This window comes from Lathyrus oleraceus, chromosome 4, assembly GCF_024323335.1.
Source record: "Lathyrus oleraceus cultivar Zhongwan6 chromosome 4, CAAS_Psat_ZW6_1.0, whole genome shotgun sequence".
Taxonomy (NCBI): Eukaryota; Viridiplantae; Streptophyta; class Magnoliopsida; order Fabales; family Fabaceae; genus Lathyrus; species Lathyrus oleraceus.
The window spans coordinates 393,358,158-393,430,246 of NC_066582.1; the positions used below are offsets into that span (position 1 = coordinate 393,358,158).

The window sequence follows — 72,089 nt, forward strand, 5'->3', positions numbered from 1 at the left end:
ATTTCACCTTCAACAAGGACTTAATCCACTAATCTTGAAAGATTATTACAACCAACGTCTAAGAGAAAGATCTCTTAGTCCTCTCAAGTATACAGACTGCGCAGAGTCACTTGAGGAATGAAATCACTTTAGGTAAAGACAGAATTTGTAATCTAGAGTGCTTCTAGGATAAAGCAAATATTACAGAAATTTGAGCAAGTAAGAAGTTTCACGTTATGAGCAAAAGCTCGTGAAAGATTAAGAGAGAGAGTAGAGTGTTTCTGTGCGTTCAGGTGTGTCTCTAAATGAGGTTCACCGTCCTTTATATAGAGGTGAAAGGACCGTTGTAGTGATGACAGATATTTTGTCTTGATGAGAGTTTAATGCCATAACTTCTGTTGTTTCTTGCCAGAACAGGTTTGTCTCCCTGAATAACTTCTTTCCAAATATAGTTTCTTTCCATTTGAAGTTGTAGTTGCCGTTACTCTTTCTGGATATGGAACTTCTTTGTCAGAGTCAGCGTTGCTCTGTTAGTCTGAGATCTTTGAGATGTGACTTCAGAGCTTCTGATAGTCCTGTTTATTTAGATTCTCAGTGTTGTCTTTAGATGACGTTGAGAGCTTCTGGTATTTTGATATGCCGTTGCTCAGAGTCAGAACTTCTAGAGCGCGTTTCCTCTTCAGATACTTCGGATCTTCTGATATGCTGTATCTGATAGAGCGATCAGATTCTTGTTCTTGTTCAGAGTCCTGCACACTTAGAAACTTTTCGTTAGAGTGCCATTTTTGGTTTCATCCTTTTTTATCATCAAAATCCTGGAATCTGTTGTAGAACTATTTTTGTTCTTACAAAAACGTCTTCAACATGATCAGATCCCTATGACATATGCTTAGTTGCTACCTTACTGTCATACCCCAAAATTTGCCCGTTAATATTACGAGGCATTTTTCAAGGCACTCCAACTTATTTTTCAAGACATTGATCTTAAGGGAACAAAGACCCAGCATACAGGTGACCAAATCCATAAAATGGCCTAAACTAGCTTGCTCGCTAGGCGAGCAAATCCTTCGCCTAGCGAACCCTTCGCTACACCACTCGCCTAGCGAAGCTTGCGAATACCAGAATTTTTGGGCTTCATTCTGAGCCCATTAGGTCACAAAAAATCACTATAAATACCAAGACCTCAGTCAGAAGAGGGGAGGAAAAAAAAGGAGAACGAAAATAGAGAGATAGAAAGAAGGCACAACAAACCCTGGAGGCTAACCCAGAGAATTCAGAGCAACCCTAAAGCAACCCTAAAGGAAGCCCTGAAGGAAACTCATCTGCACAAAGGTTACCTCCGCCCAATTCAATCCAGCGCCAACCCTAAAACTGACTTGCCAATTCAAGGTTGCAATTCAATTGCAAACAGGTTTGCATTACTATTACCGCTTTATGTTCTTAATTTACATGTGATATCATAATTGAATTCATAAATATATTTGAGGTTTTTCCTGTGGGTTTAAATATGTCTGAATATCTTGAATGTTTAACCATGTAATTGCTATAATGGATGCCAGTGGTTCGAAGCTTGCTGAAATCGTACTGTTCTAAAATTCAGAACCCGTAGCCGTTCGCTAGCACATCGCTAAGCGAACATGTAGCGAGTGTTCGCCAGGCCCTCGCTAGGCGAGGCAGCAGCGAACGTGACAGTCGCTGATTTTTCTGTTCTGATTTTTGCTAATCTGGCATGTTCTATTGTAACCATGCATGGTTTACCTGACATTATTACTGTTGTGATTCCTTTTGGTTTGGTGCAACTTTCGATTGCACCCTGATTTGGTATTCTGACCTGTTTGCTGAATATTATAAGGGCTCACATACTCCTGGAAAAGGTAGCTTGCTAGGTATTCCACTTTATTTGTGGGATACCCATGTGGAGATTCATCCTAATTACCTAATTGATTATAATATGGAGATTCATCCTAATTACCTAATTGATTATAATGTGGAGATTCATCCTAATTACCTAATTGATTATAAAATATTGCCTTTGAATATGTGATCTCGGACCTCTCTTTGTTGCCTTACGGTATTACGGTCATGTCCCGCGAATGTGGGGATACACTTAGCAAAGACCCTTCGATTAAATCATCATGTCCCTATAAGATAAATCATAGTCCCTCGGATGTTGCCTGCGAATATATGATTTTGTCCCTCGATGACCCGTCGCTGTAGCCTACGGTTAAATGATGATCGTCCCTTCGAATGCTAAGGTATCCTTACAAATGTTGCCTTCAATGACCAATCGATGACCCTACGATGTCCCTTTTACATCCAAAGGATAAAAACTACTTACTTCTCAATAGTAAGGACAGTTTTATCCTCATAAGGATAGGAAATACCCATAAAGACCTTGGGGTAGGTATAACTCTTAAATGCTGAATCACAACTTAAAATACTTTTCACACCTCACACTTTGCAAAACATCTATTAGAAAATCACCACTTGGTATACATTCATACTAGAATCATTGCCGAGTTATATTTTTCTAAACAACTTTCAAAATTAAACGAGATAAACACTTTGTATACATTTGTACAAGAATCATTACAAAGTTAAACTCTCTTTTTCAAAACATTTTCTAAGCAGTTCACAAACACTTTTTCAAACAAGAAAAATAACATAAGTGATCAAGCAATTAAGAGCCCATGGATAACCATGGATACAAAGGGTGCTAACACCTTCCCTTTGTATAACGTACCTCCCGAACCCAAAATCTAATTAAGGTCTTTCCTGTTCTTTTCCACCTTTCCTTATTGGATAAAAGAAAAGTCGGTGGCGACTCTTGCTATCCGCAACATTTGCTTTCCAAAGCAAAAACACACCAGGTCAGTTCACCGTATGACAGAACTGGCGACTCTGCTGGGGACAAAGGACCTTAAAAAGAGAGGTTACCTTGAAAAACAAGATCACTTATTTGAATTGTCTAATTTATTTTTAAGGGATCGCTTGGGTATTCTATGCTTGAGTGAAAGATCCTACACCCGAATCTAGTGTACCTTAGGTAAGTAGCAATAGATCATCGCGACTATCCGGCGTATACTGGAATGGTTAAAATGATGGCTACGGTTAATGTGACACTTTGGATGTCCTGATGTTCCTCATGTTTACTTGAGGAGAAATTTGGCGTCCGCGTGGTGTCATCAAAGCATTAACCAGACCTTTAGAACCCTAATTGACTCATCCTGGCCATTAGAAAGTAGTGAGATAACTGACTCCGGTTCCGACTGGGGTTGGTTGAGACTCGATACTACACTCTTTGAGATTGGACTTTAGGGAAGCTTTGGTCAACCACTTGGTGTTGCACTGAACTGGACTTAAAGGAAGGTCAATGATTGGAGATCCTTTTAGAACCCGGTTACTATTCTAGGACAGGTTGAACCAACCAAACTTCAGTGGGGAGGGTACTTACCTATGGAACTCATGCAAACCTTAAAAACTTAGGAATGATGGTTGTGTGACTTGCTTGTGCTTGTTATTTACATAACATCATAACATCATAACATCACAACATCATAACATCATAACATCATAACATCATAACATCATAACATCATGACATTGTGGCATTGTACTAACCATTTCAAGGGCTTTAAACATTGAAAACATTTCATACATTGCATAGCATAACATAACATTTCATAACAGGTATTCTAAAGGATCAATGTTCTCACGGTCTTCCTATTGCAAACAGGAAAATGGCCCTCGAACAAATTGTCAAGGTTCTCCAGGCTCAGAATACTCAACTCCAGGAGATGATCTTGAACTTATCCAAGGGGCAGGAGGAACTGAAGGCTCTATTGCTCGAGAAGAAAGACAAGAAATCTGTGAGTCACATTAACTCGGGAAGAAGGCAGTTTACGAAGATCAATATGACTTTAGCACAAGCACTGCAGGGTATGCTAAGAGCAAATTTAATTACCCTCAGAGATCCTCCTGCAAATCCCAACACTACTTCTCCTTGTTATAATCCCAATGCCAGGTGTGCATATCACTCTGATAGCCCCGGGCATGATACAAACGATTGTTGGTTGTTGAAAAATAAGATTCAGGATATGATCGACGCTGGAGAATTTGAATTTGATCCTCCGGACACTCCTAATGTCATCCCTGCTCCTCTGCCTAATCATGACAAGACTGTTAATGCTGTAGAAGATGCTGATAGCCATTGCGACTTGGATAACTGGATTTTCCCAACAATGGGTGGAGGACTCAATAATTGAGAGGCTTGAAGACATAATGACAGTAGTGGAATTAAAATCAATAGGACTTTTTCTGCATAGCTTTCTCTTTATTTTCTTGACAATTTCCTCTTACTAGGATTTCTGTCTCCTTGTACACAAATTGCCTGTTTATAGGCCCTCTTTCAAAATCAATACAATTTTATTTCCAAAAAAAAATGCTTTTGTTTTACTTTCTCTGTTTTGTTTGCGTAAAACGTCCATTGATTTAGTTTGAATTAATATATGCATTTGAATATGATTGATGTTTATCGAAAATACATGCATAAAGTAGCAATAGCAATTACTAAAAGACTTCAGGATCGAGGAGGAGGTCTAACCATGCGTTCCAATGAGTCCGGGTGCTAATTCTATTCCCCAACAAAAACCAGTTATTCCCCCAAAAGAAATGGGCATCACTAGACAGACCGGTCATCTCTTCCATCCCCAGCCAGGCTCTGTTGAATATTTCTACCATCAGACAGAAATCAAGTATCCCCAGCTAAGAAAGGATCATTGATACAAATATCTCCAACCAGAATATTGGGATTTATTTTCCCCTGGAAAAACTTTTCAGACACATAACTCATTCATTACATCATTTCACAACATACGCATGCATACAATGTTCGCATTTATTTTCGGAAGCATAAAACATCTCATGCATCATGACATGGCATGAGGCTAACTTTTTTTCAGGTTAATTATCCTCCCGATACAGTCAAAATAAAAGTTCATTCAGACGGACACCCTCATCGGTTACGTTCGAGATTCAGATACATCTTTCAGATATAATCTATATGAATGTTCATTCTGACTAGCTCTGACATCCTCCTAACGATGGCATCTTTAAGCCCATCCCAGACATTTACTGCAAATATAACAAATATCATCGGATATAGCCTAACGTACGGCTCATTCTGATTCAGCCTAACGTATGGTTTCTTCAACTATTCAGAGACGGTCTAGCGTACGACCCATTTGGATGTTCATCCCCTCAAATGCTACCTAGCGTACGGAACATTCTGACGTGTAGTCTAGCGTATGACTACCCCTTTCATCATCAGATACAGCCTAACGGACGGCTCGTTCTAGTGCTCAGAGACGGTCTAGCGTACGACCCATTTGGATGTTCATCCCCTCAGATGCTACCTAGCGTACGGTACATTCTGAAGTGTAGTCTAGCGTATGACTACCCCCTGTCGTCATCAGAAACAGCCTAACGGACGACTCATTCTGCTGCTCAGAGACGGTCTAGCGTACGACCCATTTGGATGTTCATCCCCTCAGATGCTACCTAGCATATGGTACATTCTGAAGTGTAGTCTAGCGTATGACTACCCCCTTTCGTCATCAGAAACAGCCTAACGGACGGCTCATTCTGCTGCTCAGAGACGGTCTAGCGTACGACCCATTTGGATGTTCATCCCCTCAGATGCTACCTAGCGTACGGTACATTCTGAAGTGTAATCTAGCGTATGACTACCCCCTTTCGTCATCAGAAACAGCCTAACGGACGGCTCATTCTGCCGCTCAGAGACGGTCTAGCGTACGACCCATTTGGATGTTCATCCCCTCAGAGGCTACCTAGCGTACGGTACATTCTAAAGTGTAGTCTAGCGTATGACTACCCCCTTTCGTCATCAGAAACAGCCTAACGGACGGCTCATTCTGCTACTCAGAGATGATCTAGCGTACGATCCCTTCTGATTCTTACTTCTCCAGATGTAGCCTAATGGACGGCTCATTCTGCTACTCAGATACGATCTAGCATACGATTCGTTATGATCCTTACCTCTCCAGATACAGCCTAACGGACGGCTCATTCTGCAATTCAGATACGATCCAGCGTATGATCCATCCTGATCTTTATCCCCAGCGAAGTCACCCGCCTAATGGATAACCCATTCTGCTACTCAAATACGATCTAGCGTACGATCCGTTCTGATCTTTACCTCTCCAGATGCAGCCTAACAGACGGTTCATTCTGCAATTCAGATACGATCTAGCGTATGATCCATTCTGATCCTTTATCCCCAACATTGTATGACCCATTCTGATACTTATCTCATCAGGTTCAGCGCACCCTATTATCACCTAATATACGGTCTAACATACGACCCGATATGGCACCCACGTCTTCAGATATGGTCTAATGTACGACGCACTCTGAAGCTCTCATCATCAAACTTTCTGGATGGCATCTTTAAGCCCATCTCCATCAAGACTAACCGGTGATTAACAAGGGAAAATTTTTGGGGCCTTCTAGTGTTCAATAATCTTCCACCTCCAGACCACGAATGGCGTACATACCATTCTAACTCTCTCGGTTCAAGAATATTGAACAGGGGCAGCTGTCATACCCCAAAATTTGCCCGTTAATATTAAGAGGCATTTTTCAAGGCACTCCAACTTATTTTTCAAGACATTGATCTTAAGGGAACAAAGACCCAGCATACAGGTGACCAAATCCAGAAAATGGCCTAAACTGGCTTGCTCGCTAGGCGAGCAAATCCTTCGCCTAGCGAACCCTTCACTACACCACTCGCCTAGCGAAGCTTGCGAATACTAGAATTTTTGGGCTTCATTCTGAGCCCATTAGGTCACAAAAAATCACTATAAATACCAAGACCTCAGTCAGAAGAGGGGAGGAAAAAAAAGGAGAACAAAAACAGAGAGATAGAAAGAAGGCACAACAAACCCTGGAGGCTAACCCAGAGAATTCAGAGCAACCCTAAAGCAACCCTAAAGGAAGCCCTGAAGGAAACTCATCTGCACAAAGGTTACCTCCGCCCAATTCAATCCAGCGCCAACCCTAAAAGTGACTTGCCAATTCAAGGTTGCAATTCAATTGCAAACATGTTTGCATTACTATTACCGCTTTATGTTCTTAATTTACATGTGATATCATAATTGAATTCATAAATATATTTGAGGTTTTGCCTGTGGGTTTAAATATGTCTGAATATCTTGAATGTTTAACCATGTAATTGCTATAATGGATGCCATAGGGTTCGAAGCTTGCTGAAATCGTACTGTTCTAAAATTCAGAACCCGCAGCCGTTCGCTAGCACATCGCTAAGCGAACATGTAGCGAGTGTTCTCCAGGCCCTCGCTAGGCGAGGCAGCAGCGAACGTGACAGTCGCTGATTTTTCTGTTCTGATTTTTGCTAATCTGACATGTTCTATTGTAACCATGCATGGTTTACCTGACATTATTACTGTTGTGATTCCTTTTGGTTTGGTGCAACTTTTTTGCACCCTGATTTGGTATTCTGACCTGTTTGCTGAATATTGTAAGGGCTCACATACTCCTGGAAAAGGTAGCTTGCTAGGTATTCCACTTTATTTGTGGGATACCCATGTGGAGATTCATCCTAATTACCTAATTGATTATAATATGGAGATTCATCCTAATTACCTAATTGATTATAATGTGGAGATTCATCCTAATTACCTAATTGATTATAAAATATTACCTTTGAATATGTGATCTCGGACCTCTCTTTGTTGCCTTACGGTATTACGGTATTACGGTCATGTCCCGCGAATGTGGGGATACACTTAGCAAAGACCCTTCGATTAAATCATCATGTCCCTATAAGATAAATCATAGTCCCTCGGATATTGCCTGCGAATATATGATTTTGTCCCTCGATGACCCGTCGCTGTAGCCTACGGTTAAATGATGATCGTCCCTTCGAATGCTAAGGTATCCTTACAAATGTTGCCTTCAATGACCAATCGATGACCCTACGTTGCCCCTTTTACATCCAAAGGATAAAAACTACTTACTTCCCAATAGTAAGGACAGTTTTATCCTCATAAGGATAGGAAATACTCATAAAGACCTTGGGGTAGGTATAACTCTTAAATGCTGAATCACAACTTAAAATACTTTTCACACCTCACACTTTGCAAAACATCTATTAGAAAATCACCACTTGGTATACATTCATACTAGAATCATTGCCGAGTTATATTTTTCTAAACAGCTTTCAAAATTAAACGAGATAAACACTTCATATACATTTGTACAAGAATCATTACAAAGTTAAACTCTCTTTTTCAAAACATTTTCTAAGCAGTTCACAAACACTTTTTCAGACAAGAAAAATAACATAAGTGATCAAGCAATTAAGAGCCCATGGATAACCATGGATACAAAGGGTGCTAACACCTTCCCTTTGTATAACGTACCTCCCGAACCCAAAATCTAATTAAGGTCTTTCCTGTTCTTTTCCACCTTTCCTTATTGGATAAAAGAAAAGTCGGTGGCGACTCTTGCTATCCGCAACATTTGCTTTCCAAAGCAAAAACACACCAGGTCAGTTCACCGTATGACACTTACCTTGTCCAACAAAGACTCATTGAGACAAAGGAAATCCCACCTTCCACTTTCCCATATCATGCAAAGCACAACCCTAATGCCTCGTGTGCCTTCCATGCCTGGCATAAAGGACATACTATCGAGTATTGTTGGCTTCTCCAATCAAGAGTACAAGAGCTCATTGATCATAAAATTTTGTCATTCTCTAAGGAGGGACCCAATGTCATAACCAACCCGTTGCCAGACCACTGCGAACAAATTGCGAATGCGGTTAGCGATGAGGATTGCTCAGATTCAGTTGCTTCTTTAAAGGAGTATCAAGGCTAGCAACATCATATTGATTCAATCATGTCTCATTTGTAATATTTTCTTGTTTTTCATATGTAGTTCATTTGTATAACTTGTCTAGTTTTCAGATGATAATAATAATGAAATAAACGTGCATGTTTTGATTAAATCCATTTGTGTTTACTTATATTTTACTTATCAGTATCAAACTGTTTGTCAAATAAAATTAAAAGAGAATGATGCAATCAAAATACGCAAGATCGTTATCTGTATGCTTTTGAATAAGACCGTGCTGATGATGTAATGCATTCTTCAAATCCCTAAACACCGGAGATATAAGGAAGATAATCCCTAGCCAACCCCTTTGGGCCTTGTAGTAGGAGTTTCTTTCTTTAACACATAAAACCATCATGTTTAACCAGGGGCAGGGTAGTCTTCAGTTAGTTTGAACTTGAATTCGAATTTCAGAAGGAGAATATCCGATCTAGTGATCAATCATATCATATCCCTCCAAAGAGGACGGAATAAAAAATCCATAATGGTTAACCCTTATCCACAAAAGGAGTGAGATGGTCACGAACCTTGCAAAAAATCAAGAAAGCAGAGTATCACATAATTTTCTATAGTAGAAAAATAAAAAAATAAAAAATCAAAAGTAGATGAAAAGTCTGCTAAGTCAGGAACTCTAAAACAAGATTGACTTAGGCAAAAAATTAGAGCATCTCGGTGGGCGGCCAACCCAAAGGATCAGCCCAGGCAAAAATCAAAGGAAAGCAAAAAACAAAAAAATCAGAGGATTAATATCAAAATCCTCAATAAGAGCAAATCTCTGTGACTGCAAACAAAAGCATAAGGTGAGTGACTATCGCTCCAAATCCTTGTGGGTTCCTTAACCATCATTGCTAATATTCAAAATCCTTTTCTGAAAGATGAATGCTTGTTTCGAGCTAACTGAATGTAGAACTGGAGAACATCACGAAGAATGGGCGGGTTAGATTAGGTTTTGAGCCTTATATCTTTTCTTTCTAAAACCGTGAACCAGGCCACGTTACAACCCTCAGAAGACCTAATTGAAGCAGGGTCTATTTAGACACCATAAAATGGTAAGATCGCGTTAAGCTGACTCCTGAAGATTTGCTTGTCATCTATATTGATACTGATATGATATTTTAAACAGTAATTCGTTCACTAAATGTCATAATCTTAGTGAACACACTTGAGTTTTCAAAACTTGCATAAGCATAACATTATAATTATCATTTTCAAAATGAGCATGTTACATGCGAACAGTCAATTAACATCAAGAAAGATTACATATTGGGAGCATTGATCAAACTCCTGATATCCCATAACCCAGATCTCTTCAAGAGTCAGTCAATCGGGGGCAACCACGCCGAGATTCTAAAAATCTCTCTTAATCATCCGGATAGGGACAAAAGTTGCTTCAAGGCTCATATTGGGGCAGGCCACCCCAAGAGCATGAGAAGTCAATCACCTTCAAGATGGCTAATCAAGAGAATATAGTTTCAAGACACTAGGGAAAGCCAGTTTGAGATCTTCAGATGATGAGACTACTCTATAATTTGTAACTGGGGCAGTCGGTGCAGATACCCAGTACATTGGGGCAGAGGAAGGCTACACAAGTACGAGCTCTCTCTATGTTTCAAATCAAGTCCATATGTATGACAATAATTGTTTAGCTTGAAGTAGATGTCGGAGAATCACGTCTGGACGACCATTATCCTAGCCCAAAATTCCCACCTCCCTCTAGGCGAACATCTGGCTTAAACATTGCATGGATCATTATCATGCATAAACCACATTGTTTTACATGCATAACATTCATAAAGCATAACATGAAACCGTGCAAAAAAGAAATCCAAAAATCCAGTTTTGTAGACCAGCCTTTGCCTGGAAAACCACAAAACTCTCATCACATTACTTTCATCCTCAATGGGAATTTTTTTGGATACGTTAATATTTAATCCTCTTTTACCTTGAATACTTGAAAAGCATCCGCAATTCTTGTATTCAGGTTTAAGAAAATTAAATAGGGGCAACTATTGTACCCTAAAATTTGCCCTCCATTTTTGCTTCTCACATGACTTAGAATTTGAGACTCATTCATTCATATGCATCATTCATTCATGATTAACACTTGCTAACAGGCATCATAGATTCAGGGTTTATGGCTAATGAAAATCAGGGTTTTGGCTTGAGGATTATGGTATTTCTCATCATGTGGAGAGAAACCCTAATTTCTGGATTCTTTGGGACCTTGACTCTTGTGGCATACATCTTGACATTCATTTGTACATCCCAACCATAATTCTTGACTTTGTTCCTATGGGATTTTATGTTTGACCTTCTGTGTAATTAACCTGACTTCTGAACCCTAATTGTGGGTCCATGGTTTGAGGTGTCGCCTGTGGAGCTTTGGGCTTTGTTTGAAATCCTAATCAGGGATAATTGGTATTCAGGTGATTTGCTTGTTTGGCTTTCTGATCTACGGTTCATCAAACCCCTAGTCCTTGACTTTGAGGTTTACGAACCTTATGGTTTTCATTGGGGTAGTGGAAACCCTGGTTGTGGTTCATGGGATTGATACACCACTTGAGTTGGCTTCTCACCTGGCTCGAGATTCTTGTTTGATACATAACTTTGAAATTTGACCTAGTGAACCCTAATGCATGGTGTTGTATGGTTGATTCAAGGCATGTTTACATTCATGTTTCATTGACCTCATGGCCTCATGATCCCTTTGATTCAAGTCTTATTTCATCCCCGCTTCATCCATTACTTCCATGGTTTTATTAAAATGGTAAGATTCATTCATGCTTTGATTTATAGTCCCATTGATACAAGTTCATTATCCATTTGATCAAGTCATTCCATGACCCATTAATTTCATTTCATTCATTCATTCATTCAAAGAAATCCAAGCCAATGTGCCTCACACATGATCCCATGCATCAAAAACAAGCAAAAAACCATTTTTTTCATGATGGTAATCGATTACCATGTTTGGGTAATCGATTATCCTGCTCCCAGTAGCCAAAAAAATCATTTTTTCATGATGGTAATCGATTACCATGTTTGGGTAATCGATTACCATGTTTGGGTAATCGATTACACTGCTTCCAGTAGTCTAAAAAACCCATTTTTTGATGATAATTGACTACAATGTCTAGGGTAATTGATTACACCTGCTGGCAGTAGCAAGAATACTGCATCTTTTAGCAGTAATGCAGTATCCTTTACACTCTAAACCAATCCCAATGCTTGTATCAATACACATTGAAATCTTTACATAACTATGCAACAACCAACCATATCATCCATGCATTAAACCAAGCTCTTAACAATTCAATTCACCAAACTTCCCAAGCTAACTCCAAACCAATTCAAACTAACTCCAAACCTCTTCAAACTAATTCTAAACAATGTTAACTAACTCCAAGCCTCATTTAACTAATTCCAAGCCACATAAAAACTAACTCCTAACCTCCATTTGATCAAAACCTATAATCTATATAAACTCATCACTCTCATCAAATCAATGAGAATAACCAAAATCAGAATTCTCTCATATTACTCAGTGCAAGTTCAACGTTTCTCCTCTTACTTCATCTTCTCCAATTCCTCTCCCTACACCATAGCTCAAAACCACCATTGAAGCAAGCTTCACATTGAAGTTTGTTATCAATTGAGCTAAACCTCTTGTCTTCAACAATCATCCCTACATTCGTATAATAAACGTCAACAACAACAATTCAAGGAAGATTTTTCAGAGTTGATTCTTCAAGAGGAGGAGTTCATAGTAGAAGTAGAAGATTAAAGAGTCCAAGTAGAATACCTCTGGTTTTCAATTTATCTTCTTCATCTTCATCACCTTCAAATTTCAACAAGTTCCAAGACAATCCTCCATCTTGCAGGTCGGTGAATTTTCATCTTTGTTTGGTTGCTAAATTTTTGATACCACAATGTAGCTTATATAATGGAGAATCAAAACCCCAAGGTTTGGTGGTTTGATTCTCCTCCATCTCCATTTAATTTTAGATTTTGTGCTTAGGCTTCCCGACTTTATTGGCTCAATTTCTAGAGTTTATTGAATTCTAGTTAGAATAAATGAGAGATTAGGATAGAAGAGGTTGAGAGGAGTAGGAAAATGATGCATTTTCTTGATTTCGGCCAACTCCACCGCCTCTGGTGGTGGTTCATTTTTGACATGAGAATTGAATTTGGTGTGTAGAGATGATGATTATGGTTGCTGAATTTTTCTCCCATTTCCTTTGCAAATTCTGTTGGGCTTAGCCATTAAGCCCAATATTTTGCTTTCTACATCTCTGTTTTGCTTAGCAACATACTTGCTAAATCCAACTGCACTTCTTGGTATATGAGCTCATTCTGTTGGCCCCAAAAACCCCGTTTTTGTTGAATTCTGCACTATATTCAGGGCCTGCACCCCTTTGGCCCAACATTTTAATTATTATTTTAATTACCTTTAATTCCATTTTATTTTGTGTTTATATTTTTGGTAATTGTTTTGTTAGCATTTTAATTAGGTTTAATTAGGCATTAGATTTTAATTATAATTTAGGAATTAATTGGAGTTTTGTATAGTTTTCTAATTAGATTTTAATATAGTTTAGTTAGATTAGGAATTAGAAAATAATTAGATTTAAGTTAATTTTAGAATAATTAGATTAGGACTTAATTAATTTGTAGTTTCTAATTAAACTTTAATTGGAATTAAGTTTGTGTTCATAATTGGATATCTTTCCAAATTGACCATTTTACCCCTTAGGGGTTAATTTGGTAACTTAACCACATAATTGCATGTTCCTTTAGGGATTTTTGACATAGATTTTTAATAAAACCATGACTAACTATAACATGCTCCCCTAGGATTTTAATATAGAATTTTAATCAACTATGGTATGATCCCTTAGATTAGCTCGATTAATTCTAACCTTTAGATTAGGACTAACCTAGTTTCCTAAATCATTTCAAACCCTCTAATTTAAATTTATCAAAAGAAATTTTGATTAATTAAATCCCTTGAACTTGTATAATACCACAATCTAATTTGAGTGACCAAAAGACCCTTGGTCACTTAATAAGACGTTTCTTCTAGGCTGTGGAGCTCGAAGCCTCAAGTCAAGATCCTCAATAAAGGCATCCTCAGTCACATCAAGCAGCGGATTATACAAGATAAATCAAAGGTTAACACTTGGTAAATACGATTCAAATTGTACGAAACGAGCCTTAAGTAACAGGGAATGATGAGACAGAGTCTCTCATATCCTAATCTAGAGCAACTTTGCGTATGGGGCGTAAGCCCCAAATATTCAAAGTGTTCGCCCTTATTCATAGACTTTAGTATAATTCGAATCGAATAAACTACCAAGTCTTATTCATACAAAGACAACATCAACACAAGGATCAACAATGAAGATTTTTCACCAGCAACTTGTCAGTTAAGAGAAGTATCGTGCGAAACGAGCCTTAAGTAGTAAGGAATGATGAGACGAAGTTTCTCCTATCCTTGTCTAGAGCGACTTTACGTATGGGGTGTAGGCCCCAAATATTCAAAGTGTTCGCCCTTGTTCATAGACTTTAGTGTGATTCCTATTAATCGACTGTTAAGTCTCTTATTAATCCATCCTCCATTCTAATCATTTCAATTCAATCATTCAATATATTCTTTTGCCTCCAATCACCTTGCTTTCAGCCCTAGTGGGTTGAACTACGAAAGCTCTGATTTCCTTATTGCACTATAAGGATACGTAGGCAGGAGAACCTAGTTTCTTTGCGAGCTACCCTATTTATCAATCAATCATTCTTCATTCATTCCATCAATACCATCTTTTTGAGATCAACCATACTTCTCATTAGACTCATTGTCTATCCTTTTAAGACGATCTAACGATAATCCACCTCATCAATAGTTGTTTGGCTCGTACGTAAACATTTAATTCATTCTTTTCGGCTAAGACGCCACTTTGCTCTTTGATTAAGAGTCTATCTCTTTCTTGGATCCAAGATACTATTCTTATTTGATCTTGAATTGTCTGTTCCCTATCTATTGATATATTGTTCCTTGTACACAATAATACTTTCTCTTGGGCCCCGCTTTTACCCCTTGAAGACGTTGTAGCACCAATTTATCTTGTCAATCGAGAGTTGTTTGGCTCGTACCCAAACATTCAATTCATTCCTTTGGTTGAGAGGCTTGTTTACTCTTTGATTCCAAGTTCCATCCAGTTGTGGGTTTCATTGTTACTATCATGTTGGTACAAATTATACCTTTCATCATTATATGTATCTCTCTTTCTATTCTCGTGGTTCCTAAATACGATTGCTCTGACTTTCTCATTGCACAATGAGAATACGTAGGCATAAGGATGCGAATCCTTGGCGAGCATACTTCTAATTATTCCTTCTTCTGCCTTAAGGCATCATCCATCTCTTTCACTATTCATTACCTACTTTCGATCATAAATCGTTCACCCAATGACATATTATTCCTTTGACATTGAAATATACTGCCTTTGGAATTCCATATACACCCTTTTAGGACGCCTAACGTAAAGTCCACATTTCTATCTAGAGTTGTTTGGCTCGTTACCCAGACATCCCTATGGTACAAATCCCATTTCTCTTATGGATTCCAATACACTTTCACCATTCGGTTTCAAACAATACTTCCTCAGTCACTTGTCAACAAATATTCATTTCTGTGACTTCGATCACTTCACTCCGTTCATCTCCACGATGCACTCATATCTACCTTCACTCACTTCGTGTGATATACCTTGTTCTTGGAGCCAGATACACTACTTCTTTGTACGCCTTCTTGCGCCACCTTGTGAATCAAGATATGTTTGACTCGTACCCCAAACACTTAATTCTCCTTGTTTTCGGCTATACCATATAGTGGCAGACACTTCTGGCTAGTCCACATATTGGTCAACGACAGTTTACTCTTGGGTTCATGTTTCATCCTTGTTGGAGTTCAAACAACACTAGTCTTTGGTTCAGATCATACTTTGATCACACTCCTTTTCATCTCCCGCCTCTAGTTCCTTGAACTACGAAGCTCTGAATTCCTCATTTGCACTATGAGGATATGTAGGCATGAGGGCCCCAATCCTCATCGAGCACTTTATTTATTTCTCTTCCTTTTCCCATTATTTTGCGAGTAATCTTCAGATATAACACCCTTTCGAGCGAGAACAATCGAAACGGTTCCCATGGAGTACCATGGATTTTGGGGTGCTAATACCTTCCCCTTGCTTAATTGACTTCCTTACCCAACATATCTCTTTCCCTTGGGTTTTATCGATGTTATCCCTTTCCTTCTAGAATAAATAAAGTTCGATGGCGACTCTGTTGTATGTTCGAGCGTGCGATACGTTCGGGTATATTTCCGCTAGCTTCAACAAGGTGCAGAATATTCATGTATAATGACATTTTCTTCACAAACTACATCAAATTAAGTATAAAGGTATTCACCTCCCCTATCACTCCTAAGGATTTTGATACTTTTACTTAATTTATTTTTCACTTCTTCTTTGTAAAGTTTAAATGCATTAAAAGTATCATTTTTATGCTTCAAAAGGTATCTATGTGGGTATCTAGAAGAATTATCGATGAATGTAATTTATCCCCCCCATTGGTTAACATGCCATTAAATTCAAACAAATATGAATGTACAAGATCAAGTAGATTTGTATTTCTTTCAACACTTTTGAAAGGTTTTTTAATCATCTTTGATTTAACACATAATTCATATTTTTCGAAATCATTTATATTACATGATCAAACCAGATTTAATTATTCTCTTCATAGAACTAATACATGTATGTGCTAATCTATTATGCCATAAGAAACTGACTCAAGCATGTAAACAGAATTAGAAGTTTCATTAATAATATTGTCGGTAGTACAAATTTTGATCATTTCCTCAGCGAAATATCTTTTCCAACAAATACACCATTATAGTTCAATATAAGTTTTCCCGATTCATATACAAATTTAATATCTGGTTTTCCCAACGAATCCCCACTAACAATATTCATATTCATGTCGGGGACATGAAACACATTGAAAAGGATGGATTTCTTTCCGAAAGTGAAGTTGAGTTTGACGGATCCGATTCCAACAACTCTAGATCGTACTTCATTTCCCATGTTTACTTCCTGTTCATCATTTGCCTCATAATAGGTTTTGAAAACAGCCTTGTCATAAGAGACATGTACCGAAGCACATGTACCATACCATCATCCATGCACTTTGCCTTTGATTTCCATTATTTTTCTCACTATAGTGATTGTTTCACCATTTGCATGAACTACATTGATCTTATTTTTGGACTTGTTGTGCTTGCAATCTCGAGCATAGTGGCCGGGTTTAACACACACGAAACATCTGTTTTTTGGACCTTTCAGAACGCCAACATTCTTGAACTTTTAATGTTTCTTCCTTGGGACAAGAAGGTTTTTCATGCCATCGTGTTTCTTTTTTCTTTTAGAGATAACAACATTGGCTTTGGAAAATCCAATGGACTCTGATTTCTCCTTGTCCTTCAATTCCTCCTCAGAACTATGAAATAATTTCTTTATATAGGCTTTCCACGAAGGTGACAATATTGAAATAATTGCACCGACTTGAAAAGTTTCAGAAATATCTATTTTCATATCTTTTATTTTATTCACGAGAACCTGTAACTTGTGCTCTTGGGATATAATATGCTTGGAGTCTATCATTTTAAAGTCAAAATATTTAGAAACTAAAAACTTCTTCGTACCTTCCTCTCCGACCTTGAATTTAAATTCGAGTAATTTCCATATTTTTGTTGCATATTGAGTATCTGTATATAGGTCATAGAGAAGATCAAACAACGTATTCAGGATATGTCCAGGACATACCAATTCGTTCTCTTTATGTTTCTTGCGTTCCTTCTTGAGTTCATCAGAGTCATCCTTGGTTGATTCAGGAATTGGTCTTAAGTCAGGATCTAAGACATAGTCAATATTTAGGGCGTTCAGTAGGAATATCATCTTATCTTGCCATCTGGTGAAGTTGGTTCCATAAAAGCGGTCCAACTTGACAAGGTCTTGTTTCATAACTTTGATGCTTGAAACTGTAGTACCGGAAGCCATTATTTGAATACTTTTAAGACTGTTAGATAAATCATTAAAGTTGAATGGATCCATGTCTAAATTATGAATGATGTCACTTTCCTTAAAAGTATTTCAAGCACTCTCTTTATAGTCTTAGAGTTAGAACACAAGAATACCCAGGATAATTCAACCTTCTAATCGAATCTGCATAAGAATGGTGAAAATTCGAATGCAGGGAAGAGTTTCTGGAATTATGTGAAGAGGATGCACAGTTTTTTGATATGATTTTCGAATATTGAATAATGTATTTATAGGTCATACATGTGTTTTTTTCACAAAGTTGCAACTCTTGATGAAACAACATCTTTTCAACATAAGATTGCAATGGTTTGCCTATGGTTACATTATGCATCACTTCATGAAGTGTTTCATATTTCGAATTTGAAATTCAAACTTTAAGAAATGACCAAAACCATGAGAAATAATTATAATTAAGCCGCAACATGTCGGAGCCATCGTATAACGCCATTAGCGCCTATACAAGCCTCCACTAGCGCCTTTATGCCCACACCCTCGGACCCGGTCCTGAAACTTGTTATGTTCCTTCCTTTGGCCAAGATTGTTCTTCATTCCATCATGTTTCTTTTTTCCTTTAGCGATAACAACATTGGCTTAGGAAAATCCAGCAGACTTTGATTTCTCCCTGTCCTTCGGTTCCTCCTCGATTCGAAGGTGCTTTTGGATTTTCTCCAGAGAGAAATCCTCAGAACTATGCAATAATTTATTTCTATATCCTTTCCACGAAGGTGGCCACTTTGCAGTGATTTCATTGACTTGAAAAGATTTAGGAATGTCTATTTTCACAGCTTTTATTTTATTCACAAGAACCTATAACTCGTGCACTTGGGGTAGAATGGGTTTGGAGTCTATCATTTTAAAGTCAACATATTTAGAAGTTAAAAACTTCTTCGTACCTTCTTCTTCGGCCTTGAATTTAAATTTGAGTTCTTTCCAGATTTCTGTTGTAGACTGATTATTCGTATAGAGGTCGTAGAGACGATCAGATAGCGCATTCAGGATATGTCCACGACATAGCAATTCGTCCTCTTTAAGGTCCTTATCCTCCTCCTTAAGTTCATCATAGTCATCCTCTGTTGGTTCATGAATTGGTATTAAGTCAGGATCTAAGACATAGTGAAACTTCAGTATGGTTTGTAGGAATATCATCTTATCTTTCCATCTGGTGAAGTTGGTTCCATCAAAGCGATCCAACTTGACAAGGTCCTGGTTCATAACTTTGATGCTTGAAACTGCAGCGTCGAAAGCCATTATTTGAATACTTTTAAGACAGTTAGATAAATCATTAAGGTTGAATGAATCCAGTTATGAGTCGTGAATGATATCATTTTCCTTAAAAGTATTTCAAGAACTCTCTTTATTGTCTTAGAGTTAGAACGCAAGAATACTCAGGATCGTTAAGGTTGAATGTATCTATGTTTAAATCGTGAATGGTGTCACTTTCCTTAAAATTATTTCAAGCACTTTTTTTATAGTCTTAGAGTTGGAACTCAAGAATAACTAGGATCGTTAAGGTTGAATGAATCCAGGTCTGAATCGTGAATAATGTCATTTTCCTTAAAAGTATTTCAAGCACTCACTTTATAGTCTTAGAGTTGAAAGACAAGAATACCCAGGATCGTTAAGGTTGCATGGATCCAATCACTCTCTCTACACCCACGTCCTCGGACTTGGTGCAGAAAAGAAACCTTAGCAAGGGGTTGTTTAGATTAGACATGTGGCATAACGCCTCTACGCCCACACCCTCAGACCCGGTCCTGAAACTTGTTATGTTCCTTCCTTGGGCCAAGATGGTTCTTCATTCAATCATGTTTCTTTTTTCCTTTAGCGATAACAACAATGGCTTAGGAAAATCCAGCAAACTTTGATTTCTCCCTGTCCTTTGATTCCTCCTCAATTCGATGGTGCTTTTGGATTTTCTCCAGAGATAAATCCCCAGAACTATGCATCAATTTATTTCTATAGCCTTTCCACGAAGGTGACAGCTTTGCAATGATTGCACTAACTTGAAAAGTTTTAGGAAGTCTATTTTCACAACTTTTATTTTATTCACGAGAACCTATAACTCGTGCACATGGGCTTGGAGTCTATCATTTTAAAGTCAACATATTTAGAAATTAAGAACTTCTTCGTACCTTCGTCTTCGGTCTTGAATTTAAATTTGAGTACTTTCCAGATTTCTGTTGCAGACTGATTATCCGTATAGAGGTTGTAGAGACGATCAAATAATGTATCCATGATATCTCCACGACATTGCAATTCATCCTCTTTACTATTCTTGCGCTCCTTCTTAAGTTCATCAGAGTCATCCTTTGTTGGTTCATGAGTTGGTGTTAAGTCAGGATCTAAGACATAGTGAAACTTCAGGACGGTCTGTAGGAATATCATTTTATCTTTCCATCTGGTGAAGTTGGTTCCATCAAAGCAATCCAACTTGACAAAGTCCTGGTTCATAACTTTGATGCTTAAAATTGCAACAGTGAAAGTCATTATTTGGTGTCACTTTTCTTAAAAGTATTTCAAGAACTCTCTTTATAGTCTTAGAGTTGGAACGTAAGAATAACTAGGATCGTTAAAGTTGAATGGATCCAAGTCTAAATCATGAATGGTGGAACTTTCCTATACCCAGGATCATTAAGGTTGAATGGATCCACGCTCTCTCTACACCCACGTCCTCGAACCTGGTGCAGAAAAGCAACCTTAGCAAGGGGTTGTTTAGATTAGACATGTGACATAAGGTTTGAAACCACCACATTTGCCCATGTGATAATTTATCCTCTTTAACTCATTTGTTAATTTTAATGTTTTAAAGTCTTTATAAATGTTTTTAAAGTGAGTACCACTTTTTATGTGGGACTATTGATAATACATTTATTATTATTAACTCAATTGCACAGTTCTTATCATATTAAAATACTCTCATGTGAATTGATTGTCCATAGTTTCCAACACTCAGGAGGCATGAGCCTTTTTCACACTTAAACAATGCCTGAACCAATCTAGAATTTTTTTTCCGGGGAAAACAAACATATTGTTTCCCGCCTGCACCCCTCTCTATTTGTCTTAAGTTCAAAACTGTTACATGTTAACCAAATATTTTGAGACATCATTAGGAATTGATACCAATTTGATGGGAACTGATTTTGAAACATGCTTCAAACTTAGTTCTGGCAACATGAAAATGCAGCTAGGTAACTGAACCATTCCACAGATTTATAGTTCCAACTTTCGAAACCGTGTGAGGATTTGAATTGAAAATGGCAATTCTTGTATTGGACTCCCCACTATACGAAGTTCTGTTATATTTTCCATTTTCCCCAATATATCTGGGAAACTCTCAAGATTTGAGCAATGTGAAAGGTTGAATTGTTCAAGAGATGTCAATATGATGGGTGGAAAGATTACAACCTGACAAAATGGTGATATATGATTAGAAGCAGTGGCGGAACTGAGGGGGACGTGGGAAGGCCACGACCACCCCTTAACTTTTTATTTTTTTTAATTCATATATATTAAATTACTAAAACATCCTTATTTTAAATTAAAATTAATTTTTCTTTTTTCTTTTTCATTCAAAGTTAGGTTACAATACAGATAAGGTAAAAAGCTCATACCTTTCCTTTCTTTCTCATATGGGTTTGCTACCGACACCAGAATCGGAACAGATTAAAGTGATCGACATCTAATAGGTAAAAAACTTTATTCATTCTTATTTTATAAAAAGTAACAAATTAAAGTGATTGCGTGATTTGTGTTTTTGAGATTTTTAGGGTTCTTCTTTCATTATGTGTTAAAATAATCTATATGAGGTTTATTAAGCCAATTCATAACACTGTAGTTTACAAATATAGTTATACACTGTAATAAGGGTTATTTAATCATTGTTGCTGCTAATTTCTAATAGTGAAGTTACCGGTATTTGAAAACTGATTAAAGTTGATTAATTAAGTTTATTAATTTTTTTCTCTTTTAATTTTTATGTTCTCTAAATTGATTTTTGGATCTGATATGATATTATAGGAAGAGTAAAAATGAATGAAAAATTGATTCTTTTTTCAAGAGGAAAGCATGTGAAATTGAAAGAGAAAGAGAGATGAAGAAATTATAATCCCGGCATCTGAATCTGAAACAGTTCTTGAGAATCCAACAATTGAAGAGCATCATTGTTTTGAAAATTCTTTGGAACGCGATCTTGGAAAGCGTCCTCCGATTTGGTAATATCCACCAAATCAAGTGGATGCAATACGAAGAGTTTATCTAAAATGGGGTCCATATCAAATTCATTTAGAAAAATATCCTTTGTCCGGTAACGAGGATCATCCGAGAAGGTTTCAACATACTTGATTTAGCATATTTCCATCATGGTTAGAATATTCACCATCCGAAGATGCCGCATATTGCTTACCATGTTACCTTTTTAGCAAAAAACTAAGTGGACGTCCCGAATCACTTGTCTTTATTTCTATGGGTTTTAGAAATTGGAAGAAAGTTAGGAATGGAAAATATTGTTCCTTTCTTAAACACATAGGGAAGGATCCTTGCTCACCACACAACAATGCAATGAAAGCTTGTCAAGACTTGTTGAATCAAGATGGTCATATTAGAAATGTTATTCAAGTGCAAAGTTCAAGTCAAAGAATGAATAATCGGTTACGACTCAAGACTTCAATTGACACTGTTCGTGGTTAACACTACAAGCTTGTGCTTTTAGGGGTCACGACGAAAGTAGCAAATCAAGAAATCAAGATAACTTTCTTGAGTTATTGAAACTTTAAGCATCCTACAATGACGAAGTTGCAAAAGTTGTGTTGGAAAATGCTCCATAAAATTGCAAGTATACTTCACATCAAATTCAAAAAGAGCTCTTGCAAATTCTTTCTAGTAGGGTGAAAAAGAGTATTCGTGAGGAAATTGGTGATTCCAAATTTTGTATCATTGTTGATGAAGCTCGTGATGAGTCAAAAAAGGAACAAATGGATCTTGTATTAAGATTTGTTGATAAAGTTGGTTTAATACAAGAGATATTTTTTGATGTGGCACATGTTAAAGACACCACATCTTTAACTCTTAAGGAAGCAATATGTGATATACTTTCTCGACATAACCTTGATGTTTCTAACATTCGTGGCCAAGGGTATGATGGTGCTAGCAATATGAGAGGAGAATGGAATGGTTTACAAGCCCTCTTTATGAAGGTTTGTCCTTATGCATGCTATGTTCATTGTTTTGCTCATCGATTGCAACTTGCATTAGTTACATCATCAAGAGAAGTCAAACCTGTTCATAAATTTTTTGAGAAGCTGATCTTTGTTGTGAATGTTGTTTGTTCTTCTACAAAGCATCATGATGAGTTACAAGCTGCCCAATTAGAAGAAATTGCTTATTTGTTAGAGATTGATGAGATTGTAACTGGTAAAGGTGCAAATCAAGTTGGTACATTGAAACGAGCTGGAGATACTCGTTGGGGATCATATTACGATTCAATTTCTAGCTTGATAAACATGTATGAAGCAACTTGTTTAGTTTTAAAAAAATTGCAAAAGATAGATGGAGTTATGCTACACGTGGGGATGCAGATAGTTGTTACAATTACTTGAAGGCATTTGATTTTATATTTATTTTGCACTTGATGAAAGAAATCATGGGAATAACAGATATGCTTTGTCAAGCCTTACAAAAAATCAAGATGTAGTTAATGCTATGAACTTGGTTCGTTCAACAAACATCTTATTCAAGGTTTGAGAGAAAATGGTTGGGATATATTGTTTACTAAAGTGGTATCTTTTTGTGAAAAGCATGGTATTGAGATTCCTGATCTTAATGATTTCCATTCAACAACAAGATTTGGACGCTCCCGTCTTGAAGAGAAGCAAGTCAAAATTCAACATTACTTTAAAGTTGAAATCTTTTTCACTACCATTGACAAACAGTTACAAGAGTTGAATAGCAGATTCAGTGAGCAGACAATGGATTTGTTAACTCTTTCTTGTTCTTTATCTCCTAAGGATGGATATAAAGCTTTTAGCATTGATACTATTTGTTCTTTAGTTGAAAAATATTATCATATGGATTTTAGTGATCAAGAGAAGAATAATTTGCAATTTCAACTCCAACATTTTCTATTTGTTGCTCGTCAAGCATCAAACTTGAATAATTTATCAACTATTCAAGAACTATGTTCATATTTGGTTGCTTCTGGACAGGCTGAAACTTACTTCTTGATTGATAGACTACTTCGTCTTATTATGACTCTTCCCGTTTCTACGGCCACAACTGAGAGGTATTTTTCAGCAATGAAAATTATTAAGACTAAGTTGAGAAACAAGATGGATGATGAGTTTCTTGGAGATAGCATGGCAGTATATATTGAAAGGGAGATTAGTGCAAACATTAGTTCGGAGTCAATTATTGACGATTTCAAGTCACTCGGAACGCGTAAAGCATTACTTTAAGGTAGTTTTAAGTCATGTGATTTAAATTTTTAGTAATTAACTTTATATTTATTTTAACTTTAATGTTTTATTTAAAATACTATTTACATTTTATTTATAATCTTTATTTTAACTCCGCCACTGATTGGAAGCCTCTATAAAAATGTCCTATCTCTTATGTTGAGACAAATGAAAAATCAATCTTCTTTGTTATTCAACTCCTCCACCTCATATAGTTTACTTTTAACCTCATAATGTGTTAGTAAATCTTTGTCACGACTTGTAATGATTTATATGCTACCAGAACCAAACCAATTAGGTGCTCCAACAATATCTTGTAACTGCTCTTTTTTGGTCAACATCATCAAGAACCAAAACAACCTTTTTATTGGAGAGCTTTTGTTGTATTATTGACATTCCATTCCGCACATTTCCCAACCTGATTTTCTCTTCTCCAAGTATCTCAGAAAGAACTGTCTCTTGCAGATTTACTAGCCATATTTATGTGAACTCTATCTCACATCTTCAAGAAAACAACAAAAACCTTAAAACTTGTGACTGATTGAATTATATACAGATGTAGCAACGGTACTTTTACCAATACCATGGATGCCTACTATGTGGACATCTACATCATTAACCGGAACATTCAGAAGCGAGTTTACTTTATCCAGTCTAGACTCCAATCCAATAGGGTAATTGGCAACATGGAAAAGTGTACGATTAATCTTGAGGGAGACTTCCTTAAAGTTATTTGCAATTAATTGATATTCATATCCCTCCCTACCTAACAAGTAAAAAGTTGTCTGAATTCAAGTTATTTATTACTATTAGTAATCAAAGAATTTGGGGAAAATGAGTGAAGAAAACTTTGGAATGTTTCACATAAAAGAAAACGCATAAGGGAATCGTTTTGATAAAAGATAATGAATTATGTATATAATTATCCTATTTATAGAGTTCAATTGCGCCAACTAACTCCTAAGAAACTCTTAACTAATCCCTAATTAGGGATGTGCAAAAAAATCGGTTATCCATAACTAAATTGGTATCCAAATTTATCCACTTAAAAAAAATCAAATCAAATACTAAAATAAAATTTGGTTTTGTTATTGGATATCCAAATATAAACGGTTACCCATTATAAAAATTTGGTTTTGTTATTGGTTATCCAAATTTTACTATGTGTTAAATTTTTATTTTTGTATGTTTTCATGTTTATCACATTATAAATCAATTTTATATTTAAATTTTTTTTTTAATTTTATAAAAAAATTATTTTAAAAATAAAAATCAGATTTTTTTTTTCTTTTCACCAAAAATATTATATTTGGATTTTTTTTTTCGAAAAAATTATATTTGATATTTTTTTTCAAATAAAATTATTATTTTTTTCTAAATAAAAAAGATATTTTTTATCATGTATTTTTTTCAGTAAATAAATGTTTTTAAAAAAAATATAGATTTTTTTTATTTTTTTTATTTTTAGAATATAATTTTTTTATTTTCAATTTTTTTAATATATTTTTTTTTCTTTTTTCTGAATATTTGTTATTGTTTTTCTAAAAAAAATGTTTTTTTTTATGTTTTTTAAATTTTAAAAGAAAAAATATTTTTAAATCTCATAAAATTTGTTTATGAACAATTATGAGAGATTTTAGAAATTTGAACAATTTTTTTGATGAGTTATTTATTTTATGAACTTATAGAGATATGATTCATAATTATTTTATTTTATGACCGTTTTTATGTAACATATCATACTTTGGGATTGTTTTTAATCGAGATATTATTTGTGGTGATTATAAAAGTCAAACTTAAAATAATTTTTTAAAATAAATATTTTTTTTATATAAAATATTTTTATAATTAGTGAAAAGAAAAAAGTTAGTTAAAAGAAAATAAAATTAGTGAAAATAAAACTATTTTTTTTTTATAAAATTGGTTTTGAAATTGATTTTTTTAAGAAAATAAAAAATTGGTTTTAAAGAAATTGATTTAAAACTATTTTTTTTAACTATTTTTTTTTGAAAAACCGGTTTAAAACCGAACCGATCCACTTATAAACCGATTTTTTTAAAAAAAATTGGTTTTATGAAAATGATTTTAAGAACCAAACCGAACCATATATATGGTTCAATTTGGTTTGGTTCATGATCCATGCACACCCCTATCCCTAACTATTATAACATTTCCAAATTCTCATAGCAGAGTTATAAGTCATTAGGTTTGAGAGGTGAAAGTCTGACGTATCAGGTACTTGAAAAGATAACTGAGTTGCTATTTATGAAACAAATAGGAGTCCAAATTATAGAGATCTCAGAGACACGTTATCGAACGATGAGTATAAATCGGTGTAACGACTATAAAATATATATATCCCGAATTTCGATATGTCCGAGATGACTTACTCAGACATGATGCACCTCTCAGGTTTTAGAAGGAATAGTCAAAAGTCATTCACCGGTTATGAAATTATGATTTGTCCATTATAGCATTCTTCCATAAATCATGGAATATTATGATAACCATCAATAATGGATGGCTGTAACTGCTATTCTATTAATGACCATCAAAATCATACTTATGTCCATAAAAAATAGGGGGAGAATAACAATATAAATAGGAAAGTTTGGATATCAAAAAAGGTAGTTGATCGATGAATAACACAAAAAGAGAAAACATACAAGAAACTTTGGACCATCAACAATGGTGACCATTGATCCATCCTAACTTACTTCCTGCCAGATAGGACGATTGTGATCCCGCCTTATCAGTTTCAGAGGATTCTCCAAATAATGTTTATCAACATTTGACACTCACAGTGGGGCTCTGATCGTGTGTCTATTCGTGCACGAACCAATCAATTGTAATATAGAAAATATCAAACCCACAGACACCAATGTCAACTTACTGTGATCTATCGTTTTTCGATATACTTTCGGGACTCAGATAAATTTTGGTAATTCTTTTTGATTTAAAATAATTTTTGGAGGAAATATCGATTTAAAAATACTACTCATTTTCGTGCAACCTATGTTATGTTTCAAAATCGCAAATGTCATGATGTTGCTCAACGAAATACAATTTTGAAACAATTTGTGAAAACCGATAAATCCTAATTAATTAATAAAGCGTTGTCATTGTTTATAGAAATTAAAAATTCAAATTTTATTGACCGGATACCGATCTTACACTGTCGCGTTATTAACCAATATCTAAGTGTTTTTGCTTTCGCGCAAAACATTTTTTTAACTTTTAAAACTAGAATTCATAACAAAAAAAATAAATTTATGTTAAAATCAATGTCGATGTAATTTACCAGGACGATCTCATATCCCAAACTCTAAGAGCTTAATCGGACATGTTTGAGGAAAACATATTGTTATTATACTAAACATGAATTAATAATAAAACTATTAATTAAAATAATAATAATTAATATATATATATATATATATATATATATATATATATATATATATATATATATATATATATATATATATATATATATATATATATATATGAGAGAGAGATAAAAATGTGGGAGAGATAAACAATAGGCATATATGGAACTAGCAAGTAACTAACCAATAAACATGTGAATCAAAATAGTACGAACAGTGCAGATTGAGACTGATATAAATACTTTGAAATAGTTAAATGCAGTGAATAATAAAAACAACAGTATAAATTAAAATTGAAAATTAATTAGCAGCAACTATAAACAAATGGAAATTAAGAATAATAGAAATAAAAACTGAAATTAAATAAAGAGTAAAATAAATAATGTAAGAAATAAAAGCTGATAAAATTAAACCTGCAAGAAAATTTGAAAACAAATGCAATACAGAAATTGAAATTTGCAAATATAATTTCGACAAGATTGTTGAATTGATGATCCAAGTACATATAGAAATCTCAATTCTAAATTGGAGCAGTCCCTAAATGTGAGAAAATGCAGCTTTTATAACAACAAAATTTCTGCCTAAAATAAGTATTTTAAAATTCTAATAATTCTCATAAGACACTTAAAACTTAAGAAGTTAGAGGAGTGGGATAAATATATGCTGAAGTGGGGAGAAACCGAATTTTCATGTTGCTATTTTTCAGGCCTCAAAATTTATGGTGAATGTCATGAGTACAAAATGGAGAGAACATGTTGCTTAAGGTCCATAGCGAACGCCATGGCCTCATGGAGAACGCCATGACCTCTGAAACTTGGTCTTTTGCTTTTCTTTGGATGGCACGTGACTCCCATGTCTGCCATCTCATTGTGGACGCCATGGAAAACACCATGAGTGCAGAAACTTGCTATTTTCTCCATTCTTTTCCGTTTTCGTCCCAATTTCTCGCACTGATGCTCTTCTTTGGAAAACACCTAAAACAGACATAAAATACTAGCATAACATTACAAACATATAGATAAAATATTCTAAAATGACATGTGTATCGCGTAAAAACGTGATGTGATTCGTGGTTATCAGGCCCGTTAAAACTTTTCCGGACCACACAATCATACTAGTCAAATATCTTTCCAACCCTACCGTCACTTTCCGTAAATAAATCTCCATGAAAACTTATTGAAAGAGGTGTCTTGGCTTCTAGATATTCCTGCACATGCCTTTTCACTATCCGAAAAGAGAAAAGTCGATTTTAAACTCTTGTACGCTTGAGGATTTGGGCTACAGTCCATACACATATGATGGACTTCTCGTCGGCGCCCCAACCACGCATCATGCGTCCAAGAATCGAGCAAAACCCTCGACAAACTTCATCAAATGTGAAGCTAGGTTTTCGGAAACTGAATCTGATTCTGACTTGTTCAAACCACATAATGATTCAACAAAACGACATTGGAGGCGCGTGATTGTTAACGTCAAACTAAACAACACCTAGTCATCCTACTTAGGGGTGACAATTGGATTTATTAAGACAAAATCCATCCAATTCATCCACAAAAAAAATTCATTCAATTCATCAACTACATAAAAACTAAAACTAAGTTAATGGATTGAACTATATCCATCCATATTTATGTGTATGAATTGATTCAATCCATCCAACACATTTTAATTTTTTCCCTCCGCTAAATCTATTTAAAAAAAAACAATTTTTTTTAATATTTAAAATTTATTTTTTTGTAAAATACTAGATTTTTTTCTCCGAAAAATACAAAAAATCGATTATTTCCAAAAAAGAAATGATTTTCTCCAAAAGTATAAATTCGATTTTTTCAAAAATAAAAAAATCATTTTTTTCAATTTTTTTTTTTCGAAACTAAAAAAAAAAATTGAATGCATCAATATCCACTAAAAAAATATGACAATGGATTGGATGGATGAATTATATTCTTAATTGATGGATTGAATTGAATATTATTAAAAAAAATTAATGGATTGGCAATGAAGTAATGAATTATTTTGATCAATTCATATCCATCTCATTCATCCATTTTCCCATCACTAACAATAAAATTGGTCTAAACACATAGGTGCACTCGCTTTGGATAGATCTACTTCCCGATATTCCAACCTCAACCAGGTATGAATTGCGACGCGTAAGCATTCATCCGAACGAAAGTGGTGATATTCAATTATCCTATCCACGGGGACAACGTAGATAAAGTACATAATTACAACTCGACGATTCGAGCGACAGTAGTTACGATAGTGATGTCACTATTAAAAGATAAATAATTCTTACGTTTTTCGTAACTGACTGCTATATGTGAATCAAAGTATCTAGGATGCTTTTATGTGAATATGATTATTGTGAGTTATGCTTAGATGATAAGTCGGTTATCAAGTATCACACACTGCATATAATAAGTTTAAATATTAATATCCATTAGCTAAAAGTGTTTTTCTAGTTAAACCCTGACATTAGAACCAATATTGTGAACTTAAAGTGAAGTGATTTACCGTATAGCTTTGGTGTAGATGTTCAAATCTAGTGATAGAGCTACTTTTTATCACTTTTAGTCAAACTGAAGGTTGGAGTCAAAATCAATTTTGGTTTGAAGTTACCAAACATCTCACTGTTTACTTAAATTACTTGTGTGATTTAGTATAATGTTTCCTGAGATGATTAAGAGCTCTCTTTCATATTCTTTCGAGTGGAGTGTGCTTTTCTGTAAATGTTTTTGCTACAGTCAGTTAATCCTATGGTAGGTTTCCAATTTTTTAGGATTTTCTAGCCTATTATTTTCTATAAAATTACTTCCGCAGAAAATCGTTTATTTGAAGTTCATTAAGATCTTAGTTCTATGGCTGAGTAACATTAATCATTAAATATTACATTGTAGCATTGCAAATTTGAATGTATTCCCTGTTTCGGTTATCATGGAGCTCAAGTCCATTGTAGTTACTACATATTCACATGCAGTTATTATTTGGGACATACAAAAATTTTGCAAGCTGTGGTTTATTTAGTGATCATGTTATTCTTTTGCCTCTGCTTATAGGAGCTGAAAGGTGATATTGTACGGGCTGCCGGATTCGGACCGGATTACTCAAACATGGGAGACTATAAACATAATAATTGTTTATTGGGAGAATGCAGAACTTCAGAAAGTAATAGAGGAAGATAGATTTCTCGACCAAATGAAGAACCTCAAGTTCTATCAGAATTGTCAAGTTCCACTGAAACTTTAGATGATTTTCGCTATAAATTGAAATTCGTTGTATCCAATGTATCTGGTATTGAAGATACGCGAATTCATGGCAAGCAAAACTAATTGATAAACAAGTAATTCAAGAAAACATCGGTGATAGTATTTCTTCATCAATTACACCCATGTTGTTGTTGATGTTGGTAAAATTAGTCCGATATGCGATTTCATTTATATATTTGTTTTTGTCAATACAAGTCTGAAATGTGATGGTATGTGATTGAAGTATATTTGCATCTTCTCCTTATTAAATGGAGATGCATCACATGTATTTCAGCAAGCTCGAACTTTAATCTGAATATTTGGTTAAGTATTGTTTATATTTGTTTTCTATTGATAGGGATACAATGTGATGTTGCCGCATTGGAGAATTCAAATCCGAGAGCAAAATCTTAAAGCTATTTAGATTGAAATTTTTGTGATGTTGAAGTATTGATACAAACTATTTTTATAACTAACAAGTATATCAATGTATGTCATAATACAGGCTAAAAAATAACTCATCTATTAGGCAAAAAATCGAAGGATAACAAATCGTCCGCGAAAGCATGTACTTCCTCAATCAAGAGGGTCGACAAGATCAAGAAGTAGAATAGACTAAAGTTTATGCTTTAATTAAATATTTTTATTGTTGGATAAGTCAAGTTAATTTTTTGGCCGTTTGTAACTAGTGACACATTTAGAATTTACTTTAGGCAATGAGTGTCGCTCATTTCTCCTACTATGATAAAAAAGGAAACCAAGATGTCACGCGAAGTAAAACAAATAAGTTAAAGAAGAGAAGTCGGTTTATCTCGTTGGATAGTAATCTAATGCAAAATTTGACATCACCTTTTGAGTATTGTGGAATGCTTGTACGTTTAATCATTCTTATGCAATTTGCCAGGTACAAAGTCCGGACAGAGGTTTACCCTCCAATAAAAATAGGGATCGAGAACGGCGAAGACCTTCACTGAAAGCATTCAACCCAAGATCTCCACATGGGGCAAATCGGTCACGTAAATGTTAAACCTATGGCCGAGTTAAGTTCAATAAAACCTCTGACCTATGAAATCGGCCACGTAAATGTTAAACCTCTAGTTGAGTTAAGTTCAATAAAACCTTAGACCTATGAAATCGACTAAGTAAATGTTAAACCTCTAGCCAGGTTAAGTTAAATAAAACCTCTGACCTTAAGCAATCGGCCACGTAAATGAGAAACCTCTGGCCGGGTTAAGTTAAATAAAACCTCTGACCTTAAACAATCAGCCACGTAAATAAAGAACCTCTGGCCGAGTTATGTTAATAAAACCTCTGACTGAATCCAAAGTCCAAGTAAATAAGAACCTCTAGAAAATTGGTCAAGTAAATAAGAATCTCTGACCAGGTTATGTTAATTGAAACCTCTAACCCTAAGTGAAAGCCCAAGCTAGCGTATACCTAGACCTAACCGGTTCATTTAAAATATATCCCCGACCAAATATTGAGATCCACTATGATCCACCCAGAGTTGGTCGATCTATGTTTAAAATAAAGAGATCCATCAGTCAGTAACGCCTGATTCACTAGGGCTTTTAATCTATATGGTGCAAATATCAGCTAAAGGAAATGTATGATCTGTTTGTGACCAACCATTCTATTTGATTTCTACTCAAACAATCAATTATTACCAAAGAGATAAAACCCATTAAGGCTACATAGCAATTCTAAAAGGATTAACGTGGTCACGACTAAAACAATCTGATGAGGGCTCGAATATTATTGTTAAAGGATCCAGAAAGCTTCCAAACGTTAAAAAATGCACCCGTAAAGTATGACTAAAACGATTATGAAGCAATGGGAGAGATCTCGGATTTTAATCACATAAAAGATTCTTAGGCATTGAAACCCACTCACCTAGGTCGCGTAAAGAATAAATCAAGATATACTTGGAATTTGCCAACACGAGAATGTGTGAATCTTTCAGGATTTGCCTACTACTAATATTTGAAAACCCACATGGCTATCACACTTCTAATAAAACCTTTCCTTGTTTAAAATGGGATGTCAACTGGTCGAGATCCCACTTGGGACTCCCCGACTTATATATGTATAGAACCTACCGAGTTCTACGAAACCAATAGGTTGGGATCCCACTTGGGACTCCTCGACTTATATATGTCTAGAACCTACTGATTTCTATGACACCAATAGGTCGGAATCCCACCGGGGATCTCCGACTTATATATGTCTAGAACTTACCGAGTTCTAAGACGCCAAAAGGTTGAGATACCACTTGGGGCTCTCGGACTTATATATGTATAGAACCCACCAAGTTCTATGACACCAACATATCAGGATCCCATTGGGGCTTTGCGACTTATATATGTCTAGAACCTACGGATTTCTACGACACCAACAGATTGGGATCCCACTTAGGCTCTCCGAATTCTCTATGTCTAGAACCTAACGAGTTCTACGACACCAACAAATTGAGATCCCACTAGGGCTCTCCAACTTCTCTATGTATTAAAACGGTTTGGAAACTCTGTCAACCTAGAGTCATGATAGCGATTGGTTTCTCCATAAAATTCATCATAAGAGAGAGAGAGAGAGAGAGAGAGAGAGAGAGAGAGAGAGAGAGAGAGAGAGAGGAGATCTGATAAGACATACATCATTAATACTCTTAAAAACCTATTATCACACGTCAGCAGGACACGAGACGACCATTGTAGTAAACTAAATCGAATGGAAGTACTACAATTTAAGAGGAAAGAATTTTGTGATTTTTTGTCCGAACACTTCATCCCGTTGGGACTCGTGATTGGGGGGCTTATGTACACCCCAAAATTTTCAAATTCGAGTTATTAGTCACTAGGTCCGAGAGGTGAAAGTCAGGTGTGTTGGGTACTTGAAAAGATAACCGAGTTGCTGCTTATGAAAGAAATAGGAGCCCGAATCATAGAGGTCTTGGAGGCACGTTCCTGAACGATGAGTATAAATTGGTGTAACGACTATATAGTATATATATCCCGACTTTCAATATGTCCGGGATGGCTTACTTAGACAGGATGCACCCATCTCGGGTTCTAGAAGTGATAGCCAAAAGTCATTCACTGGTTATGAAATTATGATCTATTTGCTACAACATTCTTCCATAAATCATGGAATATTATGACAACCATTAATAGTGGGCGGCTGTAATTGCTATTCTACTAATGACCATCAAACCATACTTATGTCCATAAAAAGTAAATAAAGGAGTCTCTTGGAAATCGGGGGGGGGGGGGGGGAGGAGAATAACAATATAAATAGGAAAGCCTGAACACCCAAAAAAGGGGTAGCTGATTAATGAATAGCAAAAAAATTAGAAAGCATACGAGAAACCTTGGACCATAAATAATGGTGCCATTGATCCCGCCTGATCGACTTCAGGGGGATTTCTCAAAATAATGTTTATCAAGAACTATTATTACTTATAAAAATTTGTTTCGTAAAGAGTTTAATGGTTATGCATTCATTTTACAGTGTCATCCAATTGGAATTTATCATTCAGTCATGTCACTTAAAAATTATAGTATGATGTAATATGATACATGATGGTGATTTGTTAATCATGTGAAATTATTTTACATTGTCAGTGCATGTCTCATTTTCTTTTTCAGAAAACTCAACTTTGCGTCTTTAACTAAATTATAGCTTAACTTTGTCTCATTCTCACTATCGACTTCAAACCATTTTCACAATTCACTCTGCAAATGCAAATAAAAACCTCGATCAACATCGAGCGCTTTTATCCAATTAAAATCAAAACACTTAATCATACTTAAACACCATTTCAAAGGATGAAAAGGGAGATGGTATAAAGCCTTCTAGTCATCCCCTCGATTGTTTGGATACGAGTTGCCTTACTCGACCATTCGAGCAATAGTCATCCATTGAAAACTTCTAATCTGATTCATCTCAAACCATTTTTCATAATCAACTTTGAGAACTCATTTTTGTAGTAACTTGGACGAAAAATGAGGTGGTCTAGAGTCTTCTATTCCCTTCCCCGGGTACTTGGATACGAGTTGTCTTACTCGATCATTTGAGTATTCTTCATATATCCAAGATACGTTAACAATATCCAATCCTTTTACAATTAAGGATGAAAAGCGATATTTTCTAAATCCTTTTATTCCTCATCTCAATTATTAATATACGAGTTGCCTTACTCGACCATTCGAGTAATCGTCATCCAACAAATATTCAACCAGTCAAACTTATTTTTCGCCCTTGTGCGACTTCGAAATTTTTTTTCTTCAAAAATGAGTATGCTTTAACTATATTTACATGAAACAAACAAATGCTTCTTCCTCCAAGAGTGAGGAGCAAGCAAATGTTTAACCACTCAATATATCTAAAGCATCACTCTTTAAAAGCAACGAACAAATAGTTATTTGCTACAAAGAACTATGTAGCCTTGAGTTCTCCATCGCACCTGAAGATACGTATGAGTGAGATTCTAATGTATTTCCAGGCATAATAATAAAAAAACACCAAAGATATCTTTTGTCTCGCAGAACTACGTAGCTTAAAATTCTTCATTGTACTTGAGGATGCATACGAGCGAGACCCGCAATCTTGTCAAACACCCTAATAAAAATATTTTTTGTGACCCTTTTCTTTTCCTTTTTCACATTTTATCTTTTGAAGAATACAATTAACATATCTAGCATTCTATTGCAAGTTTAAATAAAAGGTTCCCGTTGAGTACAACTGATGTGAGGGGTGCTAATACTTTCCCCTAGCGTAATCGACTCCCGAATCTAAATTTGGTTACGACAACCATCTTCTTTTTCTTTTAAGTTTTTTTATCGATATTTTCCCTTTCCTTATTTGGAATAAATAAAGTTCGGTGGTGAATCTATTTGAATAATTTTCCGCGAGCGTATGATACGCTTCGCGAATGATCGTATTTTTTGAAGTACGATAGTTGACGACTCTGCTGGAGATCAACACCATTGCTCTTGTAAGAGAGAGTCAAGCCTAATTTAGTTCGATTTACGATGAACGCTTAGCTTTGTTTACTTTTTTCTTCTATCCTATTTTCTTTATCTCATTGTATTATTTCTATCTATTATATGTTGTTGGTTCTCATGGTACTATTGGGGGCTCTCTGGTTATTGACACTTTGTGAGATAGGCTTTCTACCCGAGTATGAGAAAAACCATAAGATTATGATGGTGGTTGTGTAGTATTGTAATGTGAGATGCATTCCTCGTTTGGGACGATACGAGGACCCCGCCTAGAGTAGATTCTCTTGGGGTTGTTATTATCCAATGAGCCTTCGTCACAACAATAATGTTTTCAAGTTGGAACGATGGCTCTAGGGAACTTCTTAGAACCGTGGAGTCGATGGTTGTGTAGTATTGGCCTGCGAGGTATCTTCCTCATTGGGATGGTACGGAAACTTCACCTCGAAGAGATCGTCTTGAGGGTATTATTATCCGACGAGCCTTTGTCATGGCGGTCATATTCTCAAGAAGGATCCATAACTCTGGGAACATACTGCCGCATCTCGAAAAATACGATTCTTTGCGAAATTGCGAAAAAATATTTCAAACAGAGTCACCACTGAACTTTATTTATTACAAAAGAGGAAATGGAAAATATTGATAAAACCTTTACAAAAGAAGAAAATGGTCTCCGCAACCAAATTTGGGTTCGGAAGTCGATTACGTAAGGAGAAGGTATTAACACCCCTCACGTTCGTTGTACTCAACGATAACCTTTTAGTTAAACTTGCGATTGAATGTTAGCTTGTGTTAGTTGTTTTCTTCGAATGACAAAAAGTACAAAAGAAAAAAAGGGGTCGCAAAAATGTTTTTATTAGGGTGTTTGATAAGATTGCGGGTCTCAATCCTATGTATCCTCGGGTACAATGAAGATTTCAAAGCTTCGTAGTTCGGGGCAAGACAAAAGATATTTTTGGTATTTTTTGTTATAGTGTTTGACGAGACGATGAATCTCGCTCCTACGTATCTTCAGGTGGGATGGAGAACTCAAAAGATATTTTTGGATATTTTTGGAGATATTTTTGGATAACAAATGAGTGTTTGTTAATATATTTTAGAGAACGAATATTTAGGTCGCATTCTAACGGTTAAACATTGTCTTGCATGCTCGCGGGGTGGCTTAAGCGTTAGTTTGTATACGCGTTAAAAAGGACTAAATAGTGTCCATTTGAAAAGGTTTTCATTCGCACAAGGGAGATAAATGATAAGTTTGATTTACTGAACAAGTGCTTAGATCACATTCTAACGGTTAAACATGAGCTTGCGTGGTCACGGGGGAGACTTAAGCGCTAGTTTGTATACACATTAGAAAATATTAAACAATGTTCTTTTGAAAAAGAGTTTTTGATTGCACAGCGGCGAGAAAAATAGTTTGATGTGTTGAGTGCTTTTAAAGTGAATGAAGAATGTGTCATATCCTAAATTTTACTCTGAAATTTGTTTATTGCATCAACATGACATGATCATTCCATTTGATCTTACATTTCATTGCATCATTATTTTCACTTTCGCATTTTTATTTTATTAAAAGTTAAATGAAGTTACATTTTTGATGTTTGAAGTTGTATTTCAAATATTAAATTTAATTTGTTTTAATTAATTGTGAGTATAAGAAAATAAAATAAAATAAAATTGCATTTTATTGATTCGAATAATTGTTCATCGTAACTTCATAAATCGCATTTAAACACACACACTCTATGGCTTCACCTACCAAAGTCTCTCTTGTCTCTAAGCTGAAAAATGTCTGATCCTACAAAAATTTCAAATTCCAACCAGGTCTTTAATCTGTGAGTTATTCCAAGTTAGTATTCTCTGTTTGGATTCTTTAGAAGTTGTGTGTTCTCAATTGGTTTTCAAGCTCTTAATTGTCCATATCATAAGGCTTCGATTGATACGTTGCTATGTGTCCTGTAATCGGTTCTACGAGGCTGGAGCTGAAAGGTTTAAGCTTTTAGAGAGGTTTCATCAAGTGAAAATCAAGGGGAAGAAGATTCTTCCTTAAATTGACAAAGGTGTTGCAGTTGATAAAGACTTATCCTCATTGGTTGTTGATATTATTGTGAAGTGTGCATCAATAGCTTCCGTTAAAGATGATGCTTACTTCATAAGGTTGATTCATTTGATGGATGAAGTAAGGTCGTGGCTTGGAGGATTGGATTCCAATTCATATGGGAATTGTGCCAAGGCGTGTTAGCATATCACTTGGGTAATTGCACTTTAAATTTCCTTGACAAGACATCATTCTTAGATCAAGATTTGGTCACTTCGTGCTAAACGACATTGATTGAATATGCAAAATCTTCACTTAAAGATCAGCCAGTCATTATACATACCTCCATATATTGTGTATGGCGACGACGCAGTTGCTATTGCAAAATTCATGCATGGGTTATGCCATCTCTGTCTTACTGGAAATAAGATGACTAATGATTGATTTTGACAGGTTACGACGGTTAGAACCGCTGCAATTTGCATGTTACGACGGTTGTAGCTCTGTTCCAGAAACGTGCGTCACGAGGCTATATTACGCCGGTTGTCAAAACCTTCATACCAACCGTCGTTCATTCTCATGACAGTTAGAGAAATGACGTAACTTGAATATTGCGACGGTTACCAACCGTCGTGGAATTTCGTTTTGATTTTTGTTTTCATTGTTGATTGCGACGGTTTCAAACCGTCATGGGTGTCACATCCTGACGGTTGCCAACCGTCGTGGAATTTCGTTTTGATTTAAAAGTTTTAAATAAAATTTATTTGTCAACAGTTGAAAGTTGTACTAATTATTTAATTTTTACTTTTAGCAACAGTGTAAACCATTATTAACTTTTATCTATAGTATTATTTTTTTTATAATATTTTGTTTTTTAATTATTATCTACTAAACTATTTTTAAATATAGTATATTTTTTAAAATTATTTCTACTAAAATATTTTTATTTATGGTATTATTTTTTTGTAATATTTCTTTATCTTTTTATTTGATTTTCTATCACTTTTTAACGCAGTAAAATTAATTCCAATAAAAAAACATGTAATATCAAATAAGCATCATGATATAAAAAAAAATGGTTGATCCATAATCATGTCATGTAGTACAAAAAACCAAAAAAAGATATCAAATCATAATCTTATAATAATAAGCATCCTAATGCCAAAAATATAAGGGAACGTTCATAATTTAATTGTTTCATAGAAAAGTCTAATTTGTCCTTCTTATTGATCCACTATCTACAATTCGGTAGCTAGACTCAGAAAAACGTCTTCCATCAGCAGGTGATTCCAATCCCTGAAAAAAAATATATTCATATAATACTCTTTAAAATAATGCTCATGCAATTTAACTTCAAATGCATCAAAATGATATACATGTCTTTCACTAGAATTTTTCATTTGCATTAAGAGTTCAATTTCCTCCTTCCTAGCATTGTCCCTTTGCTTTAAGAATGCCTCCATCAATTCATCAATTTTTGAATTCTTTTCTTTAAGTGCATTAATTTCTTCTTGCATTTCCTTTATTTTTTCATTTTCTTCAAAAGAAGACGCTGATCTCGTAGATCTTTTAATTTGAGATGGTGTAACTCCAAGTCCCATGCTACGAACATATCCATGATGTTCTTTTCCAAATACTTTCTCAAATGCCTCATTTTCAGACATGGAATCCTTAATTGCAGCTTATAATTTTTCCTGCACATGCAAAAGAGAAAACTGAACTACTGTTTATATAATAAGGATAATGTATATTAGTAACAAGTTCCAATACATTACATTTTCATACCAAATTATTTATAAAATACAATTTCCAGTACATTACACTTTCATACCAAAGTATTTTTTAAATACATAGTCCACTGATTGCACTTTTCTCAACATAGTATTTAAGACCAACTCCACTATTCCCTGCTATATGTGATATGAAAATAGTGCATGCACTTTTCTAAATCCCCATTTATGTACTATAGGAACTTATGAATATATATATATATATATATATATATATATATATATATATATATATATATATATATATATATATATATATATATATATATATATATATATATATATATATATATATATATATATATATATATATATTATATTCATTTATATACTAATTTATGTACTATATGGTCAAAGAAAAACACATATGCATATTGAACATAGAAATTGAATACACAGAAGTTAAATATATTTTGAATATTTAAAAAGTAATGTCCATAAATGTGTTTCTATACCTCGAATAATACATTTTAAGTTGCTACTGTTTCAGTTACTTGAAAATGATTGAAAAATGTATATCTTAAGTTGAAAAATGCTAATATATGGGAAACAAGTTTGATAGAATTATAGTGGCCACTTTGTTGTAGACTTATAATAGTACATAAAATTAAAATCACCACTAGGTTACTTAGTTTTATAATGGCCACTCATTTAGTTCCTAAGTTACTTAGTAGAACACAATTGAATTGTCTAAGCATAAACTAAATATATCATGAGACAAAGTAATTATAGAAAAAATAATCATAATTTTTAACGTAACTTAACCAGTTTTCAGACAGGTTCTCCCCACCTCTATGAGATGCCAAAAGGTGTTATTTTTTTCTCAAACCTTAAGGAGACTAAGAAATATTTCAAAAGAATTAACTTGTACTTACATCATTGTTGTATGCATCTTCATTGACAAAAGACCTGTTAGACTTTTTATGAGAAACTGCATGCATTTCTCCTCTACTGTATGATCGGCCATCTCTTGATTCCTACAAATAAGAACAGATATTAATAATTTATACTATTAAGCATACAATCAACAATATATAGATTTAGACATACCAACTCATGTTGCTTCCTTGCAAGCGACTTAGATCCAAGTGTATGCGGAGTCTTTAATTTTCCTCTATTCTGGACATTTTGTTTTGCTATTCTCTACATTGATAACAAATAAAAACACGCGTTATAGATAGGAATAAGATACAATTTCTTACTTATATATTAAAAATAAAATTATACAAGTAAAACACTAATATTACCTGTGTTTTTTCTTTCCGCCTATATTGAACAAAAACAACCCAATCATTTTCCGTAATGCCTTTGCATTTTGGATAATTTTGAAGACTTTCCTCCAAAGTGAGTGAGATCCCATATATAAAATCTTTGAAACAATTGGCAACGGCCATCCTTCCATTTCTTTGCAGCAGAAGCAAGTATGTAATCTTTGTCATGCCCATCATCAACAACAAAATGACGCTAACTATAAGAATAAAAATTAGTTGACAAAGCAAATAATAATCACCAAGAAATTAATTTTAAAAAAATATAATTGTTTATTAATGATACCTTTATCTTTGAATCATAAAACTTTGTTTTTCTATCCACTGGAATATCCCTCCAACTCTCGAACATTATGGGAAAGTCTTTAAACATTCTAATAATTATTCCCAAATACCCTACTAGCAAACCAACAGCTGGTCCTACTGCACGATGAGTCTTATCCCATTCAAGTATTATCCATGTTCCACCAGGCTTTGATTTTTCAACCAAGTCTTTCACACATAAGCGTGTGTTTGAAACATAACCCTCCTCATCTATCACATAAAAAAGTAAACAAATTAATGTCATAACTCAACTATGTAAAAACAAAATTATTTACAGATACTTTAACCTTAACTTACTTACTAATAACATTTAAATCCCAATACTCAGAACTAGTGACTCGAACAACATCTTATGCCCCATCTTCTACCACAACATCTTCAGTCTCATCTCCTACCACAACATTTTCAGTATCATCTCCTACCACAACATTTTCAGTCTCATATTCTACCACAACATCTTTAATTGTAGTTTGGATTGGCGGAGGGACTATTGTAGTTTGGATTGGCGTAGGGGTTATTGTAGTTTGGATTGGTGTAGGGGTTATTATAGTTTGGATTGGTAGAGAGGCTATTGATAATTTTTGAGTTGTCGTTGAACGTAGGAGCTTCTTGTTTACTTCAAGCTCTCTAGGTTGTACAAACCTCAGACGACCCTTCACAGACTAAATAAAATGCATCAGTGAATATTAGTCAACAATCAATACAATTAATTTGTATAGAGTAGTATTGAGAATTTATTACTAACCGATGATGGTTTTGAAGAAGACGAAGATGCCGTGTAAAGGCATTGAGAGAGTTTAGTAAGATTGAGAGCCTGCATATTTTTTTGATTCTCTTCAATTGTTTTGTGGCGAATATCCTCATATGATGAATTCATTCTTTCACAACAAACTTCAACTGCAAGTATAGGTGATAAACAAGTCAGTACACTAAAAGAAAAATTATGACTACAAATTTAGTAAATATAACATAAACACAAAGAGTAACATAAATTATGACTACAAATTTAATAAACATAACATAAACACAATAAATTAAAAGATAAATTATGCAATAAAACATAGAGTAACAATGTCATATGTTGGTATTTCATTTCTATAACGATGAATAAACATAAAAAGTAAGAATGTCATACATTAATTAGGGATAAGAAACAAAAAACATAAGTTTCACACGAGTTACAAACAAGCTAGACTTTTTATCAGTAAAAAACTATATATTAATTATTGTTATCATTCGCCACTGAAGTTCCAGGTTCATCATTAGAACAAATTTGTTCCAAATTTTGTGAGGGGTATGGCTCAATGGGTGTCATCATTTCATCATTTCCACCCATGACATACAACTCTCTTGGCTTCAAATGAACAGGTATGCTCCATCCTTGTTCGTTCTTATCATCCACATAAAAAACCATCTGAGCTTCTGACGCTTGAATGTATGGCTCATTATCTTCATGTTCCTCAGTATGTAGTAGTCTTACAAAGTTTATAGAGGTAAAATCCATCTTATCTATCTTAATGCCTCTTGGATTTGTGGTATTAGCCCATTCACATTTAAACATAGGCACTATGAAGCCATCATAGGAAAGCACAATAATGTCTATCAATCTTTCATAATAAGGCACCCCTCCAAATCTCATTTGGGTATCACTATTGTTTGAATAACTTTGTGTCCCAAACATGCCAAAAACTCCACTATTTTGAGTTTTTAAAAGATTGTCTCGTTCCAACGTTCGAAACTTGAACCCATTGACATTGAATGCGGTAAACCTTTTAACTTTATCATAAGGGCCATGAGCAAGACTAATGAGGACATCTTTATCTGGTCCATCAATGTTGTCAAGATTGTTGCAAATATATACACGATACAACATCCAATTACTCTTGTTATTAAAAACTAATTCAATACAAACATCTATTTTTGTACGAAAACTCACACGATTGCGGAACCAATGAGCAAACTCTTTATGAACCTTCTTGTCTATCTCAGAAGCACTTCTTTGACCGCGCCTCATTTGGTTCTGAGTAATACTTCGGAACTGCCTATTTGGTTATTCGATATTAGATGTAAAAATAAATCTTAATAGTGTATATGAAACAACTTAAATGGAATAAAACTACTTACTTTAGATAGTCATCAACTATTGGACAATTTGTTAAAATGTGTCTATGAGCCTGCAACTTTTCAATTGGTGTTAGGGTGTAATATGAAGATCCACCCACAGGTTTTCCGACTCTAGGAAATAATTCTGTTACACGTGAACCTGTTTGGATATCACCAATAGGTTCATCATCTACACGTCCAGGTTGATTCCATCTAGTCTCAATGTTTTCTATATATCTTGAACAAAATGTAAGAATCTCTTCAAAACGGTATCCTTCTGCATTAGACCCTTCTAGTTTTGCCTTATTACGTACATGCGATTTAAGTTTTCCCAAGTACCTATTATTGAACCACAATTGTATTAGTTAATTTTTTTTACTTTACTTTCTAAGTTAATATCATTACAACAAATTCACATAGTTTACCTTTCAACAGGATACATCCACCGATAATGAACAGGACCTCCAAGCTTAACCTCTTCAACAAGGTGAACAACCAAGTGAACCATAACAGTGAAGAACGAGGGAGGAAATAACATTTCCATGTGGCATAAAGTGAGGACAAATTGGTTTTGCATTTTTCCAAGTCTTTAATTTTCAATGCCTTACCACATAATTGTCTAAAGAATGAGCACAACTCAATCAATATTGCTGAAATCTCATGAGGTAATGTTGTGCGAATGGATAATAGTAGAAGTTGTTCCATTAATATATGACAATCATGACTCTTCATCATTCCATTCACCTTGAGATTTACCAAGTCAATGCATCTTGATATGTTGCTTGAATAACCATCAGGCACCCTAATATTCTTTAAAATTGTTAAAAAAATCCTTTTATCTTTACCCGTTAGACTAAAGGCCGTAGGAGAAATTCTACCATTTTCATCAGGCCAAAGATTAGGTCTTATGCCCATATTTTGAATATCTTCTAGAGCTTTAAAATGGTATTTACTCTTTTGCCTATCATTTAGTAAAGTAAATATGACATTATCGCATACATTTTTCTCAATATGCATCGGATCAAGATTATGGTGCAGAAGACTATCCTTCCAATACGGAAATTCAAAAAATATGCTTTTCTTTTTCCATTGTTGAGGATGACCTTGTGTAGGATCCAATTGTGTACTATCACCTTCTACAGGTTGTCCCTCATGTTTTCTTTTTACTGATTTTTCTTTCACTGGCTTTTTACCAAAGAAAACTTTAACCTCTTTAACCTGTTCAAAAATTTGATGTCCAAATAATGTTCTCGATGGACTCTGTATTTCTTGTTCACCATTAAAGTGGATCCTGTTCAATCTAAACCTGTGTCTCTGATTAAGTAAACGACGATGAACCATAAAACACCATTTACGACTAGCTTTAAGACGGAGAGAAGTAGTTCCAAAGTTACACGATGGGCAAACAAGTCATGTGTATGTGTTCCATCCAGAAAGTGCACCAAAACCTGGAAAGTCACTAATCGTCCACATCAAATTTGCATGTAACGTGAACATCTCTTTCTTGAAAGAATCATATGTATCCACACCATTTGTCCATAACTCCTTCAACTCTTTGACTAAGGGTTGTAAACATACATCAATATTATTTCTTGGTGCTTATTTACGAGGAATTATCATTGACATTATAAACAATGTCTGCTTCATGCAAACCCATGGAGGAGTGTTATATGGAATGAGAACAACTGGCCAAATACTATTATTTGTACTCATCACACCAAATGGATTAAAACCATCACTAGCCAATGCAAGACGCACGTTTCGTGGATCTGATGCAAACTAAGTATGTGTAAAGTCAAATTTCTTCCAAGCTTCTGAATCTCTAGGATGCCTCAACATTCCATCATTTTTAGTATCATTCGCATGCCATCTCATATCCTTGGCCGTCTTTGACAACAAAAATAATCTTTGTAATCGAGGTTTTAATGAAAAATAACGAAGATCCGTGGCTGGAATTTTCTACTTTTTCTTGTTAACATGGCCTTCTTCATTTGATTTCTATTTCGAAGTGTTACAAGTTTTGCAAGTCTCCCTCTCTTCATCTTCTCCCCAATAAAGCATACAACCGTTTGGACATGCAGGTATCTTTACATAATTCAAACCCAATTTTGTGATTGATTTCTTGGCTTCATAGAACGAACTTGGAATGTTTGCATATTCAAATGCATCTTTTATTAACTCTAAAATCATTGTCATTGCCTTCTCACTCAATCCACATAAACACTTTATATGGTACAACTTTACCAAAAAAGATAATCTTGAATATTGTCTACACCCTTCACATAAAGGTTGTTCTCCTTCTCTAGCCAATTCATAGTATTCCTTGGCCTCATTTCTTTCCTGAGTTAAACTTGGCATCACATAATCTTCTTAGTAAATCTCAAAATTTGATGCAGATGGTATTTCATTAGCATGATTCCTATCAACTCCAAATGCATCATTGATCATGTTCTGAATAGAATCTTCAACAATGATAGTATCCTCAACCATATTTGGAGTAGTACTATGGGAGATAGTACTATGTAGTACAGAGGACTCTCCATGATGAATCCAAATGGTGTATCCCTGCGGAAATGGTGACCACATTAAGTGGTCGAACATGTCACTCCTACTCTTTGATTTTCTGAAACCACAACGTTTACAAAGGCATATTACTACGTCATTTTCTTTTGCACCTTTAAATGAAAAGTCAATAAATTCTTTTATCCCTTGTTGATACGCAATCGATGATTGTGGCTTAGTAATCCATGACTTATCCATTTCTTCAAAAAATAAAAATATAGATATTATATTATTTGTTCAAGAGCTCTAGTACTATTTAATAAAAAATAACCAATAACATATTTGCATAACATAGAAAAAATCGTGAATATTAATACGAAAACATGTTATTTTGAATACACACTCACAAATTGTTTCCTTCTAAGTTTAATTTCAATATTTATTCTCTATGATCCTTACTACAAGTCAAGCCCGGTCCAAGGGGCAGGCAAGTAAGGCATATGCCTAGGACCTCAAGTTTTTAATAATATTACTAGTATTTTTGTGGTGCTTTCCATATTGTTAGTTAAAGTGTCTTAGATGTTTAATTAATGCTTGTTAGCTTTGATCATAATATACCATATAATAGTATATAACAGTGGTTAGAATACTACAAAATTTCAATCTAATCTTAGATAGTAACACAATTAAAATTTAATTTTGCATATTGTATTTCAGAGAAAATCTTTTTACCAGTGTTTTAGTAAAATATAGATAAATAAATTCAACATCATAATGACCATCTAAGCTTTTGTACATTAAAAATTAACAAACTATATTTCCAATTTATAATTTAGAGTGAGAAATAAACTATAAATTTTAGATTCTTTTACTATTAAGTTTTGTAAAGCCTATAGTTATAATGCATATCTTATGTACCTATGTTTCCAATTGAACAAGTACACTAACAAGAACAAGAAATCTTCAAATTGTTTACTAATATGCAGAATGAAAAGTACTCCAATTTCACTAAAAATACCACTACTCCATTTTCACTAAAAATCCCATTACTCGATGAACATTTCAAATAAAAGTAACCTTGAATTTGAATTATAACATACAATCAATCAAAATTAAGGATAAAATCATATCGTAAAGACACACTCAAATTGAAGGAAGAAATCATACCTCAAAAACACACAAACATTTGTAGAGAATGTTGACCTTGCAACTCACAAACAAAGTTGAAGAACGCAACACAAGGAGTAGCGAAGCAACTACATGGGAAAAGTTGTCTGTAACAAAAATCAAAGTAGCTTATCAGTAATTGATAGAAAACATGATATGCATAATGTGAAAAGATGTATAATTGTAGCAGTAGGAATTATGACATATTGTGAAGTGTTTCTGTCAAGGTATAAGTAAGAATATTTATACTAGATTCCCATTTCTATGCATTCAAGTGACTGAAGACAAATCAGAAGTAATTCATTGTCCACCTGAAGCTCAAGTAGCTGACAGTTTTACAAAGGCAATCAAAACTGACATCATTGAGAAATTAAGAGTTGAATTAGGAGTAACATTATTGAAGAAACAATTGTTTGAATTAAGATAAAATGATAGGAATAATTCAAACTATTGTAACAAGGGATTAGGTAGTTAGTCAGTTAAAATTGTATGTAACTAACACATTGACACCATATAAATGCAACATTAGAAATAAGGAAAAAACAATTTTGAAGGCTAAACTCAAAATCAATGGGAGGTTCCTACAGATTCTACGATTCATGCAAATAATTAGTTGTTTAGAACTGAAATCAGAAAATAGGAAAGAATAACATGAATAATAATTGAAACCAATTTTACTTTCCCAAGATGTCTTACATTAATATTTAGCTTCTAAAATCTGAATCAAATCACAATATGGATGTAAGGTATGTTCGGTATGGGTTTCGATTATACATTTTAAAATATAATGAAGAATCTTTTGAATAAAAGAATGATGTGTCCGAATGATTTGAAATAAGATCTTGTATTTTCTAAAAGGTTTTTGGCAGACTAAGAAAAGAAGGGAGAAATATGGCGAACATTTGTTTCTATTTTTCGACATGAGTTATACGGATGGCGTCCGAATTCTAGAATCTATGTTTCAAAAAACAAGCTTCAGATTGTAGAAGCGAAAAACATTTTTCTTAAAATGAAGTAAAAGAAATATTATATATTGTGTTTGTACATATTTGTTTGTGTATCTTGTTTGTGTTTTTGTAGTCTTATGACCTTAAAATACTTAATAAACAACAAAAAACCCTAAAAAATATTTGTGTGGACTGTTGGATTTGATATGAGCTTTGGACTTAGAGTTAGGCAACATTCCCTATGCAAAAGGACTTGGCCAATGCCAACATTTTTGAAACCAAGTTATTGTGAATTGAATTTTCATCTGATGCAAGCGTTGAGATCCACATGAGTCATCTGCTACATGGTCTTTATGCAAATGTTACTTTGAACTTATGTCTAATGCCTTATTCTGATACAAGGGAGGATTAAGAAGAAGACTATGAAGTTGCTTGCTTGGATGTGACTATCTTTATTTGATGCCTTACTCTTCATTTTGCTACTTGTTTACTGATATTTCTTGATTCTAAAGTCCAAAGGAAAAGTGAGTTTCTATATGACATTCTTGTCCACTGGATTGCATCTCATTGGTCAGATCTTTTCAACTCTTAACTTTTAAATTTTTGCTTAGGATTAGTCTCTTCATCTCCTCCCACTTCTTAAATTTTAAATCTCTCCCTATTTTCAAAATTCTTCTTTGGTTGTGATTTCTAAACTTAGACTTTATTGCAAATTAGAAACTTTAGCCTTATGCCATTGCATTTTTAACTATTTTCTTAATCAAACTTGTAAATGAATCTAACCATATTGACTTAAAATTTCAAAAGACAAAAAGTACTAACACTCATTCAAACTCTTTTATGCCTTTTGTGCCTCTTTTAAACTTAAATTTTTGTTAAAAGCAATTCACTCACTTTGAAATTGTTACCACGAAATACGAGGTTTTGATCCCTCATTTTTATGTTGGTACGTAGGCATAAGTCTGATGGTCTTGTCAAACACAAAAATATAATTAATGAATTCTTTTCTCATCCCCACAGTCTATTTTTCTCAAACATCTTTTATACTAAAACACATGCAAATATAAAAAACGGCTCCCTAGGAGTACCTAGGACACTTTGGGTGCTAACACCTTCGCTATGTGTAACCAACCCCCTTATCTATAATCTATGGCATTTTATTAGTTTTGATTTGAAAACTTCTTATCCTTGGGTTTTATTCGTACTTTTCCTTTTTCCTTTGGAAATAGTAAAAGCACGGTGGCGACTCTGGTTTTATTGACGTTAAGTTTATCCATAACTTAATGGTCGTGAATTTACCGCTACACCTCCGAGTATCCGCAGTGGGTGGCCAATATTGTGCTTGTTCCTAAGATAGATGGAAAACTCCGTACGTGTGTTCATTAAAGAGATTTGAATAAAGTCAGTCTGAAAGATGATTTTCCTCTGTCACACATTAGGTTTTCTCACCAAGGACTTGGGAGAAAATACCCTTGAGAACTGGTAGTAATCGGTAGTTGTTGATGCAATAGTGACCCAGAGTTGTTATAGGGACAATTCATACACCTTCCCTGGCATTGTTCCTATTCCCTTGCAAACCCTTATTTTACAACATTAAATTCTTGTACCTTTATTTTTATAAATCTAAATCTAAAACCCCAACAATAGTTTTTTTTAATTGAATGATGATTTGAGCTCGGTATTAACTTGCAGTCCTTGAGATCGACATTCGGGGAATTTCCCCTTTATTACTATAATAGGAAAAATAGTACACTTGCTATTTTTCTGATCAAGTTTTTGGCGTCGTTGTCGGGGACTGCCAAAATATAGAGTTTAATTTTAGTTCAATTAAAATTTTGTTGCTCTGCAATAAAATTATTTTTCTGTCATTTATATAATTTAATTTACTAATTTGTGTATGCGAGGAGAGCCCTTAGTTGAATTTCTTTTTGAAGCAGAAATCGAGAGAACCCTTCACCGGAGATACAGAAACGCGAGATTGAATTCCTAAGAAGAAGTTCCCTCTGATCACTCAGATTCAGAAAAAGAAACTATGGCTGAAATTCCTCCAGTTCCACCTCCTCCACCTCTGGAAATACTTTTAGGTGACTATGGAGGTGCAAATGCGTCGAGTGGTAGACTGAGCATTATCAACCAACCGGTGAACGTGACAAATTTTCAATTGCATGCTAGCATAATCAATCAACTTGAAAGAAAACCTTTCACCAGAAAGGTTAATGAAGATGCCAATAAGCACTTATAGAGATTTCTGACCATGAGTACTACTTTGAAAATTGATGGTCATATTGACGAAGCAAAAAAGTTAAGAATGTTCCCGTTCACTTTAGCTAAAGATGCGGAAGAGTGGTTCTACTCTCTCCTAGCCGACAATATTACATCATGGGAAGAGATGGAAACTGTGTTCTCAAATGAGTATTTTCCAGCATCAATATTCTTAAGAAAAATATATGAAATCTTGAACTTCAAACAGAAGGATGGTGAGTCTTTGGGAGATGCCTACAAAAGATTCAAAAGAGTCTTAGTAGCTTGCCCAACTCATAATATGGATCAGACTGAACAGATGCAAATGTTTGTTAACGGGCTGAAAATAAAGACAAAACAGTTGATTGATACAGCAACCGATGGCTCAACAAATTTCTCAACAGCCACCGGTATTAAAAGGATTATTAAAGCGATAGCTGCGAATGAGCATCTGGAATTATATGACAGGTGTACAAGAAAGCTTGAAGGAGTCATTGATATGAAATTGGAAGCTAATAAAATCTGTCTAGAAGACACAGTCGCGGCTGAAGTGGAAAAGAAATTAAAGGCTATGAATATAGGAACTCAACAGGTAGCTCAAGTTCAATAGGCTAAAGCAATCACTTGTGAAATCTGTAATGGACCTTACCTCACGGTGTATTGGTTTGCAACTCCTTAACAAATTGAAGAGATAAAGTTCTTGAAGCAGAATAATCCCTACTCAAACACTTACAACCCAGGTTGGAAGAATCATCCTAACTTTTCCTAGAAAGATCAGAGAGGGAATGTTCCGCAACAAGGTCAAGGACAATATCAGACCCAATATCAACAACAACAGCAATAGCAAGCACCTAAAAAGGAAGATTGGGAGATTTCCATTGAAAAATTATCCTCTCACAATATTCAGTTCCAAGAGGAGACTAGAAACAATTAAAAGAACACCATTGCGTCAATAAAAATCTTAAAGTTCAGATGGGTCAGATAGCATAACAGTTAGCTTTAAGTTCTCAAGCTCGAGGTACCTTGCCAAGTGGTATAGTGACAAATTCGTGTGAACATAATAATGTTAACGCGGTAGTGACCAGAAGTGGTAAGTCAACTGAAGAACCAGAAGAAAATAGTGCGGAGGAAGATGGGTTGTTAGAGGTCGATTTAGAAATCAAAAAAACCAAGAACGAAGAGGAAGAAATTGTGATAATTCATATCAAGGAGAAAGAAAAAGCTTCTAAACCAATCATCAAACTCCCTCATCCTCCGAGACAAAAGAAGAAATATCAACATGAAAAGAATTTTGAGTAGTTTTTGGAAATGTTTAAGAAACTTGAAATAAACATTCCATTTTCTAAAGCTCTAGAACAAATGTCAATATATGCCAAATTCATGAAAGACATCATCTCCAAAAAGCACTCCACTAATGTAGACCTGATCATCCTCACTGAAACATGTAGTGTTATTCTCCAAGGTAAGAAAATTCATGTGAAAAAGAAAGATAGGGGTTCGGTTAGTATTCCTTGCACTATTGGTGATAGAAAATTCAAGAAGGCCCTGATTGATTTGGGAGCTAGTGTGAGTTTGATGCCACTGTCCATTTACAAAAAATTGGGCACCATTCAAGACACCAGGATGACGCTTCAGTTTACCGATCGCTCAGTTAGGAGACCCTATGGAATAGTGGAAGATGTTCTGGTAAAGATAGATAAATTTGTATTTCCAATTGACTTTGTCATTCTTGAGATGCCTGAAGATGGGGAGATCCCTCTCATATTGGGAAGACCAGTTTTAGAGATAGGGCGGTGTATGATAGACATAGAGGAAGGAAGAATGACTCTCAAAGTCTATGACGAAGAATTGAAAATTGATGTTCGAAAGACTATGCAATACAAAGATGATGTTGGGATGAGTCACACTATAGAGGTAATAGATCAAGTGATTGCTCAAGAAATTGAAAAGAAAATACCTCAAACACCGTTAGAACATGTTTTGAGCTTATTAATTTTTAAAAGTGATGAAGACGAGAGAGAGTCATAAGTGCTAGCAATGATGGAGGAACAAACTCATGGATTAGATCTAAAACACACAGGTGGGAAGATTTAAGACCACCTCCACCATCGGAACATATTCAAGAGCCCAAATAGGGGGCATATATGAAACAATTATCGGTGAATCTGAAATATGTGTTTCTTGATGCTGAAAAGAAGTGTCCAACTATTATCAATTCCAGTTTAAAAAGTGTCCAAGAAGAAGAACTCATTTAAGTACTAAAAAAAATACAAGAGTGTGATTGGATGGGAGATTAAGGATTTGAAAGGTATTAGCCCGACAATTTGCATGCACAAGATTTTGATGGAAGATGATCATAAGCCGGTAGTTCAACCACAACGAAGACTTAATCCAACCATGAAAGAAGTGGTTTTCTAAGAGATTGTAAAATTGTTGGATGTGGGGCTCATTTACCCCATATCTGACAGCTCATGGGTTAGTCCAGTGCATGTGGTACCCAAAAAAGGGGGAACTACTGTGATAAAAAAATGAGAAAAATGAGTTAATCCCAACTAGAGCTGTTACAGGTTGGAGAGTATGCATTGATTACCGAAGGCTAAATACTGCAACAAGAAAGGACCACTTCCCTTTGTCATTCATTGATCAAATGTTAGAAAGGTTAGCCGGTCATGATTATTATTGTTTCCTTGATGGGTACTCTAGGTACAATCAGATTGATGTACCCCTGAAGATCAAGAGAAGACCGCCTTCACATGCCACTATGGTGTTTTTGCATACAGGAGAATTCCATTTGGGTTGTGCAACGCACCTTCCACATTTCAGAGGTGTATGACATCCATATTCGCGGACATGCTTGAAAAGCATATGGAAGACTTTTCTGTTTTCGGTTCTTCTTTTAATAAATGTTTGACTAACTTGTCCCTTATGCTAAAAAGATGCCAGTAAACAAATTTGATCCTAAATTAGGAGAAGTGACATTTTATGGTACGTCAAGGGATCGTGTTTGGACACAAAATTTCCAACTGAGGCATAGAAGTAGACGAAGCAAAAGTCAAGGTGATAGCTAATTTATCGCCACCAGTGAATGAAAAAGGCATAAAAAGCTTCCTGGGACATGTAGATTTCTACTGCAGGTTCATAAGAGACTTTTCCAAAATCACCAAACCATTAACAAGCTTTCTTGTGAAAGACAGACCTTTTCTTTTTGAAAAACAAATGCAGCGAAGCTTTTAAGACCTTGAAGAGGGAACTGGCGTCTGCTCCTATAGCAATTGCCCTTGATTTGTATCTCCCTTTTGAGATCATGTGTGATGCAATTGATAATGCAGTAGGGGCAGTACTAGGACAACAATCGACGAAACTCTTGCATGTGATCAAAGATAAATTCAGATCTTACTTGTTAGGATCAAAGGTAATTGTTTATACTGACCATGCAGCTTTGAAATATCTTTTTGCTAAATAGGAATCTAAACCAAGGATTCTGCGATGGATTCTACTTCTGCAAGAGTTTAATCTGGAAATCAGAGATAAAAAGCGTAGCGAAAATACTGTTGCTGATCACTTATCCTGGATGTCAATGATCAAAGAAACAGAGGAGAAACACCCAATCAAAGATGAGTCTGTCGACGAACGTATCCTAGCTGTTACTGGTGTCCCTTGGTTCACCGATTATGCAAATTATTTGGTGGGTAGACTAATACCTGATGATTTTGATTCTAACAAAAAGAAAAAGTTTATGCATGATTGCAGGTTTTATGTGTGGGATGATCCGTTCTTGTACAAAAAAGGAATAAGTGGATTGGTTCAAAGATGTGTCCTAGAGGAAGAACAAAGGGACATCCTTAGAACTTTTCATAACTCAGAATATGGAGGACACTTTAGTGGAGATAGAACAATGGCAAAAGTCCTCTAGTCTGGGTTGTACTCGCCTACACTGTTCAAAGATGCCCAAGGGATAATAAAGGAATGCGACAGATGTCAGAGGACGGGTAACATTTCAAAGAGAAATCAGATGCCTCAAAATGCCATGTTGGAGGTAGAGCTGTTTGATGTATGGAGAATAGACATTATGGGACCATTTCCATCGTCATTTGGAAAGAATTACATTCTGGTCGTTGTTTACTATGTGTTAAAATAGGTGGAAGTTGTGGCATTTCCTAAAAGGCTACATTTTCTCTAGGTTTGGGGTACCAAGAGCACTCATCAGGGACGAAGGTACTCATTTTCTGAACGCGTTAATGGAGAATTTATTAAGGAAATACAATGTCAAGCATAAAATTGCCACACTGTATCATCCTCAGACAAGTGGACATGTTGAAATATCGAATCGGTAGATAAAGCAGATTCTGGAAAAGACTGTTAGTGCTTCATGAAAGGATTGGTTGATCAAGTTGGAGGGTGCATTATGGACCTACATAATAGCATTCAAAACCCCCATAGTTGTGTCCCCTTATCAAATGGTTTACGGTAAAGCATGTCATTTGTCGCTCGAACTCGAGCACAAGGCATTAAGGGCTACCAAATTCCTGAATTGTGGCCTTTCTAAAGCTAGGGAATTCCAGATTCTTTAACTACATGAGCTAGAAGAGTTCAGAAACCGGGCGTATGAAAAAGCAAAAATATACAGAGAACAAATGAAAAATGGCATGACCAACGAATTCAGAAGAAAGAACTTCGGGAAGGATAACTAGTGTTGTTATTTAATTCCAGGTTGAAGTTATTCCCTGGAAAACTGAGATCGAGATGGTCGGGACCATTTGTGATTCCTAAAGTATTCCCGCATGGAGCAATTGAGCTAAAACCCCAGCAAACGAGGATACTTTTAAAGTGAATGGGCAGAGAGTAAAGTCGTACCTCCAAGGGCAAGAGAGTGGTTTGATAGATAAGGTTCGTCTTACCTGAGCAGATGTACGACCGTTGAGCCATGCAACGTTAAATGAAGCGCTTCGTGGGAGGAAACCGACGCATTTTTAATTCTACATATTGTTTGTGTTTGTGTGTTATTTTAGGTTTACAGAGTGCTTTGCATAAGAAGGAGAAGGTACTCAAATAAATACATAAGTCGTATTGGAAGGAATGACCATATATGAGGAAAATAGAATGGATAAGTCTGAAAATCAAGTATAACAATAGCCTGGCATGAGCACCCGTGTTAGCTGACACGACCCGTGTCAGGGCCATGAAAAAAGGCTGAAAATGGGGCATAAACAAAAGCATGACACGTGTACCCGTGTCAGCTGACATAGCTCGTGTCAGGAGCACTGAAGAAAGGAGAAAATTACACCTTGGCAAAAGCCTGACACGGCCTCCCGTGTCATCTGACACGGCCTCCCGTGTCATCTGACACGACCCATGTCAGGAATACTTAAGGCCGCACCCATGGAAACCAGGAGACAGTGGCCTGACACGGCCCGTGTCAGGCATGCAGATTTGAATTTTTTTGGGAAATTTTGAAATTCATATGGGCTCATACATCATTACTACCCACTAACCACTCATTACCCAACTTTATTCCTTCCCAAAAATATGATTTCCTCACTAACTGTAAGACCCTAATTTTGACCCTAAGATCCCTCATGGCATCATATCATTGCTCATTGCATTGCCTTAAGGATCATAGCATGTTTTGGCTCCTTAACCCTAGGGTTGGGACTTGTGTGAGTGTTTTGAGACCACCAAGCATGATTGTATTGTATATTATTGCTTTTCTTATTTTATTACTAACCAAAAGCACAAAATATGTCACTAACTCTTTTTGTTTTGAAGCTCAAGTGATCATGTACTCCCATGCTCCTATGAGGCTCCAAAGCTCAATGAAGTGACTAGATGAAGATGAGAAAAAGCATGACAATGGTCCAAAAATCTCCTAATCATAATATATGTCTCCCAAGTATCTCAATTTTCCAATTTGATCAAGATAAACCAAAGGGCTTGAGGATTGTTTCCCAAGGAAACCCTAATTCAACTGAGCATTGACTGTGCCTTGCTCATGAAGCAACCTTAACCTATGATCAAATTTAATCAAGGGAATTTATTTCATTCATTATGTTATGCATATATGAGCCTATGTGAGGATCCTCAATCATTCATTCATCAAGATTTGAAGTTTGGCCTTGTGAAGTTGACCAGTCAAGTCATCTGACTAAAATGAGGATCACTGAGACACAACTTGTGATGTGTTTGTCAAATGAAGATGACCCCAAGAGAAAAAGTGTTCTTAAGAACCATATGAACAACGTTCATGTTCATAACAAATACATTTAAAACTTTGAAAGTCATCATTCATTTCAAAACATTATAGGTCATTTTGACTGAAACCCTAATTTTGGGTCAACTTCCCAAGGACCTAACATCCTTAATTTTTATGATTTTGAGGTGAGACCAATTGCATTGGAAATCTTAAGATGTCTACTTCAAATTTTATGTTGGACAAAATTTCATAATCCTAAAATAAATACATGTGATAATACAAAACATTATAGGTCACTTTGGACCTAAGTCATTGAATTTGAAAAATGCCCAACTTCAAGTGTCCCTAACTTTCTCATGTAAAATCCAAATGATGCAAACTTTAAGTCTAAATTTATCATATTGAAAATATATACAACGTTTATGTTGAAGGTTTTTCTATTTGAGGCTTTCATCACTAAAAGAGAAGGGCTTGAAGATGCTTTCTTTTGGTAAAAAAAATTCAAAGGAGAACCTAGACATGTTTTGTACCCAAACCTTCACAGCCAGTTTTCATAAATTTATAATTTCCAAATGAATTTTTGCCCAACATGACTTTTGTTCCTTATTTCAAGAGCTTTCCAACCATTACTCACATTAATTTTTTGGACTTTCCATGAGTTAGTTTCGAAGAGCTTTATGTTTATGTTAATTTTTGTAATTCACATTATAACTTGGTGTGCAAGCTTGTGCAGTCTTTTGTGCACGTCCAATTCACTTCCATTTGATCTCAGCATGGATTTCCATTCATTCTTGGGCCTTACATGCGCCTGTACATGCCCATGCAAGGAGGATTCAAACTTCATGCACACGAGGGAAGCATTGTCTTGCATCACATTTTAGCTATAAATAAGAGTGCATTCTCATTCAAATGGGAACCAAATGGAGATCTGAAGTGCTGTTGAATTGAAATCCAAACCCCCACTAAAGGAATTTTCAGTTTTTCATTTCTCTTTCAAGCTTGAATTTCAACATCATTAGTTGATCTTCAAAGCTCAATTCCTTAACCTAGCATCACCATCACATTCCCAGGGCAAAAGTAGATCAAAAGCTTGGACAATTCGTGTTGTTTGAAGCTCCATTTCAGAGGTAGAACACAAAACATTCTTGATCTAGATCTTTCAATATGATGTGAATTCCTTTGGTTTATGCTGTTTTCTGAAGTCCTCTCACATGAGGCAGGCCAGTGGTGGTCTTAATTTTTCAAATCGTGTCATTTCAGTTCATGCACCATGATCTTCAAGCTCACGTTTCTCTCTAAATAGGAACTGTGAGGATGATCCATGGTTACAGGGGTGATGTACATCACCTCAACTTCATTTTTATGACCTTAGGTTTCATTTTCATTAAACTTTGTTTTCCTGCGCGTGGTGGCCGGAAACTGTTAGATCACCGGAGAAGATGGTGGTTTCCACCACCATCCCCACGTGTTGGAGTCCCAGCCATTGGATCATGTTGTTATGTTATAATCTCACGCGTCCAATGTATTGACTTATTTTAAATCTTTGTGTTGCACGCTTGACTCCAATACACCGTGTGACCGCGCCCCTGAGCCCTTGATGCCATGCCACGTCAATTAATGAAGTGATCATGTGGCTGCGCATTTTTGCTATTTTTCCTATTTTCTATTAATTCCATTTAATTCCCTTTATTTTCAAAAATTCATAAATATTTTATTTGAAGTCACAAAAATATGAGACCAATGCCAAAAATTTTCTTAAAAAATCTAGTTTCATATTTTGATTTTTAATTATCTTTGTGACTTCATTTAATATTTTTTGTGAATTATTTGGTTTTTATTAGTTTTAATTCATTTTAAAATACTTTCTGACATTTGAAAAATCCAAAAATATTTTCCTAACACCTATGGGTCATGATAAGTCAATGAAAAATAATCTCATCAATTTCTTATTTGATTTGAGATTAATTTGAGATTTTAATTCATATTGTGTTATTTTCCATTGTTTTTAAATGTTTTAAAATAGTTTTTGATTTCAAAAATTATTGAGAAAATTCGTCAAAGCTTGTTTGACCATGTTAGACCTATGAGAATTTAATTGGACTTGTCGAAGTTGATTTGAATTAAATTTGAGGTTTGACCATATTTTGTTTATTTTATTTTGCATTTATTTTTAATTCAAAAAATACCAAATAATATGTTTGACTTGTTGACTTGTAATCTTCATTTTCTCTTCTGTTTAGCATTAGTTGATGATGATTTGGTTCACATTTGATCAAATTGAGTTTGATGCTTTATTTCTCTTTCCATTCATTTCATCTTCATCCTTTTCTTTTTATTTTTGGCCAATGAGTTAATGTCTTATGGTTGGTCTTGACAAATGAGAGGTTTAACCTTCTTTGATCCAAACCAAACTCAACTTGATCTAAGATCAAGTGAGTTGTTTTGTGTCCAAGATAAGTTGCTTCTTGGTCAAGCAAAAAACCTAAAGTCCATACAAGGCCTTTCTCTTTTCTTTTGGCATGACAAGTTTTTGGAGCTTGGCTTACTAGTCATGATCTCTAACTTGTGTTTATTTGCCTATAGTTTTATTGACCGGCCTCAGATAGGTGTGACTACTACGTTAGTCCACTTACGATTGCTTAACATAGCGCTACATTGTCTTATGACAAACTAACATAACCATACTAATTACTAACTTTAATTTGAGCATTTAATTTCTTGCAATTTACTTTAATGCACTTTATTTCTTGCTCATTTATTCATATTGCTTTTCATTTTGCTCACTTAAGCACATATTTTATGTTTATGTCATTTTCCTTTTGCTCATTTGAGCTCATTATTGTATATAAATATATTGTTGTCTTGTGGTTGTTTTGAATTTGTTTTGTGTGAACCCAATGCAAAAAGGAGAAAAGATTTAGAATTAGGATATACCTATGCTTAAAGGGTTTCAAGAGCAACTAGGCCTCATGCCTTTAGAATGCTAAAATTTGTTGAAGAGCAACTAGGCCTCATGCCTTTAGAATGCTAAATCTCAAAGTTGACTTCAAAAGACTTCCTTTCCAAAACTTATTCTTTGTCCATTCCTTTTATTGTGTTGTGAACTTTTTGATGTTTGCTCTTGTGTGATAGGATTCCATCTTGAGATAGTAAGGATGACCATTGTCATGAGTAACTAAGCTAAGAGAGACAAGCCAAATGGAGATCCTAGGAGCTTGAATATATATATTTGTTTGATTGCTTGAGTGCTTGCTAAGTCCAAAGGAAAAGAGCATCTTGAATCATCTCTATGATTTCAAGAAAAGGAACTCCAAGGGTTTTATCTTCTCTCTTATCTTTGTATGCTTTAGGACTAGCCCTTCTCTTCTTATCCCCACTCATACCCAAGTCAAAAATATTTTATTTCAAACTTTGACATTGTTTCAAACTAGAAACCTAGGCCTTATTCCTTTGACTTTTCAAAATCTTTTCATTAATACTCATTGTGAATAAATATTAATCCAACTTTGACTTTATTTTGTAAATAAGTCTAACTTGTAAATATAACTCACTTCAAGTTATTTTTATGGTTCCAATGGCCACCTTGTTAAGACCTTTTCATAAACATTAGTCATAGGTTTGAGTTATCATAGTGGTTAATGTAAATCTCACCTCATCCTTAGTGATTGGACTATAAGTCTTCCATACTTATTATAGGATTAACCCCTCACTAGTATGTTGAAGCTCTCCTCACATGATGGATTGTTGGTTTAGGTTGAGTTTTCTCCCTTTGATAACAAAAGACCTTAAGGCTTTTGATCAAATCAATTCACCAATCTTTGTGATTTTTACCCCGAACTACGAGGTTTTGATCCTACCTTTGTGATGGTACGTAGGCAATGGGCTCATCCATTCAAACAAAATTTGTAAATATAATATATTCTCTTCTCACCCCCTCAATCTTTTGCACATATTTTCACAAATACGAACCTACAACACATGTTTGCAAAAAGAGGTTCCCTTAGAGTACTAAGGATGTTTTGGGTGCGTGAAACCTTCCCATTTCATAATCAACCCCCTAACCTAGATCTCTGCCATTTTTATTAGTTTTTGATTTGATAAAACTTCTTACTTGACTTTTGTTCGCTTTTTAGCCTTTCCTTTGGACAAATAAAAGTGCGGTGGCGACTCGAATTGTATGTTTACTTTTGGTTTAATCAATAAACCTAAAGGTAACGAAAAACCCCGCTACAGAAAAGTGGCGACTCTGCTGGGGATGAAATGCTTCCTAGTGGGTTTAGCCTACTTTTTTCTTGTATATGTTGTATGTTTATATCTATTGGTGACATGTTTTTGGGAAAATTTGGGATGACTGTATTGTTTGTAATGTATGAATTGCTTGATATATTAATTGCTTGTATGCTTGGTGGTTTCTTGTGAGATGAGTTGTATACCCGAACTCGAGTGTACTTATGATAGGAGAATGGCATAGTCTTGTTGACTTGTGTGGAGTTATTCCTTAGCAAGTTGACTTTCAAGCCCATTCACTTGGTGGAGGTCTTGTTGGGATCAATAATGTCACATGAGTAGTCGTGGTTAGGCATTACTCTTTCCAATATAAACCTTAGAAGCCAAGGACCTTAGATACCTAGCCCATCGTGGCCTAGTCTAGGACGTAGTGCGAAGGTCGTTCAAGTGTAAGATTTGATACGATTGTTACGTGATACTACAATCATAAGAGTCTCTCTTGAATATATTTTTTGGAGGACGAGTAGTCGTTTTATTCGATAATATCCGAAAGATGAGATGATGACTATGGGGACCTTTTTAGAGCATGGTTGTCAAGTTTAACCATAGTACACTCCCTTTGGGTGGTTCTTAACCGAGACTCCATGCTCGTGACTTACAACAAACCCTTGATTCACGGTTGATCCGTTCTCGTATATTCTCAATATCAATGGAACTTGGGTGTTGATAAGGTGTAAACCATAATCCACCAAAATGGATGATTGATATTGATGGTGACTTGAGCTATCCCGTGACCTTTGTGTGGTGTGACTTGCTTGATCCTTGAGTGTGATTGTTGCATCCATGCATTCATGCATTCATTTACATCCATATCATTAAGAATAAAGATTTTCAAGGAAACTTAAGAGGTCTATTTGCAAATTTTCAACCTTGGATAAGCAAAGAAGGAATACAAAGAAGTACAGTTTCAGACAACCTGACTTGAAAGAGTTAAGGAGTTTGACATCTTATGTATTAGAGCCTTTGGAGTTCAAAGCTTGCCATGGGAAGCTCCTGTCTATTCTTTCTACCAAGGTGGATGAAGGTCTGATGAGTGTGTTGGTGCAGTTCTATGATCCCTTGTATTGGTGCTTCACTTTTCCGGATTTCCAGCTTTTGCCTACACTTGAGGAGTATGCCTATCATGTGGGTATACCTATTCTTGACCAGTTTCCGTTCAGTGGTTTGGAGAAGATTCCGTCTTCTCAATAGATTGCTGACATGCTAATATGACTACCAAAGGTGGAATTCAAGGTCTCCCATCTGATTTTCTCATTGCCAAAGCTACTTTGTTTGGGAAGGCCATGAGTGAGGAAGCTTTTGAAGCCATATTTGTACTACTCATCTATGGGCTAGTGTTATTTCCCAACATCGACAATTTCGTGGATGTGAACGCTATTAGGATTTTCTCTTCTCTTAATCCCGTTACGACTCTGTTAGGTGACCCATATTTCTCTTTGCATATGAGGAATGCAAAGGGTGGTGGATCCATTATGTGTTGTCTGCCTCTGTTGTACAAGTGGTTTATTTCGCACTTGCCTCAAACGCTTACCTTCAAGGAGAAGAAGGGATGTCTACGGTGGTCCACGAGACTCATGTCTCTCACTAATGATGATATCTCTTGGTATAATCGTGTTTATGATGGTGTTCAGATTATCGACTCTTGTGGTGAGTTCTCCAATGTGCCTCTTCTTGGTATATGTGGTGGAATTAACTACAACCCTGCTTTAGCTCGCCGTCAGCTTGGGTTCCCCTTAAAGGATAAACCTAACAAGATTTTGTTGGAAGGTGTGTTCTTTCAAGAGGGTAAAGATCCCCAGAACTTGAAGGGTAGAATGGTCCGCGCTTGACACAAAGTTCATAGGAAAGAGAGGAAGGAGCTTGGTCCGAAGAATTTTATTGCTTTGGAACCCTACACCTCTTGGGTGAGGAAGAGAGCTCTTGAATATCGCATGTCGTACGAGTATCCAAGACCTACCTCTATGGTTATGGTTGGGCCTTCAACCCTCCCTAACCAAGGAGTAAAGAAGTTGAGAGATGAAGACCAGTCGCGTGCATGGGTTCGTGAGCGAGAGGAACTTCTTCAGCAGCTCAAAGATAAAGATGCAGTGATAGAATTTCTAGAGAATCAGGTTATTGATGAGCCTGATGATGTGGTTACTTCTCTTCTTCCTCACTCATCTAGGTTTTAGAAGAAGAAGTATGATCGGTTTGCCAAGGAGAAAGCCGATATGGAAGCAGCTTATGAGAGAGAGGTGAAGAGACTTCGTGCAGCTTATCTTCCGATCTCGAAGGCTTTGGACGATTGTTTCTAGGGCTCCATAGGATATTCATTCTCCTTTTCTCTTGTATTGAATTTGGTTGCCAAAACTGTGCTACTTCATTGGTGTAAAAAGTTTCCAAATATTATTGCTATAAGTATTCCATATATGTCTTAAAAAGATTAATATTTTCAAGCATTTGCAAATAGATCTCTACAAAGTTCCTCTAATAAAAACAAACCATATGCACAAACATTGCATGCATCATATGCATAAGTAGGTTTTTTTCCAAGCTCTTGATCAGTGGTCTAACTCTTTGCTCTTCATTTATTTTGAAGACAAGCTCACGCACCGGTATAATACCAGAGCCAATCACCCGAGGATAATGGAGCATCTAGAGCAAGAGAACAGGGACTTGAAGGAAGAGATTGCTAGGCTGACTGCCATGATGGAGTCAGTTCTGGCCGCACGAAGCCAAACTTCGCCAACTCCTGCAACTCCTCCCGCAAGGACTGTTAAATCCGAGATAGCGACTTCAATTGTGTCTGCTGCAACAACCCACTTTGCCCCGTCTATGCCATCCGGATTCCCTTAAGGAATGCCTGCTAATTTCGTGCCAGAGGGTTTTGCTCCTACTCTCGCTTCCATGCCGAAATCTAGCCCAGTTCTGTCTGTGCCACCTCCCGTTGTGCACACCCTTCCCCGTGTTGAAGACACCATCTATCATTCCGAGTCATCTGAGGGCCCAGACATATATGAGAAGATGGGTGAAATGAAAGATCAATTCCTTGAGTTGCGCAAGGAACTGAAGACCTTGAGGGGTAAGGACCTCTTTGGTAAAAGTGCTGCTGAGTTGTGCCTCGTGCCCAACGTGAAGATCCCTATTAAATTCAAAGTACCTGACTTTGAGAAGTATAAGGGAAACTCATGCCCATTCATCCATCTTGTGATGTATGCTCGCAAGATGTCAACACAGACCGATAATGACCAACTACTGATCCACTACTTTCAGGATAGCCTGACAGGTGCTGCGCTCCAATGGTATATGGGGCTGGAGAGTGCAAGCATCCGCTTTTTCAACGATTTAGGTGAGGCCTTTGTCAAGCAGTATAAATAAAATATGGATATGGCTCCGGACAGGGACCAGTTGAGGGCAATGTCGCAGAAGGATAAGGAGATCTTCAAGGAGTACGCCCAGAGATGGCGAGAGCTGGAAGCTCAGATAGTGCCACCCCTGGAAGAGAAGGAGATGAGAAAGATCTTTTTGAAGACTTTGAGCTCTTTCTATTATGAAAGAATGATTGCTAGTGCTCCCTCAGACTTCACCTAAATGGTGAATATGGGGATGAGATTGGAAGAAGGGGTCCGTGAAGGGTGTTTATCCAGAGAAGACAGTTCCTCAGCAAAGAAATATGGGGGCTTTACGAGGAAGAAAGAGGGAGAGGCTCATACTGTGTCCTCTCATCTTAAAAGAAGGCCCTCTGTGAGGAGGAAGGATGTGCTCCCTACCGTCAACCAACACCAGGTGGCTCATATAGCACCTGCTTTTAGAGAAGTTCATCACCAACAACAACAACAACATCATCAACAACAACAGGCATACTAGCCTCGCAACAATAATAACACCAGCACCAACAACTACGAGAGGAAAAGGGTAACTTTTGACCCGATTCTGATGACATACGCTGAGCTTTATCCTTCTTTGATAGACAGGAAGCTGATAACTCCACGAGACCCTCCTGCTGTACCAACCAACCCTCAGTGGTGGTATAAGCCTGAGCTTCATTGTGTGTATCATTCCGGTGCTCCTGGACATGGCATGGAGAACTGTTACCCATTGAAGACCAAAGTGCAAGACCTTGTGAGAAGTGGGATATTGTTTTTTGAGGACGTAGGTCCAAATGTCAAGAAGAACCCATTTCCCGAGCATGGGAAGGCAGCTGTTAACATGGTCCAGGGATGCCCTGGCAAATACAAAGTCCTGTATGTTAATGACATAAGGCAATCTTTGGTCGAGATGCACAAGCTGTTGTGTGAACACAACCACTACGAGCATGACCATGATAAGTTCCAGGTGTGCACTATCAATGAGAGATGATGTCGTCAAGTAAGAAAGGACATCCAAGAGATGATTGATCAAGGGATGATTGAAATACTTCAGAATCGTAACGAGGACAAAGTCGATGTTATCTCCCATGTATTTAGAATTCCTAAGCCTGTTATCGTCAAGTATGATGGCAGCAAGAAGAAGGTATCTCCAACTCTTGTGATAAAGCTAGCGGGCCCTCTCCTGTATGTATCAGACAAAGTTGTTCCCTACCGATATAACGCTGTGATGCTAGAAGATGGAAAGGAGGTGCCGTTGCCCTCAACTTCCGTAGTGAGAATTTCAGACGTCAGTGGTGTGACCCGTAGTGGTCGTATTTTCTCGGCTCCGCTGAAATCCTACGAAGATGTTGTGAAGAAAACTGTTGTGAATCTTGCCGGTCCCGTGGGGACTTCTTCTTCAAACAATTATGTTCCTGTTGTTGACCCTGTTGCTGTCAAGAATAATAACACTCCTATCCTGGTTGGCCAGTCTGGCATGTTGAAAGAGGTTGGTGATGAGATGTTAAGGCTCATCAAAAGGAGTGAATATAATGTTGTTGATCAGCTGCTATAAACACCATCAAAGATATTTGTCTTATCTTTGTTGATGAATTCTAAGCCACACCGTGAAGCTTTGTAGAGGGTGTGGGATGTGGCATACGTAGACCACGATGTCATAATAGAGTAGTTTGATAGCATTGTTGCAAATATAACCGCTTGTAACAACTTGAGCTTCTGTGATGCTGATGTTCCCGAGGAGGGAAAAGACCACAATTTGGCTTTACACATTTCAATAAACTGTAAGGATGATGCCTTGTCCAATGTGTTGGTGGACATGGGATCATCATTTAATGTGTTGCCAAAATCCACTCTCGCTAAACTTTCGTATCAGGGGCCTCCCATGAGGCAGAGTGGAGTGGTTGAGAAGGCGTTTGATGGATCACGCAAAACTGTGATCGGCGAATTAGAACTCCCGATCAAAATTGGACCTAGTGATTTTCAGATCACTTTTCAGGTCATGGATATTCACCCGTCTTACAACTGTTTGCTTGGCAGACCATGGATTCACGAGGCAGGCGCCGTGACATCCACCCAACACCAAAAGTTGAAGTTCGTGAAGAACAAGAAGTTGGTGGTGATAGGGGGAGAGAAGGTTCTCTTGGTCAGTCATTTATCTTATTTCTCCTATATTGACGCTGAGGATGAGGTTGGGACTCCGTTCCAAGCCTTGTCTATTACTGAGCCTTCAAGAAAAGGACTTTCTTCATTTGTCTCCTATAATGATGCAAAGTTGGCCATTGAGCATGGTGCAACTACTGGTTTGGGGTAAATGATCAAGTTGGAAGATAACAAATCCCGAGCTGGCATAGGGTACTCTTCTGGTGTTTACAATGAGCGTGGGCTGTTCCAGAGTGGAGGTTTTATCCACACTGTTGAAGATCAAGAAGCTGCTGCCATTGTTGAAGATGATGAAGAGGAAGACCTTGGCAACTTTGTCATACCCGAGGGAATCTACAATAATTGGGTCGCTGTTGATGTTCCAACAGTTATCCTTAAGTCAATGTAATGTGTTCATTTTGTTTGAAAACCCTTCTCCCATGCCAAAAGGAGAAGTGAAGACATTGTTGGCATAATTTGATTAATACAATGATATTCATTCAATAATCACATGTTAAATGTTTGTTTTTCTAAATTATTTTTCCTTTTTGCTTTTTGCATGAAATTGGTGATCACCATAAAACCCTAAAAAAGAGAATAAAATCAATCTTTTCATCTGCATAATGATTTTCCTTGTTTAAATTCTGAAATCTCTTTTATACTCAAAATCATTATGTAGGTTGATCAAACCCATTGAACATAATGAACCAACACCATCTCCCAACTTTGAGTTCCCTGTATTTGAGGCAGAAGAAGATGATGTTGAAGATATTCCTGATGAGATTACCCGTCTACTTGAGCATGAGGAGAAGATCATTCAGCCGCATCTTGAGAATCTGGAAACAGTCAACTTGGGGTCTGAAGAGTGCGTTCGTGAAGTAAAGATTGGGGCACTCCTGGAAGAGTCTGTCAAGAAGGGTTGATCGAGTTACTACGAGAATATGTTGACGTCTTTGCCTGGTCATATGAAGACATGCCTGGTCTGGATACTGATATTGTGCAACATTTCTTGCCGTTAAAGCCTGAGTGTGTGCCTGTAAAGTAGAAGCTGAGAAGAACTCATCCTGATATGGCAGTAAAGATATAAGAAGAAGTTCAGAAGAAAATTGATGCGGGGTTTCTGGTGACTTCTACATATCCTCAATGGGTGGCCAATAATCAGATTAAAATGGCACCCGAGGATACGGAGAAGTCAACATTCATCACACCTTGGGGAACATTCTGTTATCAAGTGATGCCCTTCGGTCTGAAGAACGCCGGAGCCACGTATCAACGTGCTATGACTACCTTGTTTCATGATATGATGCACAAAGAGATTGAGGTATATGTTGATGATATGATTGCAAAGTAGAAAACGGAAGTTGAACATGTAGCTCACTTGTTGAAGCTTTTCCAGCGTTTAAGGAAGTATAAACTCCGCTTGAATCCGAACAAGTGTACGTTTGGAGTTCGTTCCGGCAAGTTATTGGGCTTTATTGTCAGTGAAAGAGGTATTGAAGTTGATCCTGCCAAGGTCAAAGCAATACAAGAGATGCCTACGCCCAAAACTGAGAAGCAAGTCCGAGGTTTTCTTTGCCGCTTGAATTACATTTCGAGATTTATATCCCACATGACTACCACATGTGCGCCTATATTCAAGCTCCTTCGGAAAGATCAATGTCATGATTGGACCGAGGATTGGGCTGCTAAGCGTTTACGCCAGTATATGTTAAATCATACAACTTGGTTGATATCCAAAATGGATCCGATCAAGTATATCTTTGAGAAGTCTGCTTTAAATGGGATAATTGCCTGTTGGCAGATGTTGTTATCTGAGTATGATATCGAGTATCGAGCTCAAAAAGCTATTAAAGGTAGTATCTTGGCTGACCACTTGGCACATCAACCAATTGAAGATTATCAGTATGTGCAGTACGACTTCCCTGATGAGGAGATTTTGTATTTGAAAATGAAAGATTGTGATGAGTCTACGCTCGATGAAGGGCCAGAACCTGGTTACCGATGGGGTATGGTGTTCGATGGTGCTGTTAATCAGTATGGAAATGGTATTGGGCACTACGCCAAATAAGGGAAAAGAGTGCGCTTTTTTTGGCCTATAACAGCGTTTTAAAGCGCCCTCTAATCTGGCGCTGGCATAGGTAAAGACAGCGCTTTTTTTCCTGGTGAAAGCGCTCTCTAAAGTGGAAACTTTTAAGGGTTTAGAGGGCGCTTTTATTGGAAAGCACCCTCTAAAGTGGAAACTTTTAAGGGTTTAGAGGGCGCTTTTACTGGAAAGCGCCCTCTAAAGTGGAAATTTGAAGGGTTTAGAGGGCGCTTATTTTGGAAAGCGCCCTCTAAAGTGGGTGGTTATTTAATTTTTTTTTTAAAAAGCGCTATATTTATTTATTTATTTTAGACAACCTGTATATTGAAGCAGTACACCTAAAACTGTATAATTTGAAGCCCTTTTTCACACTTTGCATTCAACAAGCCTTATATACAACAATCCATACATATACAACAATCCACTGATATATAATCGTTTAACTTCTAAAGATTCTAAATATACAACCAATTCATAACTTAAAAAGAAATAAAACTAAGTAGCAAAAGCATCTCTGAGATGTATGTTTTTTTTGCTAGTCGCAGTCTTCTTAGCAACAACCTCTTTTTGTTCAATATCAATAGCATGAACCTAAAATATCATAAAATTAGTTAGGTGAAGTATAAGATCAAGAATTAACATTTTCTATGCATAAATATCATATAATTGTGTTTATACCTTTTTTTTATGCAACTGGCTCGATTTGCTGTAATAAAAGCCATTTTACCTGTAATAAAGAAAACAATTAAAATCATTTGACCTGTACCTTTTTCACTAAGTTCTCTTTCTTTTCTTGGTTGTAATATGTTCTACATGTCTCTTAACAACACGGACGGTTGGATTGATCCAAATACCCTCATTATGATCATTTCTAATATATGAATCATTTGATATAATATTCTCATCTTGATCATTTTTGGTAAACGATTCAATCTCAACATCAATATCACCTTGATCTCCAATGTTTTCATCAATTACTTTGTTGGAAAAAAGAACTATCGACCATTTCGTACTTTTCGAATCATTGACATAGAACACTTGTCTAGCTTGAGAGGCTAGAATAAAAGACTCATCTTTGTATCCCACCCTATTAAGATCCACTTGCAAAAATCCTGACTTATCCATTCGAATGCCGTTATTATTTTCAACCCACTTGCAACCAAATATAGGAATCTGAAACTTCTCATAATCAAACACCCAAATGCGCTCGATAACACCAAAATACGACAGATTTGCAAATTTGGGGTTTAAGTCCTTCACACTTGATATGTGCATTGCTTCAGCTACCACGGTGACACCACTATTCTGCATAGTACTTTTATCATCTTGTTCTTTGGTATAAAATGTGTATCCATTAATCGCGTATGCACTATAAGAAAAAACATGGAAACTTGGACCATATGCTAAGCATCTCAACATTTCTGTTATTGAAGCGGGATCTGAATAATACTTTGAATAAATATGATCCTTAAACCAAGGTATAAAACATCTATTGTGCTCTCGTACTATCCAATTTTCATTTCTATTGGGATTTAAACCTCGGAGAACATCCTTGTGAATTTCAACATACGTCTCAACCTCATTCTCAATGTGCAGAACATACAAATGCACTTGATCCCGTTCGACCCTTGATACTGCCACGATTTTATTTCCAATTAGATTTTTTCCTTCTTTCTTTTCGACAAGCTGAGACTTGGGGAGTCCGATTGACTGAACATTAGACAAATATTCAGTACAAAACTCAATCGCTTATTCAACAATGTATCTTTCAACCATACAACCTTCTGGTCGACTTCGGTTCTTCACGTACCCTTTTAATATTTTCATATAACGTTCAATAGGGTACATCCATCTCATATAAGCTGGTCCACACAATTGTGTCTCTTTCACAAGATGAACAACTAGATGTACCATTATGTCAAAAAATGATGGAGGAAAAAACATTTCAAGCTCACACAAAGTAATAACGATTTCTTTTTGCAACATTGGTAAGATCGCAGGATCGATCACCTTACTGCAAATTGACTTGAAGAAAGAACACAACTTAGTTATAGAGCTTCTTACTTTTTCTGGAAGAATAGAACGTATACCTATTGGGAGAAAATGTTCCATTATAACATGGCAATCATGGGTCTTTAAACTCTTTAACTTGAGGTCTTTCATAGACACAAGTCTTCTAATATCTGAAGAGTACCCTTCTGGAACTTTACCTTCACTTAGAAACTTACACAATGTTTTTTTCTCCTTTCTAGATAGAGTATAAGAAGCAAGCGGTAGATATGTTCGTTTTCCTTTCTTCAAGGGTCCTAATTCAGTTCTTATTCCCATCGCTATCAAGTCCTTTCTTGCCTTAAGGACATCCTTAGACTTTCCTTGTATATTGAGTAACGTGCCAATAACACTTTCAAATACATTTTTTTCAATATTCATAACATCAAGAAAATGTCTCACATACAAGGACTTCCAATACGGCAATTCAAAAAAAACTGACCTCTTCTTCCACCCACTTTTGACAAGTGTGTGGGCAAAAGGCTTGCCAAACTGAGTATCCAAATCTTTCACCTTTTCAAAAATTTGATCACCCGTCAATATAGGTGGAGCTCTGCCTTGTTCTGTCTCTCCATTGAACGCCTTTCTCCATCCACGGTAGTGATGATTTGAATTTAAGAATCTCCGATGACCGAGAAAGACATTCTTCTGACCAAACTCCAAGCGCTTCCAATCTGTTTTATCTTAACAAATAGGACACGCACATTGACCTTTTATGCTATACCCTGATAGATTTCCGTATGCTGGAAAATCATTAATTGTGCCAAACAACATCGCCCTCAAGTTGAAACTTTCTTTCCTATATCCATCATAAACCTCCACACCAGTCTCCCACAAAATCTTTAAATCTTCGATTAAGGGCTTCAAGTACACGTCTATGTCATTCCCTGGTTGTTTAGGTCCAGAAATCAACATAGACAACATCATGTACTTACGCTTCATACATAGCCATGGAGGTAGGTTATAAATCATAATAATTACAGGCCATGTACCGTGTGAGATACTCTGGATACCGTGTGGGTTCATTTCATCAGTAGATAATGCCAAGCGAAGGTTTCTTGATTCTTCTCCAAATTCAGGATAATCATTATCAATTTTCAACCACTGTGGTGAATCTGCCGGATGTCGATACTTTCCATCTATAATTCTTTCATCTGCATGCCAGGTCAAGTGTCTTGAATCGGTTTCACTACGAAACATGCGTCTAAATCTCGGAATAACAGGAAAATACCATAAGACTTTTGCTGGAGACAACTTGTTCTTATATCGCGAGACACCGCATTTAGGACACTCATTTAACGATGCATACTCATTTCGAAACAAAACGCAATCGTTTGGACATGCATGTATCTTATCATAGCTCATGCCAATAGAGCACAACATCTTTTTGGTCTCATATGTTCGATTGGGAAGAACATTATCCTCAGGAAGCATATCTTTCAAAAGGGCTAATAACTCTGTGAAACTTT

The 72,089-nt window shown here is 35.9% G+C and overlaps 2 protein-coding genes across 2 annotated transcripts; both read right to left on the minus strand.

Moving 5' to 3' along the window:
- Window positions 1-39,392: 39,392 nt before the first annotated feature.
- On the minus strand, window positions 39,393-39,847 carry LOC127137692 (uncharacterized). The gene is made up of 2 exons (XM_051064127.1): window positions 39,560-39,847; window positions 39,393-39,479 (listed from the first exon to the last, which is right to left on the minus strand). The coding sequence occupies exons 1-2, from the start codon at window positions 39,845-39,847 to the stop codon at window positions 39,393-39,395; spliced, it is 375 nt and encodes a 124-aa protein (XP_050920084.1).
- A 773-nt stretch (window positions 39,848-40,620) lies between these two features.
- Window positions 40,621-41,875, minus strand: LOC127137693 (uncharacterized). The gene is made up of 7 exons (XM_051064128.1): window positions 41,863-41,875; window positions 41,528-41,775; window positions 41,352-41,437; window positions 41,221-41,239; window positions 41,024-41,116; window positions 40,849-40,950; window positions 40,621-40,674 (listed from the first exon to the last, which is right to left on the minus strand). Exons 1-7 carry the CDS (start codon window positions 41,873-41,875, stop codon window positions 40,621-40,623), a joined length of 615 nt encoding a protein of 204 aa, XP_050920085.1.
- Window positions 41,876-72,089: the final 30,214 nt, after the last annotated feature.

Excerpts from the sequence above, each read along its gene's own strand:
- LOC127137692 (XM_051064127.1), bottom strand. The coding sequence starts at position 39,847 with ATGTCTGAAAATGAGGCATTTGAGAAAGTATTTGGAAAAGAACATCAT. Across the intron at positions 39,480-39,559 it reads AAAATTCTAGTGAAAGACAT|GGATTGGAATCACCTGCTGA; the intron begins GTATATCATTTT and ends ATTTTTTTTCAG.
- LOC127137693 (XM_051064128.1), bottom strand. Across the intron at positions 40,951-41,023 it reads CAAGGAAGCAACATGAGTTG|GAATCAAGAGATGGCCGATC; the intron begins GTATGTCTAAAT and ends TCTTATTTGTAG. Across the intron at positions 40,675-40,848 it reads AAGATGCATACAACAATGAT|TTTATGCTTAGACAATTCAA; the intron begins GTAAGTACAAGT and ends TGATATATTTAG.